Source organism: Haliotis asinina, chromosome 7, assembly GCF_037392515.1.
Source record: "Haliotis asinina isolate JCU_RB_2024 chromosome 7, JCU_Hal_asi_v2, whole genome shotgun sequence".
NCBI classification, from domain to species: Eukaryota; Metazoa; Mollusca; class Gastropoda; order Lepetellida; family Haliotidae; genus Haliotis; species Haliotis asinina.
Window position 1 is genome coordinate 47,368,996 of NC_090286.1, and position 72,089 is coordinate 47,441,084.

A 72,089-nucleotide genomic window follows, 5' to 3' on the forward strand; every position below is an offset into this window, starting at 1 on the left:
GTTTCGGTTGTATTATAGAGTAGCAACTTTGTTTTGGAGGAAAGTGTCGCTATGCACTTACCATTTTGCTGAGACAGTGATTGAGTATGGTTTTAAGTCGTTTGTGGCCAAGTTCCAGGTGGGAAAATCAAAAACAATCCTTACATATTATACACAGGGTGGGAGTTGAACACGAGTGATTGGTGAGACGAGCAAACACTTTAACCACTGTGCTAAAGACAAAGAACGGGTCCGTTACCGAGTACTTAATAAGGTTTTTTAACTCCACAACACCGTTTCAAGGCAAACCTAAATGGAATGCTTTTGGCCACTTTGGCAATTTCAGTGAGGTACACAGTATACAATGCTAGAATCATAGCATCGGGTACCGATGATTTAACAGACATGAAGCATCTCGTTTTGTTACATAGTCTCCTCAAGTTCAATATGTGAGTAGTCACATTAAGTGTTCCGAGAACACCATAACTACGGTATAACCGAAAACACTCATCCTTGCCAGGAAATTCAACGTAGATATAGTTATATGTTTTATCCATGTATTGATCTTCCCATCCAGCGTTAACTATTCCTTGTAGGTTGTCTCTAATCCAATATGTCGACCATTCTTATTTAAACGTTTTTGTAAAAACACACTTGTTAATTGAATTTTAGCATAATGCATTCAAGTAAAAGGATACGGTTAAGTCACATTGACCTCGTCTCTGTTCTCATAGCATTGACATCCGACAGCGTCATATACGTACCATGGAGAGTCGTTAGGACTGACGATAGAAGTGGAAAGTGTCGTGATGCTAGCGCTGGTTGGTTAACCATAATTACGAAATAATTGAGATGTTTATCGTATCCTAAAATACCGCAAGGAAAACAAATCACATGAGATGAAGATGCAACTGTTTCATTTTGTCGCCAGTGTTTCATTCCAATAGTTGCTATCTTTTACATTGGATATCGATGTAAAGACCATTGTATGAAACGGGGGCTTAAGTTTTCAGGTAATTTCTGAATACCCTGACAATCCCCAGGACCATTGTTTGTCTAACATGGTATTTGCCCCATGTTTGGTTGTAATCGTTCGGCCATTCCGTTTGTCTGCGATGCCAGGGCCCCTTACCCGAAAGCGATCGTAGCGCTACGACAGTCCCATACCTTAACATATACTTACGACTGACGATCGCTTTCATTAACGGAGCCAAGCTCCATTCGAGGAGACCAAGTCGTTACCTTCTCCTCGCGGTACAATTTACGACTATTCATACTGTGTTGCAAGCGTCAGGCTTGCTTTATCGTGAAATGTGCCTGTGTCCTATTTTATTGGTTTTTGTGATGTTTCGCGTATCTAGCTGTTAGATATGGCTATATACATCTACAGTTGAATAAAACGTCATAAGACGTGATTTCATTACAGCTAATGTGTCACATTTTGTGCTTTCCTTGTCCTGTGGGTACAAAATAATGTCCATATTGACAATTCATCTCTTCTCAAAGGACAGTTAGTTTGTTATTTTCCGGCCATGTCATCCAAATATCTTCATGATCCACTGTAAAAAGACATGTTGTACCACCGGGGCCAGATAAGACTTACCCATGCACGGGATAGTGTAGTGTAGTCCCCAGATAATAATGTCATATTTGGGGTTACGTTTTCCCAGCGAAATACAGATACTAGTACTTTAGGGATGAGTCGGAATTCCCAACGCTTTCTGTTTAGCATTGTGTATTCATAGAGGGTGTCTGTGTTCACTTGCTTAACAATAGGGAGAGAGGTATGCTACCATGCATTGCATTGCAAACATCAACTAGAATATGTTACAACTGTGGTAAATAGCAACAACGACGACCGTATCAATTTCATAAAATGTCTCACTGATGTATCTGGTATTTTAGTTAATAAAATTAGGATTAACGCACTCTGCTCATATTCCTGCTGGCGGACTGATCCATGCTTACAATACGTCAAATAAATGGCATAGGGTATGGTGTTTATTCGAATATTTGATTCAAAATTCGTTGAACGTGGCGGCACAATATACCAGATCACGTCATCAATTGTCTGATTCAACAGGCAGACTCTTCATCAAGCCCTTTTCAGTAACAAAATACATTAAATTGCTGACATTGTATGGCCTACGTACTTCCAACGACATACTAAGGAGCAATGTTAATTATACTGATTGAAGGATACACATTTAGAAATGCATCTGGATGCCATGAGCTCATCTATATTAGACCAACACGGGAACAGAGACGCTGTGCACATTCATTAGTTGACTAACTGCAGGATTAATGAGGGTTCACATGCAATCATAATTGGGTGACGCAGTGTTTCAGACATTAAGTCTGAAACGTTTTACCTGAAAACAATGTCAATGTTTTTTCAGCACACAGATCACCCTGAAAAACACGACGTCGATTCAAACCGTTCAGAAGTATATGCAGTGTGACTGTTTAGGTGAACGTCTGTAAACCCAATCTGCAAACAGTTCACATGGCGTGTGTCGCGTAGATTCGTGCCCTGGTTTCCCGATACCTATGTAATGTCGTCTTTGGCAAGCCTAGAAATGCCTAGAGGCTGGGTATTGTATGTCGGTAACTTGGCATTATAGGTATTGATTGAATACCAGAAAAAGGACATCGTAATCGCTCTTTTGCGTCAGTTCATTAGTTAAACTAGAACTGGGCCAAAAAGTGTATTAACTCTGTGGGTAGAATTTGTCTAACTTTTATCTTTATTGATTGGACGTTGGAGGATGCAATAAAACATTAATTTTTGATCAAAATGCGACAGACACATTTCTTGTTAGGGTTAGCATTGATCTGTTGTGATCCAAGTTCCAAGAGAATTGGGCGCGTGGTCACATTAAAGACTGTCCTTCACCTTGTAGCCGTCAGATTCTTGAGGCATAAATTAGTAAACACGACACAGATGACCATGTATATAATGGAGGGAATCGCCTTGGAGGCCGGGAAATTGTGTCTCCTATCCGCGCAAGGAGCTGGTCATTATCATTGATCTCTCAAGTGTTTCACATGCACATTTGGTTTGGTCACACTGACCCGTCAGATTCCAAGAAGTACCAGGAACAAAGCTCCATGTTTCACTGTCCGCTTTTCGGCTCCTTCCATCGTCTTCCTTTTCTTCACATCACGAAGCCGCACGGATAGATGGGAACAACTGTCCGAAAAATTGAGCCCCTTGTCCATTCCAGGATCTGATCATGATCATAGATCTGTTTATTGTGTACCATTGATGGCACGCCCCAAGTAAGACCAAAACTGTTTTAAAACCAAATTAAATACCAGAACTAAATGTCTTATCAGGTTTCCTTACGTCATTTGCTTCACGAAATAAACCACTAAATTCAGCCTGCATTCCATTTTTATGATCAGACTTTTCTCATTCGATCTCATTTCGCAAAAGTAAAGTCGTAATTAGAAGCACGGCTCATAATCTCAAAAACACCAAGACATTCTATTAATTATGGAAACAAATTGCGAATTTTATGGAGACACGCCTGATGAAACACCATTTTCTTGAAAAGGTCACTTTGAGCAACAATTCCCCCGAGACCTTACTTGTGATGAATGACATAAACTGTTGATTTTTCTTCTTTTTAATTTTAGGCAACTTCATTCTCTGTTTGTTTTACCTCGCCAACACAACCCGCGAAGATGCCTTCGACAACAGGCGATCGCAACTATCGGAACCGAGTGGTCAGATTGACTTGGTTGTGGCATATCCGCGAATCCCATTAGCGTAGGTCGATGTTCATGATGTAAATATATTTATTGTCTGGTCCAGACTCGATTGTTTACAGACCGCCGCTATATGGCTAGAATATTGCTTATTCACAATCTTCTCGTCCCTTCATGTACACATCTAGAGAAGGATGCCACAAGTATGTTTGTCCCTAACGTCATGGCTGCCCATTGGGTCTGAAAATGGGTCGGAAAACCTTTACAACAATCAATTTCGGTATGTTCCATATCTGGCAGTTTTCCAGGCTTTTTCGGGATTTCAATTCTCACAGGCTTAGCAAAACTATTGGATCTGTTTCCTTTCAATGTAGTTTTTATTCATTCCATCTTTAAAGTCAGTGGGCTTTAAGAACATAAGTTTTCAAGGTTTAAGAGCCTTCAGATTCATGTCATTCAGGATGCTCAGCGAAGCATAAACATTAATGCAGGCAGCAGATGTCAACAAGGTTCTTTCAACAATGCCATTAAGACCACTATTGTTTAATATATTCAGTATCGGGGAGTACAGAAACACATGGCCTGCGTCGGTAATGTCATTATGATATCGGCATCAGTATAGGCTTGCCCTACAAACATGATAATCTACTTACTCGCTGTACGCCTGGCTATGCATTGGCTTTGAATATTGATGTTTCTTTGTCTTCTGCATCAATAGCAGATTAAAGAGCACGAGTTATTTATCACAATGTGCATTGTTCAGTTGATTTGCCACGGAAAGGCTTAAATGTTTAATGAATCATTATGCATTCTAAGTGTTATCATTGTTATCATAACCTAAACTGCCATATATGACATAACATTATATAATGTTCACTCGAAGGATATTGATTTTTACTTCGATGGTTGATATTTACTTCCTGATTCTAATAATCAAACTCACAATGCATTATCTGTCGTTATGTATTATCTGTCGTTATTTTATATTGTGTGTACAAGATACAACAGTAAAATGGACACCAGTGACGCGCAACGTTAAACACAAATACAGCTTGGTGATAACGATCGTGTGTCTTGTTTACTGATAGGCACGTTGCCAAGAGGCTAACCGAAGCATATCAATGTCTGTCAAAATGGCGCTGCGTTTCCATGAAGACCATGCACCAGAATAAACTCACGAGACATATTCCTTGTAAAGGTGAACATGTAAGTCTGACGCTGTGCTGTGCTAATGGTCAGCATATGTGACTTGTTCTGATATTATTGGCATAAATACCATGGGAACGATGTCATCTCTAACAACATGAGAACAATATCAGAAGACCTGCAACTATTATATAATTCGTTCACAGGCTGTCATGCATAATTTTCAGAATGTCCAACAGAGTGAATAGTTTCACAGGAGCATTGTGCAGTTTCAGCAAACATCTAGTAGTGACTTTGGTTTGAACTTATTGATGGTTCTGAAATCTGTTGCTATTTACATCTCAGCTAGCAACGTCATGAGATACTTGGTTGCTGGATTGCACAGTCAACGCGTGATTATTCAGACCACCATGAACAATGCTATTTTACCCAGGAATCTTGACAAAAGAAGGGGGTAAGTATCATACTGAAGGGTTCCTGATCAACCACATTGAACATGGCCTTCGCAGTCACTTCAAAATGTGTGTGTGCGCGAGTGCGTGTGCGTGGGTGTGTTCTGTGGATGGATGGGGGTACATGGGATTGGATATGGGGTGGGGTTGTAGCCGCGGGATGGGATGATATGGGTAGGATTGATCGGGAGAGAATTCACAGAGATGTCATACAGCAGTTTAACATCCATGAATGTGAATGACTGATTAGGGTTTTACGTTGCTTTTAGCATTGTTCCAGCGATACGGAAATAAGCTTCACATATTGTACCTATATAAGGAATCGATCCCGGGCCTTCCGTGTGACAAGCAACAACTAGGTGACTCCGACCCAACTTGTCCTTGTTTTATCACCTTAACACCTTCAGCCAAACAGGGTAATGACCCTCTTTCGACGTAATACGACTGGAATCACCGGCAACCGCACTACTGGCACGCGTTCTATGAACTGGTAGCCCCGTCAGATTCAAGGTAGGACTGGAGCTGCACTGACACAAACACACAAAAAGGAAAAAACAGTTGTTTGTCAGAAAAAGAAGAAACACGGAAACAATAGAGTACAAGTAACTACTCGAGTCAGGACTTCACAGCACCATAAATAAAACATCGACTACTACGTAGTTAGGACACAGTAACATGTATAAACTGAGTTAAAGGATTCTGATGTTCATGGGTGTGTTTTCAGTGCTGTAATGAAAGTCAAATCATGGAGGGCCCCTCCACAATGTCAAATGAGACAATGTTGAAACAAATGTCATAGACAGCATTCTATCCAAGACCTCTTTACCTTGCATTCAACCTTATGCATGATGTATATAACATACTGATGAAAGGAATGTAAGCATAAATCACAGCGTATAAGAAAGGCTGTCCTCAAGGGTTCCCCATTAAGGATTATTGAAGTCATAACAGAGGGCAGCCATCATCATCTACACAACGAATATCACTTAGTATCAAAGCTCAGACAGTTTATGGCAACATCGATAGTACTTGCCTTGTCTAGCATTAAGGGTGACTAGATGAATCACTTTAAACGTATGGTAAATGCATTACCGCATACAAATGATACTCTGGTTGTAGTTTCATTGTCAAAGAGCCAATACAATTGATTTACCCACCTCATGTTGAATAGAAGAGACCAGTGACACCGCCTCGTTTGTTTCATATGACAGATCTATGCAGAAGGATTAACTGGATGAGTAAGCATAGTGTTACAGCACGTGTATGTGTATGACGATGCAATATTCCAGTAATATCAAGGCGGAGAACACTAAGAAGGGGCTTCACACATTGTACCCATATTGGAAATCGAACCAAGATCTTCCAGAGCTGATGGTTCTACTTCTGGCAGAGTCTGCGAGTGTATGACCGAGACTTCAAATAAAATATCATCTAGCTCGCCTCATCAATTCCTTCAAATCTCATAACATGTCATTGTATTTCGGAATATTAGATCTGAAAAAATGCCAAAGGCGAACGTAAATGTCACTGCTGATTGGCAAAAAACAATTTATTGAAATAGAGTGAAATATAATTGGACATAATAACAACAATATGCGAATTGTGGTTAACAAGATGTACAGACATCACAGCAGAGTAATTCCACCAGTGCTCTATACGAATGCAAATTAGAGATTTTCCATTAGTATAGCTTAACTTTTTGCATTTAACTGCGTATTCATCCCATCACTATCGCTTTTGAAAGTTGGTGAAGTTATAATGACGATCGAAATTCTTATAGTTGGACTCGAAGTTTGATATTATTAGTGACTACAAATTCTCCGCGCCTGTAAATACAAAAGGTCAAAGTCAAAGAGTAACCACTTTTGATCATCCACCGCTACAAATTGCTTTCGATGGGAAAGGAAAAACAAACATCGATAACTGACAAATTGGTGACACGACTAGTCACATGTAAAAACATTTAATACATTTTTGTTTATATCTATCTTTAAATCAAAAAGTGAGATTCCAAAGTTTCTTGATATTGATGAAAATTAATACATTTACGTCAGCACGTGCGGATGAGCAGCCTGGTCCGTTACTAGCACCTGCTCTGTCATTAGGGAGAATCAGCTATACAGATGACTGCTTCTATTGGTATTTGAAAGTTGACGCGATGGAAAAAGTGATATTTCAGTGGATATGCTTGATAAAGATGACATCTGCAGCGAAACATCGATGTGTTGTAACAAACTCCTTGTTCAAAGACATCATTGGCTTGAACACCAGTTCGGCAGACTGCATGTTCCTTAGCATTGTGTTGCTTGCCAATTGTGCTGGTATGCGATTGGAACTCATGTACCTCCACAGATAAGAAACACAAGAAATGTCTCACAAACAGTAGCAACGATACATACATTGAGGTAATTTGCATAATCAAGACAATAAATCACAGACCTCAAGAAATGCCAAAGCTTTAATCATCTATTATTACGGTGAAACCAACAAGGATCAACGAACCTTGTTGTACAGTCGGGATGCACTTATCACTGGAACACATGGGTAATTATGGCATTCTGTGTTACAGCAGGGAAAATTTCGGACTACCGCAAGTGCAAGTATAAATCCTTTCTTAGTTAAAAAAGGATTAGCTGTAATATATTGGCTGAATGGAAGCATCATATTTGATGGAAGCATCATATTGTGATACTGGGTCATGTGCTCCGCAACTGTTGTGAGCCTTAACATTACTACAGGAAAGTTTTCAACGTTTGTATTTACTGTCAATTTTCAAATATATGCTTTATTTGCTGTTGCTCCAGTAGACCACAAATGGCGTAATATCATTGAAGAAGTCTAATCTGAGAACTGTTTGTCCTACATACATCAATGTGTTGTGACCATACTCCCATTCTCTCCCTTAGTGCTTCATAACATTACGCCATGGGCACTACTTGTTTGTCACACCTATGAGTTTTACAACGTTGTTGCAACGTATCAGGACTCAGACCTTTCGATCTGGCTCAGGATTGGGTGTCCTTGAATCCTTGTACATGAAGTTGTCATCGCTCAGTGTTTTATGTCTGAATCGTTATCAGTGGTTATGGGTTAACGATCACTTCACTGATCAATGCTTTAAATGCCATCGGTCAGCACTTCTGTTTAACGTTCTTTACCACATTCCGGGGATGTCGCTTAGTATTTCCCGGGAGCACTCAAATACCTAATGGCTGGCTCACGTTGAATTCCTTAGGCAAACCAAGCTGTAATTTGTTTGAAGCGTCCACTTTCACCTCTGCGCACTCAGGGCTTTTGGTAGCTGATCGCTTCGCGTTTGAAGAATATCAACGAAACGCCTTTCACGTGTTACCAGGAACATTCATAGACTGACTTATTCTCACATTCGTCAGGGAGCGTCTGCAAAATACATGCATATAACAGGTTGTTCAGACTGTTTACATTAGAAAAGAACATTACTAACACATATACTTCATGGTTTGATTGCTTCTGTGGAGACCCTGTGACTAACGTATCTGTTTTTTTAATCACAGGAAGAAGCTCTGCAACCTGCTGGGAGATCAACAGTTACTTAACCCATGTAAACTGCACCCAGGCACATGATGTTATCTTTGATTTCCACAGGTTCCACGGATAGAAAAAGTATTGTAAGTCCCTGTGGTCCGTATTCTGGCCATCTACCCTCAGTTGCTGGCGATCATTAGCCCGTTTTTCATGTTGTCTTGTTCTCTATGGTAATGTAACTTATTTGCTAGTTATTAAATCTCTTAGCTGTTTTTACATATATTTACATATGGCTTATTTGCTAGTATTAAATCTCTAGCTGAGTTGTTTTAACATATATTTACATATTACTTATTCCAGTCATTATATGGATGAAATATTGCCCATGTCACTTTGAATTTTAACTCAGGAGTACGCGGGGTCTTAACAACATCAGAAGAAATGAGTTCTCTACCGGCGAGGAATCGAGGTTACAAGAGGTACTAAATAGTATTAATTTTAATTATAACATTGATTACTTGATAACAATATGCCGTTTGTTAGATTACATGTAGTTTTGTACCTAGATACAGCTCCACGGAATATATTTTGGTATATTGCCAATGCTTGCTTTGGTGTCGATGAATACATTATGAAAGAACAGAAAGGGAACACTATGGTATTGATCGAAGTTTCCATTGAACTCGGCTGTTCTGCTTTTTGACAGGAAAGATGACGTGACAGCTGTGACACCAAACATTCCACCATTCTACAAGACATTATGACCAAGCAAAAATATTATGTGAGAAAACGACACGTTTCGACACTTGATGAATAAAGAGCTAAGAAAATACACTTTCCACGTGTCAAATATATCAGCATTACTCGAAAAATGACGAAGACTCAGGTATCTCTTCTTGTACTGCTTGTGTAGGCTATTGTCTAACGTAAAACCGGATAGATCCATGAACGGACGAGAGAACCTAGAGGCAATAAGTTATATACTCCCCAGGGAGCTGAGATCGATAATACGATGTGACGTTGAGATTGGCATCCAATGATCGAGGGAAACAAATAGCAGTGCCTTGAACAAGCACTAGTTGCATGGAATTGTGCGATATATAAATATCCCAGAAGAAAAATAATAATTTGTTTCACCGTCGTCAGTTTGGAGACCCGTGAAGGTCCCGAGGTAGAATAGGCCTTCAGCAACCCATGCTTCGCATAAAAGGCGACTATATGCTTGTCGTAAGAGGCGACTAACGGGATCGGGTGGTCAGGCTCGCTGACACATTACATCGGTTCCCAATTGCGCAGATGGATGCTCATGCTGTTGATCAATGGATTGTCCTGTCCAGACTCGATTATTTACAGACCCCCGCCATATAGGTAGAATATATGTCAGTATGGGCGAGTTAGAGCATTACCATACTAATGCCTGTAACACGTGGCTACAGGACGTAACGTCGATCTTGTATGTTGAAGTATGTTCCTCCATAACGCCATATGAATGTCCCTATTAAGATACTCATTGCCATGATGGAGTTTACATCGCCTATGATACCCGTAGATAACACATACCATCGAAAGACCATTTCCTAATATTTATTCTATTTTTAGCGGCATTCAATCATACATATGTGTACTTTCTTTTACCACGACGGCTTAAAATGCTCAAATCTACGGTTCGACACAAGTGAAGTATGTCCATCAATTCTGGAGTTACCATAGAAATAGTTCGAACTAATAGGATTTCACGGCTTTAATATATGAGATCTCTTGGCAGGAGTCGTCTAGTATACTCGCCATATGTTCCATGTGTTCTTCCGCTGGTTCCACTGGTAACTGTGACAGTCTTTAATTAATATGTGAAAAACAATGTGAAAGACAATATATTCATATTATTGCTAAAATCAAAACTGCTTATTCATCTCACTCTCGTCAGACAAAGCAGGCAACCAGAATACTAGGGGCGTTAGGGTAATCTTTTCCGTTCGATTAAAAAATAATTAGGAAACACGTGATACGTGAAACATCATCGATTATAGGAAACGCAGTCCACTTTATATCAGATCCGAAACTAGATTCCTCGATGAAATTAAATGCTGTTTTATTTATATTGCCAAGCCGGTTTGTCTATCCCTAAAGGCTACGACACCCAAGATGAGAGTTGAGCAGATGCCTGTAACGTTACCATTTTGTCTATGGGGGTAATTTGATATTAATAATTCAGGAAATCATTGCAACCGGCGAAGAGGTTAAAGATTAACCAGCAAGTTTACATCCCTAAACAATCTTCCCAACCACCTGAAGCAGCCTTTGTTGGGAAATGGAAATACTGCAAATGATTGTTAGCCTGTGGGAAATATGTCATAAAAATCAAAACGTGCTCATAAGGGAATTGCATGTCTAGAAAATGAAATTACAGGCCGTGCATCAGCATAGATGCATCACCTGCAAACATACATAATGATGTATGTATGTGCGTGCGTGCGTGCGCGCGTGCGTGCGCGCGTGCGTGGGTGCGTGTATGTATAGAACATCAGCGTCAGAGAACAAGTCCAATTTTCGGCCTAAACTGAAATTTGCAGTGTTGGTTGGTTGGTTTGTTGTTTAACGCCACACTTAGCATCATTCCAGCTATATGGGGTGGTTTGTAAATAACTATGTCTGTGTCAAACCACCGATCAACAGCATGAACATCGATCTACGCAATTAGGACACGATGGCATGTGTCAGCTACGTCAGCGCGCCTGATCACCCCATCTTGTGAGTTGCCTTTTACAAGTATGGGTAACTGAAGACCATCTAACGAGATCTTTATGGGTCAAATGTGCAAAATTACTGAAGTAGATTTTCATTGAAATAGTAGATGACACACAAACACGGTTTGGTAGCATAGAGTTTTACTGTTGCATCTTAGTTTGTGCAAGCATCGTGGTTTCGTGATTCACAGCATCTTTCGTAAACAAATATAACATATCAAATGTCAGAACATTAATTACTCGATACTGAGACTAACGCTCTATAGGCTACAGAAGTAACGAAGTATTTACGCCACAGATTCCAATATTCTGTTAGTCTGCTAAGTAGTTTTATTACCTCTCTAGGCCCCGACGGAACAATTGATTTCCAAAACTGCTCCTGTATTAAGGGGCAATGGTGACATTGTGAATCGTACGGACGAATTCAGATATCCGATGGTAGCGTTCTTGTTAAGTTGTATACTTGTTATGTTACCTTTTAGAATTTAGGATAGTTTTATTGACCACAACGCCTCAAACTCATGTCTTTACAGATTCTTGAAACCAGTGCTAAAACCCGTTATTATATCGCCAAGGAATTCTAAACCAATACAATTATTCTTCTGGCATTGCGACCTTTGTAATGGTGTGGAAAGATCCATCCATGATAGAACAGAAATACTAGTATTATTGTTACGAGTAGGTTATAGTATTCAACATGTTTTCATTTATTCAACATCCAAATTGGTGATTCAAGTAAAACATGATTCCATTACATTTTCTATTTCAACAAACAACAACTGTCATTCTGTGGTAGACTAAATACATCTCTGTTATAATAATATCAGGTTGTTATACAATATATAACTCAATCTGACATAATACTTCAACAATGTTTCATGAATTTCGCTTACTCACCTTTTATCCGTTACAGTATGCAATTACTGAATAGGAAATGCATTACTTTTATCTGCACATGATTTCGAGATATCTTATCTCAGACGGCGATGTTCTTATCTGTAGTTTCGCAGTAATTGCAATTTTGTTGTTCTGTACATCAGTAAGCAATATTCCAGCAGCATGTAATTAATCTGAACAAGTTAAGTCAATTAGAGAACAAACGTGCAGCGTCCACCTAAGTAACAGAGCGTACCTTAATTCAATCATGTCATCTCCTATCCCCGTCAATACACCCCTTAGGGCCTGTTCCAACAGGGTCAATATAGACAATGTTGAACGCATCGTGTATACCGATATAATCTATATTGTTGCCATTTTGTTTAACGCTGCCGAGTAATGCTCATCAATAACTATTGTGGACACAGAAATTGCTCATATTTTATCGATATAGGGAATCGAACCCGGGTCTTCTGTGCGACGGGCGGATACTTTATCCGCTTCCCTGAGGCTAGCTACAACACACATTAATTCATGTGGTTCACTCCGTGGTTCCAAATACACAAAATTCCTTTTATTGTTATGAGGTACTAGAAAATAATCATTAATAATGGGATTTAATTATTCTATACAGTTGACTGCATTAAACAAGAATTGTTCGTATTCAGAGCAAAGCATGGTCTCCGTCAGTCTGAAGGACACATACATACGTAACAGTAAAACTCTCTCTTTCAATTATATCTGCATTATATATACTTTTGTCGTTTTCTGACAAGATTCTGTTCTTTTACAACAACATAACGAAATTAGTGAGGGGGTTGAAACAATGATCAAATCCGACATTAACATGACTCCTTATCATACAATAATCCTTTGTAATGTTAGAGTAAATCTATGTTTTGTTTCATCAAGAAGATACTACAATACTCACACACGAATGGATTCTTTAACACAACAATGGGTAGAACCTGCGTCAGATCTTCAAATATTCCTGTTTCAAAAATAATGTTCTTAGCAGTTCGCATCCTTCAATTTCATTCTTCAACGTTTCAACAAAAAAAGTCACAGCACTTAAGAGCATGTCAGTGCACCTCTTCACCTTCGTTTAAATTGGATTTCTTTTTACCCCGTAACTACTCTTCATCGTTCAACTTTGCTTTCGTGGTTCGTTTGTAAAACATGCAATTCTGAGCCTTTGAAGTGGCACAGAAACACAAAAACCTAAATGAAGTCATATTAATTAACGATAGCTGTACAGACTGCTTATTGACACATTGGCGTCAGTGACAATTTAGTGCAATAATGCAACGTAATCAGGTAAACATCTGTAGGTTTTAAGTTTGTGTAATCTTTGGCCATAGAAACATTGGCAATGCATGCATCATTTTACATACTTTCAGGACGTCCAATACGACGTCTTCCTGGGTCTTTAGTCTCTGGCAACAAACAGTTGGTCAAGCAAATTGTTTCATCTGCTAATTACATATATAAGAACATTCGGGTAGGATTTTACGTTTTTCAGCAAGGAAACGTTTTCAACAAGAACGGAGTTCATAATAGTTTTTAAGTGGTCAATCGAACTTGGACCTTATCCACTAGCCTATCCCACCTGGTTACGTGCAATAACAGGAAAAGCTCATGTGTCATGGTTGCGTGAGGTGAATCCGACAGGTTATTCAGCATCTCAGCATCATTCAGTAAAATCGTTATGATATAGCGCTTGATGGTAATTCTACACCGACCTTTTCTTGGCCTGGGCACAAGGGGCTCCCACTTAACCGTCAAGATTGCACATTGGACAGACTGCTGCACTTAATTTGTCCACAACATGTTTCCTTTCGAATATGATATTCGGCCTCTCCCTCTTTGAAATCTCTCCAAAACATCTTCATACAACTGAATAATTTAGAACGTTTCACTCTCACTCCCGTTCCATAGCGACTCTGTCCTGCATTTCACAGGCCATGATTGAATTTCTCGGAGAGTACCTCTATCGAAGCGATGCTTTTAAGCATTTAATGTTGAGTCTTTGATACACTTTGATACATTTACGGCGAAGAAATTATTGCTTTTTAAGCATATCAGAAAACCACGTGTTACATTCCGTAACCGGCAGCATCTCCCTGCCCTCTACTCCTGGCGACGGAATATTCGTTAGATGCATTCTGATATCCGTTGGACGACATGAAAATTAAATTTTACATGGCACGCTGATGAATATTAGCAATGGCAAAGATATTTCACATGTTCTTTTGGGGGCTAGAAACCGACATATATAGTAACGTCAAAGACCATAATCTCTCGAACGTAGGTATACGTTTATCTCGAAGTGTAAGCTTGGTCGTGAGTTTTCCTCAATCAGTCATCATTTTCCAGGTGTGTCGAAACTCGAATTTTTTACATGGGGTCCATGTTCGCAGCGAAAGTACTAAAAGTCCTTACGATATGGTGAGGTTCCCGCCGCGATATTACTTAAAAAGCGGCGTAAAAGTAAACTCACTCACAAACTGCTATGGTGATCTTCCTTCAGTTGCTGGTGATCTCCAACCCGTTTTCATACCGCATTGTCTGGAATATTTTATCAATTTTAAAGTTACGTTGTCTATGTGTGATAATATAGTTACTTTACTGCTCTTTGTCGGCAGCATTTTTAGAATCTAATTGCGTTTATTGTTATTTCGAAAAGTAGACGGTTGTTCATTTCTGTTAATCCATATGTGTTGTTGCAATTGTTGTTCTATTTGATTTGCAACATAAACATGTTACAAATATAATAAAGGGATATGGAGTAGAATGATGGATTGTCTCTCAAAGACTCGTTTATTCAAAGGCTGCAATCACACAACCTTCATATTGCTGTTTTGTTCAACCATCAAGACTCCATAAATGGCTTCCTGACCAAATAATTTTTGTAATGAAAAGACTATTTGCACAAACCATGACTTCAGGAATTCTTCCCTGCTTTTTGTATTGGATAACTTCAGAAATAAAAATAAGTGAGCTTCCTTTCAGTCACAAGACTGTATACTGGGTGGCAGTTCGTTTCACGGATACGGAGATCCCATTCTTTGCACTGGCACAGCAAATATCGCGATCGCTCACATTTCCTGATCCAAGATCAAGCCAAGAGGACATCAAAAGACTTAGACGAACTTAGTAGTGAGTAATGCCCTTAATTAAGCTAACAGTAGGTGTTAAGAACACTGCGCTGAACTGTCCATTTTCCCTCTAATGTTTCGGATTCACAGCTAAAGATCCATATTCCTTTTCATCTTGAGTTTTAGTTTTTGTTTCAAAAGAACATACGTCTGCCATTTTATTCCATCCTCGCCAGGCAATAATGCGCTGAAGGTTCCCACTTTGATCGTCTCTTTGTTGCTGGTAATCGTTTTTAGTCTATCTGGGATGTGGAAAAGCGTTGTCACGTTGGCTTGACACATTTAAGTAAGAATTGCTAGCAGCATTTATTCCTGTACAAAAGAAATATAACAAATATCGACAGCACACCTCACCATGAAGCCAGTGAAGATTTCAGTATACATTCCCATGGCCCTTCTCATCTGCAAACAAACGGTAAGCTTGACACACTCTTCGAACAGCAATAGATGTTTTGTGTCGGTCTGGTGTTACGAAGCTTGCACGGGTCACCCCTTTGAACTCCGATACAAAGCAAAAGGAGGCAACCAATCAAAGTATTATTCATTCTTCGGCAATATAGAATTAGAAGAATGACTAAAATACATCGATGTCTCAGGGGAATTCACGTCTTTTCCAAACATTGTGGCATAACACTGAGTTATTTCATGTTAATGAATAGCAAAACACAAGCAACACAAAACATACGTCAAGCTTTACAGTTTCTGAAACTGCATTTTCTCAGTGGGTATGTGTGAAAGCGTATTAGCACCACCGTATATATTTCAACACACATACTGAACAGCAAAAGACACGCAACTGTTTTTGTCAATTTCTTGATAGTAGACTTAAACATGAACGCTTACATTTATGAGATTTCATTTTTTCGAAACTTGTGTTTCGTTTGCTATTGCGTAGATAATACTTACATATACGTTGCTGACATTATGTTTATACTTGCTTCTTTCATCTGCGAAGAAGATATTTTATGTACATACAAATGACATTTGTATCGCCCTAATACAATAATTCTTTGAATGTATTTATCTTATTGTCCCACCCATAAACGACAAAATGTCGACTATATGATGTCGGCTCGGAAATAATCTGAACTATTCATTGATGTTATCAGCAACGTCACACGCTAAGATGCAACTCCATCAACCTTGTAACCGATCCCGCCGAAAAGAATTTTATGGATTGTTATATCAGTTAGGTGTGTACCATATATGTACACGAGTATGTTAGATTGTGGCATTATTGTGTTGTGCTTGTTCTTCATCAGAGGACATAATGATTTGCCTTTTGTTGTTTTGGGATTTGTATTTTGTTTGTGACTGGTGCTTCGGCAGAATAAGATCACCTTCCGTGAACACTTGTATCATCTCTGTTTGAAAGTGGTTATGGTGAGTGAGTGAGTGAGTGAGTTTAGTATTTCGCAGCAGTCAGCAGTATTCAAGCTATATGGCTTCGGTCTGTAAGTACTCGAGTCTGGATCGGGTAATCCAATGGTCAACAGCATGAGCTCCGAGGTACGCAAACCGACGACATGTGTCAAGCATACAGAGAGTAGTTAGCATATGCTCTGTTTAGGTTTCTTCTTATTATCAAGTTCCTTGTTTATAGCCTTTGGACATGGCGTATGTTCTAATTTACGCTTATCAGAGGGGTTCACAAACTGCCTTTGAGGACGATCACGTTGACGAGGAAGTTAGGTCGCTGACGTATTGTACTGGAAATAAGTTCTTCATTCCGATCGTGGGACTCAATCTCAAAATGTATAATTCATTCTCTACTGAGAATGTGTAATCTACTACCCCAATTCTTATCATATATCGTACGCACTGGAAATAGTTGAGTACCACACACTTTGAAAAGCACAACAATAATTCATTTGCGTCATGTAGCCTATATATCATCTGAAAGGCAAAGAATCACTGACACGTACTTGCGCTGAAAAAGAACAGCAACTTAGAGAGCTGTTGTCCATGAAATATAAATGGGACAATCGATGATGACATCTCTTATACGATGGGGCAATTTTGAGAACAGATGAAGAATACTTTGCTGGGTTGCCTGCATTGCCTTTTGTCAAACATCTCTGTACCAGTCAAAGCCCCGTGAAATTAAACCTAATGATGTGCATACACACAATAATATTGTCACATACAGAAGGAATATTTATGCGTATAGATGACTAAATGGACGTTAGGATGCGCGCTAACGTGTTCCTGGTTTGAATGTGGTTATATTCAGTTTGCTTTACAGTTACCAGCTCATCTGATTGAAATTTATAATTATATAATCTGCTGCGATACCTGGTACCACATTGACTGCCGAGTGACCGTTGAAGTCATTATCACAGTTAGTTAACCAAGCAACAGGTAATGTCTTTAAATTCACATTTAAGTTAGTTTTAAGCCTTCATACGGGATCAACACCAGGTTGGTGTCAGTCACATGGTTAGTCGTGGAAACAACTACGTCTGGATTTGTGACACATTTGACTTGCGATTCCAACTGTTTCTTCAAATTGAATTATTAATGTACACGCCGAATTAATTGAAAACGAGATCTCTTGCATTGACGTTTTGCGTTCCTAACTAGGACTGCTCACACCTGACTAGTTCAGATTTCTTTCTTATAGTGGTGTCACGATGGTTGGTTGAGTGAGTTTGGTTTTCCGCTGCTTTAGCAATATTCCAGCAACATCGCGGTGGGACAAACCAGAAATGGGCCTCACACGTTGTGCCCATCTGCGGAATCGAACTCGGGCGTGACGAGCGAATGTATCCCCATTGTCATGTTGAAGTATAGATGTATGGGACGTACAATTAGGCCAACGAACGCTTGTTACACATCATGCCTCATGACAATTTGCGGTCAGAACTTTGGTTTTTGTATAATCGTTTCCAGTCTACACCATTATGCCCAACACCGTGTGGAACCTACGCTTTTCTCTTGTAAAAGTTTCATCCTTACTGATGTCTTCGTAATTCATCAATTTCGGTTGTGTTTTTTTTATATACCTCGTACTGTTGACGTATGTGCCTTTACCATCGACATGGTGTTTAACCACAGTATTTGTGGTGAGATTTAAACAACTGACATTGGAACTCTTGCTTAATTTATTAATTTACCCTTTCCATAACTCGAAACTCATGCACATTGATTGAACTCGATGTGAAATTTACCGTGATTCCATTTTTTGGCTAAAAAAGGCTTGGTTGTGCTACAGGAAGCTCATATCACTTTAAGAACTTGTTCTTGAAGACTCGTTGTATGCCGATCGTTGGTTGATTTGGTTGGTTAATCTTCATGAAAGGGAGTTGGTACCGTGCCTCATACTCACACTGCTGACAGATAATCATAAAAGGGTTCTGTTGACATTATAACAGCGACAGCAACGTTTGCAAATAAGTGACACTTGATTTGGAACCGCTGTTGGTTTGCTCAACGGTGAATATTAATGGTGACAGTAACAATTGAGAGCTAATATCCAATACAAATTATAGTCATTTATGCAACCGTGTTGTTTTCTGTCGATCTCTTCAAACCTCTCCACGTTATGCCTGTTAATTGATATTTTGGTCTGGAACACTTGTAAACAGAAAGTGTTTGAACATATCAGAGCATGTTGTGCATGAGTAATCAAGATGAACCCTCTTGGGATGTAATACAGTGTTGTATTTCTTCACAAATGTATTTCATAAATTGCAAAATTGTGCGACTAGAACCACATCCTCTTCAAAGTGAATCAATATTGGCACAAATGAAAAACAAATACTCGTCTCACTATAGAACCTATACTCGTAATGAGACAACATATGAATAATATATCTTGCCAACATGGATATGGAACCAATTCATCACAATGTCCAAAACATATGGAACCGAAGAAGCATTGGTTAAAACAAATATTCGTTGACATGAAAATAGCAACGGATTTTCTGTCACAAAATGTCAAGAAAGAAATTTGACAGATGTATCAAAAGGTCAACAGGGATAAGATAGCAAAACATTCAAACCTAAATTTACTTTTTGCAAATCTCGTCGCGCGCAATTCTCCAAGGATGGCAAAAAGGAGACTGAGTCAATCTTCAAAGCCAATGCATGCATAGTTGGGATTTTCTCGTGTTTAATTAAATCCTGTTGGGTTCAGAACTCCCCGTTGAGAGAGATTTGAACTACCTCAAAACAATGAAAGAACGAGGTCAGATCATAACCGTGCAAAATGTATGCTTTCTATTTTGGGTCCACTTGACGACATTTGTTGATTGTCATATTTAAAGGCAGTTAATCTGCCTGCGACCTAAATTTCTGTGGTGTCATTGTCATAGCAACGAAGTGCCACTGGCATGCTTAGGTGATCTAATTTATTTTGTTCCTTACTTAATGTTTCATTTCATTGCTCATATATTTTTGTATGCGTAAATAACGTGATATAGACAGTGTATGAATTGAGGAAAACATCATAGATTCTAATTGACTGGAACAAGAAGAACAGTAATTTGTTGACTTATTTTTCTAAAATGACGTCAGAACTATCTTTTGTATTCGATTCTGATATACATGGCGATGGCCTTTTCAGTCACTTGTAAAACAGATCTCAGTAATAATATATTTCTCTACTTTTGATAAGCTTAACTTTCAACACAAAGTGATTCTCATAATATGTCAAGAGTATCTTGTGGAATATGTACACAGTGTATCTGATATATCAAATTATTCGTATCAGAAATTGTGTGGTATAATTCCCTATGTCTTCTAGGTGTAATTGTGCCTATGCGCGCTGCAAACTCGCAAACAATATCGACGGATAAAGTTTATCACATAATTAATTCCACCAAGCATGAGAACAGGAGATGATCAAACGAAACATTAATTTCAGGTCTGTGGAAACGTTGCCTTGTAACATTAACCATTAATGGGATACTTTTGCTTTGATCTGAAAAGTGTAATTAACTAGGTCGTTGATGTACAGTTAGTCTATCAAAGTGAAATGACGTAATTCCCCGACAAGTGTTTGCCTTCATGCATGTGGCACATGCTCGCACTGACATTGTACGTAATACTGCCTGGAAAAAGCTCATTTTAGCCATTGTGTTTTAGCCCAAGACTGAAATATAATTATTAGGAGCGGTAGGGTAAGCTAGTGGTTAACGCATTCGCTCGTAACACCTGAGACTCGTTTACAATATGTGAAGCCTATTTCTTGTTTCCCTGCAGTGATATTGCTGGAATATTACTAAAAGCGGTTTACACCTTACGATCTCACGTTTAGCTGTAAATGTGAAACAAATAGCCCGTTTATGTGACAGGTATGCATTGTGAGTTATCTACTTCAGGTCACAAAACCACCAGTGTCAATATCGCATTCCTTGCTTGTCGTGGTAGATACGTGTGTTATCTTGTAATTGATGTGATCACATTTAAATCACTTTTCGAAGTACACTCTCGGTTTCAAATAATTTGTTATATGTATCAAATCTGTGCTTATCATTTATAAATCGAAAACATCTGTGTGAAACAATAATTAGCAGTGTTATCAGTGTTATACTATATGAACTTTGAACTTAAGGATTATACTGCACTATGTGTAAGATCCGTTGTGAGAAGCCTTCGCCAAAGTCAGCAGTTGTTTTGAGTGGCGATAGATTAACACCTTTGAAACTACTAACAGGAAAGCAATACCGACGTTACATTGTCCGTACAGAAGTAGTTGTCTCAATATTAAACACTACGTGTTACAGACGACGAAGCACTAAAATATTCAAAACAATAACGTCCCGGTTGTGATTTGCGCCCATGCTGATTCATCAAATGGTAAGAAGACTGTTTATATGGAAGTGTGCTTGTACGTGTTAGCTATCTTGGTAACACATCTAGGCGTAACGTACAACATCAGACAGACCACACCACACTGGTAAGATTTGCAGGCTGGACTCCATTTTGGTATAGTTTTAAGAATGGCTTACTCGCATTAATCCTATACACAGAGTAACATTGTTTAAGATTTTGGATAATGCAATCAGGTTGGGGTTCAGAAACATGGACAAGGACAGACATAGTTTGTTGAGTAGTTTTTAACCCAGTAGTCTCAGTAAAGGGACTTATATATAAATTGTGCATTTGTTAGACAAATTCACAATTGTGTTGATGTGAAACCTAACGATAATGAAAAGAAAAATGTATATGAGTAAATTAGTCTCTATAAAGAACTTTTACTTCTAAGTGTCAGCAAAAACACAAAGGCAAAGCACTAAAACTTATGGAGTCAATTTCAGGTCTAATAAATATAAGACATCAACGATATCACAAATGAGTTTGACATACACACGAATATGTGCAAGGAAAATATCGATGAACAGGACCCACAGACGTCCCAATATTCCTTCAATGAAATGCCTCCGCTAGGTAACACACACGTCCGACACTTGTCCATAATGCCTCATCCATCGTGTAAGCTTCAGCTTCAGGTTCAGGTTCAGGTTCAGGTTTAGTCGGCTGACCTTTCGTTGTCCTCTTTTCGAAACATGTCCATTTTATTTGTTCCAAGACCATGACCATGCCCTCAGTCTTCTTCAAAGATGGTCACAGATCAGTTACAAGTACTGTCCTTGGCGATGTATCATCATCACTGTCATCATAGGATATTGAAGTCAATGTATGGAAGGCTCGTATTGCTACCTTGTTCACATGGTGTTCCCTCTCGAGTCTTTTGTCTGGCATCCCTTTGAAGAAGGTTTCAAGGTTTACTTCCTCCTCCAGCTCCTTCTTCTCCGTCCTGAGGTACTGCACTATCATCACAACCACCCCAAAGGAATAAAACATTAACACTGCAACTATATAGATCACTGCTCCATTATCGGAATTTTCCGTGCCAGGTTTGGTGACGTTTTCCACTTGATCTTTATTTTGATTATTGTTCAGTGCAGTCACACAGTTCGGGAACATTGATGCCAGCAGCACTGACACACTAGTATTATTTGTCATCTTCATTGGTACAGATTTAATAGGATCAGGCAGAAACAAAAAAGAAAATAAGTATTCTTATGGAATACTTTTCTTGTTGAATTTTACAACAAATTAACACGCAAGCATGTCTCACTCTACACGTGTGTGCTTCCGATGACTATTATATCGAGTATATACATTCGAAACAGACTATAACTTCCGTGAACATCTGAAAACAAAGACCCATTAGATTATGTCTTGACCTTTTGTGTTGACTCCTTAATGAAGTTGCAGTGGTCTGATTGCAGGCAGTGAATTCAAGCGGTGACCGACACTTTGTTGTGGTGTGATAACGTGATTATGATAGGTTAATAGTATCATTGCAGGTTCATTTACTCAAGACAACATTAGGGAGCGTAATGACTCTCATTTCAATCAATATCTTCACTGGAAGAAACATTACTCAGCATAACTTGTCATACAAACTTGTCCAATGGTTAGACTCTTGCGGAAAATGGATATCTACCGAGAATAAGCCGAGTTGAATGCTTTGGGAAAGTATTCTTTGAGACTGGTAAAACGTGTCAGACTGGTGATGAGCGTAAATAATTCATTCCGCGAATGCTTGGGATATAACGGTAGTTTTGTTCTTTGTAGTTGCGCTATTGTTTGACGTAAAGCAAAGTCGACTTCAGTCCTCAGTTGTCCTTTGATACTGAAACGAAAAATTGAAAAATTGCACTTCACTGTTAACCAATAGACAGAGCAACAGATAGAGCGGTCGAAGATTTAGAAGCAACCACAAACCTTTCAAATCGTGCTGTTACTAAAGCGACAGGACCGACCGAGTTACCTCTTTGTCAGTAATTTCCATCATTACAGACAAATAATATTTTATGACAAAAGTAGGCTCGGCAATACCACAGAAGCGAAATGAAATCGGTCATTCGATATTGAATAATACTTTCATTGAGATGGTTGACATTTGCGCTACCTTCCCATTACAGTTGGAAATAGATCACAAATAAATCACACACTAGGGCGTGTAAGTAGGACTGCAAGGAGGGCTGTCACTTGCGACCTTGTCTGAACAGGTATAAGCTTGAAGGGCAATAAACCAGGTACAGGAACTCGGGAGATTTAAAGTTCAGGGCAATGTGAAGTGACAATTCAGCCAAGAGGGGAACTGATATTTACCGCAGAATTAGATATATTTTGCCATGATAAGGTCTGAGATTATAGTTGTTGCCGCCTAATGGGTTTCGTCTGATATTCTTTGGCAGGACAAAAGAGTCATCATCGAACACCGTCAGCAACCGGAGAAGGGTCATGCGTCAGATCGAATGCATGTAGACATCGTGCTCGGTGTATGGACTAAATCGTGTTCTTTGGAGGTTAATTAGTGCACTGTACTTTAGTCTCAATTGAGTAATCGACCTTGTGAATGGACTTCAATTACAGCCTTGTCTGATAATACTAAGCACGCGTATCTATACTGATGCAACTTGTTCAATACATAACAGTAACAGTGTTCTAATTGACATTGGGCTGGCAGACAAGCAGTTTCCCATTTACACAAAGAAAATGTGAGTGAATGCAAGTTTCATAATTGCGATACTTATAGATCTCTATTGCTTGAGACTTCCAAATCAACAATGCTTTGTTCTGACAAAGACAAAGTTAGTGAAGGAAATCGCATCATTTCATGTGTGCAGGTAGTTATAATCTTTAGTTGCACGTAAGATTGAGTTAAAAATTTTCATCGCATCGGCAATGTTACAGCCATATAGCCATGAAGATAAGGTAATTAATTTAAAATATCTGTCGACAAAGGACAGTGAATAAGAGGCCACACGCCTATAGTACATGCATACTGACTATACTATTCTTAGGCAGTAGAGATTTGATTTCATTTCTCCTGTGTAGTTTAGCAGGTGACTCGGTGTTCTGATGGACAATGTGATCGGTAACAATGCCCACCTTAGATACCATTAGAGTTTATAATTCGAAACAAAACTAACGAGCGGAAGCAAGAATTTTAATGGAAACGATCTGGGAGGTCCAGTGTCGTCATGTGTTTATTACTCTCGTAAACTATCCAACATGATCTAAATTCATCGTTGGAAACAACGTCTCTGGCATAAGGGTGGCACTGAATGCAAAATCTATAACGGCTGATTCGACTCCAGATCATTATCTCAAGGTGTGAGCTGGTTGTACAGTGTGCAGCTTTCACCGAGATCGATTACAAATGACATATGTTTTTCAACAACACAGACTTACCGTGAGTAATACCACGTCACAAATGTCTGCATGCAACGGTAAAATATATTCTCATTAGACTCGGATGAGATTAATATCCGTTGGTCATCTATTAATGTCCTGTCGGCTATGCGGCTAGCAGAAACAGGTATGACCGTTTGGGCAACTTCGCGAGATTGCACAAAATGTTGAATTGAGTACAATCCTGACGACAATACTGCTTGGATGGAACGAACAGTCATTTGCTACACGAATGTCAAGGTCAAATGAAGAACATGAAAATTGCGATTACGTTTCGACAAACATTTCTTTTCTGTGAGTTATGCTGTGAATATCTCAATACGACGCAAATCACATCAAAAATATCTCGGTTCGCACGTTCAGGGATAATTCACAGGGATAATTCACAGGAACCTAAAAACTAGCGAAAAAAGGAAATATGCTATAGTACAGCGAGATGCATGTATGTTATAAGATCACCGGTGTTTTGTGAAAGGTAATGGTGACTGGTGGAAGCAGATCGGCACTATGGCCAAATGGCCAGCTGTTGCCCGGACTAGCCCCATCCGCAGATGGTGTTATACGACACTGATTACAGGTAATTTCTTCTTTCAATAATGGCACCTCCACGGACAGAAATATATGGCCTTACTTAATTGTAATATTGTGCCCAACCTAATTCATGGAAAATATAATCATTAAATGTTGTGGTGACATAATATCTTATCAATGACACGCACGTTTATCGGAATATATCTAGAAAAGTCTTCTGCATATGCAGTGTTATGAAGGGGGTGTAGTATTTCAAGAATGAGAAGACATAGCGAGAACTAAATATTGAAAAGCAGGAACTCTTGGATTGGGCGAAATAAAAGCGAAAAGGATGAGAGATAACAATCAACAGGAAGCTCGAGCGACGGAAAAGTGGAAAGCATGTTTTTAAATGTTCATGCATATTGTATTATATATAGAATAAGAATATGAATAGGAAAGACAGCCAACATGATGACATACAATATGTATTTCTGTTCTCAGGCTCGGAAAGTGTCACACCAATGCACTAATTATCACTTCCAAATCACTTACAGGACATGTCTGATATCGGAACAGCATTACTTGAATCGATGGCCTAGAGTGAAAGTCAGTGCTTAAACAATGTAGACACTAATGACGGTTTGTCTGGTTGAGCTTATTGATTGAACGTCAAGGTCGATCAGTGGCTAAATAACTCATATCCTGTTGGCCGACCAAACCTCCCAGACAATATCGCCACAAGATAAATAATTAAACTCAACTTCATCATAAAGTGATTGATTCGACTCTCAGCGAGAGTACAGGCGATATTTATCAATCACTTCAGTGCATCTCACCATGGCCATAAAACCATCCCTGTTTCCAGCACCGAAATTCTGTTATATTTACCATTAACATCATAAATTGAAAATATGCCCAAAGGATACACCACAGCCGTGCTTGTAACTACAAGCATCCACATTATTGTATTACCCCTAATCACATTTAAGTCAGCATCAAGCCCAATAACAGTATATTTCCTCCAGTATCCCAGTGTTTGCTCTTCCATCACCAGGTACTTTACAGGTTTCTGTACGAATTACTGAAACCTGTGGCATCTCGCGCTTAATCCGCACAAGGATAACGGCTCTGGCCGTTCAAAGTGCGAAGGAAATGCCACGGAATCAAGGGTAATCGTATTAGGAATAAGGTTTGTTTATACCCAGTAGTAATCGGACATGGTGTTTCGAATGCAAATGATACTGACATAAAGAGGCACTGATTCATTTTCCTGTCAAGGCAAGACGTGTCCTAATTTAGTTGGTCCATTTCTCCCTGTATACTTCCGAATAACATTCCCGATATTTACAGTGGTATTGTACACAGTAGCGGTTGTCACCTCAGGTTCCTTAGCAACACTTACTGAAAATTCAAAATCAGTTCATTGCATATTTTGTACAGCTGTCCCTACACTGCTAGACAAAGACATTAACTGCGTTAAACAAGATACTATTCTGACCGAGATGTAATATGTCTTAAAAGGCCAACAATATTGCACTCCCCTATTTTTACTAAACCCATATGGTTTGTTGATGTGTGTTCTGATTAACTGTTTTCCTAAAACTCCGAAATGTTCCAGTCTATTTGCATACGTTGAATACTCGACCCTGGAACCAGATAATCAGGTGCAAAGCGACCATAAAGCAACACAACTTGAGTGCTGTGAAATAGATTAGCCAATTCAGCAGCCTGACCCCCCAATGGGTTCCTAAAGAAGGACGGGTTCCTCAAGCCCAGTGCTAGCACGGGTCCCCACCGTGGAGTAATGAAAAACATGTAAAAGAAGCCACTGTATGTGTCAGCACAGACACTTGATGCCTATCGAATATTATTCAAACATCAATTTGTGTGGTATCATTACTCACGTTCCGTCTCAGTAATGAAATACAGTGCATAGACCTCTAATCACGCATACATCAGCACGTCACCTGCACATGATTATTAAAGCATAATTGTATCTAGACTCACCGAACGGAAGAATACTATCCAAATGTCTACAATACATGTGATGAAGTAAACACATGAGACTGAGTGATCACTTGGTAGTCACAGAAACAGACGAACGTCCAATCAAGTCCTCACAAGATACTTTCAAGGCGAAAACTCTCAATATCAATTACCGTCAGTATCCACCACCTAAACAATCATTAGCCACATGCTTTGTGTTGTTGGTTACTCGGGACGAGGTATTGACCCTATGATTTGTATCTGCAAGGCTTTCTTATCTGTGTGATCTTTGTTACTTATTCTTGGATTGGTGGAACCAGTGAAGTGTAAATCAATACTCCTCGTCAAAGAACTGCAACTTTGAGACTGGATGACACAGGAAGGGATAGGAAAATCGTCAGAAAGTCGTTGTTCATCAATAGACATATGAGCTGTTACATCACAAACGCCGCTAGAGATAATTACCTTTGACCAAGACGTGTTGGCGAAAAATGCGGTAATAAAGCAAGGTTACGTTTCAAGGTGTCTCACCTTTCAAGACATCAAGAGTATGTGTTCATCGCCACAATGCGTCCTCGATATGTGTCGTCTTCGCAGATATAACTGGAGCAACAATTTGGACTGGCACAATCTTCAAGAATGTGCTAGCACCTGTCTCCATCATATATTCCTATCTGTCACAAGAATCGTTCCGAAGCCAGCTAGGAGACAGTGAGTCCTCAGTCGATCGATTGGATCACGCCAGCAAACACCTAGTCAGGCCCACACAACGGCCCGTGATCGCGAAAACCATATGTGTTGAAATCAGTCAAGCCAGATAGTGGAACTTCATCTGACAAGTCAACGCGTCTGAAAGGTGTGGAACAAAGGGGATCGAGGAGGCCACTCCTTCCCTACATCTTGGTACATCCACAGCCAGCAGCACTGCTACTGTTTCCCTTGGTTAGCTGCTGTCTGATGGGCGACTTAATGCAGTACATCAAACTCCTAGATTAGGTAGTGCGTTCCATGAAAAGAATCAATAATTACCCGAGCATGTTTATCGAAAATCAAATTGTCCTTTTCAGGATTTGCGTTTCATCATTGTTGCGAATCCCAGTTTGCCCAATTCAACAGAAGGACGGGAGGGGGAGTGCTCACATAACGTGTCTGGCCGTCTACGTTGAATCGATATATCCCCCATGAGAACAGTGGTAAGAAGGGGATTGCACTCGTTTTTGTCAGCTGTTCGCATTTTGTCTCTGCGACAAAGTGAAATTTAGAGGGAGAATGCAAGATTACAAGACGTTTTAGCAAACAGCACTTCAGGTCACCTTCATACTTCTTTCAGTTAGTACCTCAGAAATTATCATAGGAATTTGAATGGCAGTAGGCGTACGGTAATGACATTCGGGAGGTTGTCTTTAAGGGGGTATAAACCAGGATTGACAAAGCCGAACATAACATCTGGCTGCAAATTTAATGGACCTCATGCTTAGAGGATGAGGTCTCAGATCACGTCGATGATGAAGTTGATAAAACCGCCTGTTCAAAGCTGGTAACTTCCACTGAAGTAAAGTTTCTTATAATGCCAAGCAGTCAGTGTCATACCTCACTAGAACTGGAAAGTATATTTGTGGTAAAACGTATCTGTTGAAACGCAAATATGTCGGTCGGAATTTACTGTGGAACATATGCAAAAAGCGATCTAGTGACCCTTTTAGATTTTCCACTGGGCTTTGATGGCAACATAGGGGTGATTACCTGTTGCTGTTATTCTGACAAGAGACGCAGCACGAAAACAAACCAGACTATCAAACGATGATCAGACATCCACTTGCACAGTAGCATTTACTGGCACTAAAACATGACAGTTTCGAATTACGTCTGCCATATGCAGTTGTAGAGATAAAAATAATTATTTCATTTTGAAACATAGTGTAGGGTTGGTCAAGTGTTTCTTCTTGCCTGACTCGGCCTAACTGGTAATTGCTACTGAGTCAAAAATGAATACAATCAACTGCTGCCTAAGATTACCTGACGGAATCTGTGCCTTTTCTTAAATAGATCATGCGAAAGGCCGTAGACAAGAGAAAAACTAACGTTTCTTCATGGCAGCATGTCCAGAGTGCGCGTGTCAACGCCGGCTTAAAGCTCCTGTGAACATGAAATGGTCCAATTATCACTGTTGCCTAGTAAATAACACACCCATATAGATGTCACAGTTGTATTATTTAATGATTAGTGAGTATACCAACACTGGTCCTTGATTGCTGACCATGGTCTAAGATGCCCAAAAAACATTCATAAAGTTACATTTTACGAACGTGAAATACCCCGCAGTTGTACTTTTGGTGGAGACATTATTTTTTATCAAAAATAATTTGAAGACTCAATCTCTAAATGTATTTGATTCCGACGATGAGTGTGCTCTTGTATATCACTCTCGCATTGTGTTTGTGAAAGGGGAACACAGGCTACACTATGGCCACGTAAAGACAAGTCAGTCTTTCGTGTTAACACGTCCTGTGAGCAAGTTGTTTGCACTGAACCAAGGTCACACATCCGTAAAAGCAGCTGGTCCTTGGACGGGTCACAGTGTTTGGCAGTTTGGCTTCTGAGAGCTTCTACAATTTGAACCCTGTCCAACAACGAAACACAAGTAGCGCATGTGGTCTAGCCTTTGGCAAGTGAATATGACCAGGAATTGCATCTAGTTACCTAGCCGTGAATGGGTACCCGGTGGGATAAGTCATTTGACTGTTTGTTTACCTTCTAGCATCTGGCAGCTTGGTTTTTGGGAGTAAATAGCCATGTTCCAAAAAACATCTTGGAAACTTTCATAAGCCGAGTGAGCGTAGACGTGCATGACTATTGCTCAAGCAGTCTGGGTATAAAACGGTGTTGCGACAGCCGGGAGGCCAGAACTTGCTGAGAGAACGGACCACGGGTATGATACGAATTAAGGTCCGCCAATTTGTTTCAGTGTTGTAATCACTAATATTGACCGTTTGTTAAGCAGATGCATATAGGTCAGACGTCAGACAGTCCACAATTTGTCACGGTTAACAATGTATGTCTGTAAACCTTTGTGACATCCTGACAGTGGCATGATCGGTGGCAGTGGTTTCAGCTCACAGAAAGACCGCACGGAAAATGTGTACGGTAGTGCTACATCAGGACATTCAGACCATACAAGTGAACATGGAAGAGAGCTCAGCATTGGAGACTGACACTGATGGAGACTAAGACTGAGATTGGCACCGATTGTCCGCGATGACAACTGGCCAGCACGCCAGTATTTCCACGTTATCTTGCTCACTCCCCAGCCAACACTGCAATGTCTTGAGAAATCAACTTAGATCACACCTTCATGTTCAGAGAGGATCCAGTGCACCATTGACTGTCTTTGACTCCTCAAACCATCCCCAACATCCGGCACACATTCGGCCACTTAACATCGCTCCCGTATTCCCCCCATGCACCAATCACCACAACACAACCCCAGACCACCCTCACCACAACACAACCCCAGACCACCCTCACCACAGTCGTCTGTCCGATATATATTTTCACTCATCTCATCACCCCTATCCATATTCTCCATGCACCTCCCCATTCCGCCATTCCCATGTAGCTTAGATCGCACCACACACGCATGTAAAGTGTGACAGGGATCATGTAGATATTGATTATGACGTGAGACTCCGAATCAGATGCATTCAAGTGCATTGCTACGAGAGCCACATATATATCACGGATTATATGTAATGCTGTGGGGCGAAGCATAAAGGTGTGGTTGAACACAGTAGTGCTTACTGCTTAGGTACAATGGCACACGACGGCATTGAGGGCAGGATTGGTCATTCTTAAGCCATGTATACTGTCATATACGCATTTTACTGTACGTATTACAGCCCTATTCACAGGTAGATCATTCGCTGACGTGAGTAAATTTACACGTGTACAAAAGTACACACGTATGTACAGTCAGGTCACGTTAGCCCGGTGACCAATAATCCGATTCACCAGGCTGTCGAACAGACTCACGCTGTAACCAGTCTTGTTTACAAAACACACCAGCCGTTGATTCATTAATGCGATGCTTCAGTATCACCCGGCACATATGTAAATGCTATAATTACATGTTCACATGAAGTTAGGAGGCTGTTTAATAAAGGTATGTACAGCGAGCCTCTTTACTGATTCATCTCTCAAAGGAAAGATGATATGATGAAATGCATGTCTAAATAGTTTCCTATGAAATGTGACAAATGCGTAATGATATCTTGGCATTATGCTGAATACATGAACGCGTAAGTATACTGTGCCTATTAATTTGGAAAGTAGACTATGAGTTTATAATCAGTGTATGGGATCGATTGATATTACAAAATCGCATGCATAAATCATCTATACTACTTAACTTGTTTTGCCGTTTTAAAGAATGAAAACTTTGTTCTACTGTTGCCATGCCTTTATCTGCTGTACACAAAAATCATTGTTTCGCAAACACCGTCCTCAAATGTTACAGGTTCGGCTGAGTGTTCCAGTTCTAACAACGGAGACAGGATAGCACAGACTGAATATTTTCCACATATTAAGTGCAATACTGCCCATGCTTAGTGATTATATTGGATCGAAACACGCAGTCAGCCTGAAATTGTCGGCCGGCGTAAAGGTGACTAGGTGTTTTCTGTTGATGGAACACTTGGCTGTCATTAAATATCGCCAATTGAAAGGGTTAACTCGAACAGCCATTCGTGCGAACTTTGCGTCTATTTACGGAATTGTACTTGTCATAAGAGGGTCGATCAAATGCTGAAGAATAAACAAAGGTAAGACAAAGTTCTAAGACTTCTGACAATAGATATCTTTTGACTAACTCAACAGTTGGACTTGCCGTCTGAATGCGCAGGACCGGATATGTCTGACCAATAATACGCAACACCACTTTGTCAGCTGCTGCATAGTATCATGATTAAAAACTGAAGGTGTGTGCTCTAAAACGAGCAATGTACAAAGGTGTTACAAAGCAAGTCTTTTGGTTTGAACATATTGAACATACACCGTAGTGTTTGTATTTGTGAAGCTTTGCATCTGATAAGGCTGCCGAATTGCTAATAATTAATAGTCCCAATTCACGTAAGCAAAGGAACTTACAAATATTTTCTCAACTCCGGGTCTGGTTAAAATTAACAATGTTTCATATATTTTGACAAGTTGTTCTCGATGTTCATTTTCATACATTCCCCATTTTATCTAATGTCTAATTTATATAAGATGTTTGCTCATATTTGAGTGTCAATTTCAGAACGTTACTACAAAGTCATTTGACGTGAATTGCCAACTTCCAAAACGTAGATGTAACATCTTTATAGATTTGATATTGTAGATAGCTTTCCCTTCTCCAATGCATGCATCCCGAATGATTCCTAGCTTGCGGGCATCCGAGTAATGATTATGAATCTAAACTATTGACATCTCAAAATGTAATTGCCTAGCTTATCGATTTCCTTCCCTGTCGTAATGAAACTATGTCCGAAGTCATTGTTCGTTCGAGAGGTTGTGAATTGGGTTGGTGAGCTAACCCTCTAAAACCACATGCAAAGAACTAATGATAAATGCCTTCAGAGTACCGTTGTTGTAATGGTTAATTGACACGCTATGGTGATTACGTTTGGGGTCTAAAACATAAACAAAGTCACAAACCGCAATCTGTCGATAATCAAGAGATACCAACGTTCATCAATACGTATAACTGATATAGCCTTGCCATGTAGCCGTAATTATGTCATGTGATTATTCGATGAGTTTCCATGGAGTTTATGTAAACGTGTTTTATTGTCAGAATGGTTCCATAAAACATTTCAGTACGGTAGGTAGATAAATATTCCTGATGTTTGTCAGTACATGTGGAAGTGGGTGAGTGAGTGAGATATCTTTTAAATATGTAGAGATTTCCCGTTTGTAAGGGGCACAACCGTGAACTATGTTCGTTCAGGTTGTACCATGCATGGGCACATGTATACAGTTTGTTGGAATCGATACCACGAGCTCTGCTAATCTCTTGAAATAATTAATTATGACCATTCATTTATAGATACCCAAACTGCATTTCCGGTGCTATGACTGGTAAAATAATGTCAAACTAATATGTCAAATTGACTTTCTAGACGAACGAATTCATGGCAAGAGCGTTATACAGTAGTCTTCCATGACCTTTCCACCGCTTGATAATGGAATGAGTTTTGTCGCTTTTCATAAATCTTATTCATGTACGCTTACGTTTCACACGAAGTTAAACGTATCAGTATTCCATATGTGTCATTAGCATGTTCATTCTATGCGAACAGAGAACGAACCCATGGCGACAATGTGACACAGCAGTGTGTAATGACCTTTCCCCCGCTTGATAATGGATTTTGTTACTTTTTATAATGTCCATTCATGTACGCATACTTCTTTTAATCGTATCAGATTTCAAATGTTTCACTAACCCATTCATTGTGTATTCGTCCAGGTCTGAGAAGTTGACATACTTGTACAAAACATTTATGTTTCCATCAGGTGTGCAATATCTATTGGACAAAGTCAGCGCCCCACGTCACATGTATGATGAAACAGATTTGACATGCATAAAGCCTTCTTTTTGCTATTTTCACGAGGTTTCTCCGATTTACACATAACAGGCACATGCTCGTTGAAATGGTATGGTCATCGGGACGGATTCTTAAATATAAGATTGATAATGATTGGTCAGGCATTGAACCTCGGACGAATTGTAACATTGCATCAACGAAATACTTCAACAGATATATCTACTACATCCACTATATCTACTTGGTGTTTCCCTTTCTTCGAGTAATACATACATGCCTTTTGTTCTTATGAAACTGCAGATGTTGATGTTTCTGGCGTACACGTGTAGGGTCCATTGCAGTGCATTGGCATACATTTGAAAACTTTCAGTTATACCAGGGCACGTGTTAAGTAAGATATCCCATACATATTAAGTGACCAAATGCCCCATATTACGTAAGAAATCTAAAATGTGCCATACATAGTAAATAAAACAACCCAACGTAAGTTATGTTCCCAATGAACACAGTTTCGGTTATATATTTCGTAACACAAATACCTCATATAAATCTGACTACGTTTTCAATGTATCCCAAAAGATTTAAGTTACAGTGTTATATCACATATTCATTATTTTCCCTTATAAATGTTAAGTTGTATGTCCTATATAAAATATGTGTATATGGCATTAAGCCATACAAATACTCATCACGTTTCTTAAATAACTGCCATAAATCATGTTTCCCTGTATTTCCATAACACTGTGGAAGTCTGGTGGCTCAATTGGTTACACATCACGCCGATGATCCGATGACCACAAACTATGACATACACAATTGAAATCCCCCTACTGAAGCTGCAGCATCAAGTTTAATGAGTTTTCAACTACAGCAACAGTGGAAAAGGGAACATACATTTTAAACTAAAAGTGCTTTATGTCACCTTGTGACCTTGTATAATAAAGACGTTGAACCATAAAGCACTTTTAGTTTGATTCCTCCAACTTCTAAATGCCTTTGAAACAACTCAAACATACATTTTAAATTTCAAATCTCCAAGTACTTTGTCCTAACGTGTGTTCAGTCGTGCTTCATTATAAATATTGACAACCTCCGTGAAAAGGTTGAAAAGGCCCACACATTAATCCGGATTGAGCTGCACTGCATCGACGTTGTAACAGAATCAAGCGACGCCATCAGTCATTGATCTGAAACGTGGTGCCATATGTCATCAGTATGAAAGGGTAGAAAGAAAGACAGGGGAATTGTAGTAAAAACAATTCAGTTGACATCATACAGAAACTGTGTTGTAGACAGTGTGATATTCATATAAAACATTAGACACACCGTGTGCTTGTAGAAATGTGGGATATTTATGATGCCCAAGGTCAAGATCAAAGTTCCTAATTAACTCTTTCCATGATGTGGCCAACACCGGTTCAATATGTATCGTGTCTTGCGACTGTTCCAGACAGGATCATCATGTTACGTGCCGACTCGTCGTATGACTGCACTCATTTTGGACACGCGATTTTGAACCCTCGGGTAAAGATGAGAGTCCGAGGATTGTCCACCAGTAATTCATGCATAAGTTGACAGCCAGTTAAGCGAGTAAATTCACTTGGGTCCTGCTTGGAATAGCACTTCAGGTGTATCACTGTGGAATGTAGCACAGTGTGGAGGGTTTGTAGGCTGTTTGACAAACGTTGCCTTCTTTAATTTACACTTTTTGTTAGAATACTGACCTTCAGTAACCCATTCTTGACATAAGAGGCGACTAATGAGATCGGACGGCCAGGCTCACTGACTTGGTTCACACATGCCATAGCTTCCCAGTTGCGCAGATCGATGCTCATCACTGAATTGTGTGGTCCAGACTCGATTGTTTACAGGCCACCGCCATATGGCTGAAATATTGCTGAGTGCGGCGTAAAAATATTCTCACTCAGTCACACTCTTTTCTAGCCATGCTTGCTACTCATAGCCTTAGTAACATAATCATGTGGGATCTATGAGCTAGTTATACGAAGTGACTGTGCCATGGTCAGACTAACCAACCTAGGTGATCATAGCTTCGTTTCTTAGTTGCGCAGATTGATGCTTATGATGTCAGTCACTGAAATGTCCAGAGTCGATTATTAACATACCATCGTTTATAGATCCTAATCCTCAAGATGTTGCATCGAAAATCTATTCTGTTCTTGAAAAAAGAATCAAACAAAAGATCCTTGCTTTGAACAACAGTTTACATAGCATTACAATGCTACTTACTCGTGTGACACACCCAACCAGATTTTCTATGCGAAGAATCAACGCTCAGCCAGCACACTCCCAACTGATTGGAAAGTGATTTACTGACATGAATTTGTCATGCTGCATGGAGTCGTACTGTCACTGTGGCGAGGCGAGTAAAATCATACGTTTTTCCCTTCAGTAATACAATTCCAGACCAAACCCTTTGATCAAACATGCCTTGGTCATTCTTAATGGACACCATAGACTACTTTAATCATTCTATCCTTAACGTCCTTCCCAAGACCATGACTGATGCTATGTTCTTGTGTATAACCCAATGTGTGTGCTTGTCAAGCATGCTGTGTTGACACTGACAGGATTGAATAATTTTCTTCAGCTTTACTACCACGGTAGTGTCTATTAATAGACAGTGCCTTGTGCCTTGTATTGTTAGTTTATTATTCCAACATCAATTCTTCTTAGCCTTCTTATCCTCAATGTTCCTTCACAAACATGTTTATATAAGTGTGGGTGGTTTCATTTTATTAATTTTTTTTGTAAACGACACTGCCTCAATACTACCGATACATTAAATGTAAATTTTTAAGTATGTGCTTGTATCCATGTGGTTGGTTAATCGACATAAGGTATTGCAGGATACCTTGGAGCTGTGAGCGTGACGCTGGTATTGATTGCATAACACTTTCACATACGTACATGCCTGTGTGGGCCACAGGATATTAACAGCTATTATTTCACATCAATCAATTGCTACAAGGATAAATTGCAACACGGTAACTATACAAACAGTTTAAGACTTTTTCGTTACATGATAATCCTACATGGAAAACGACTGGTTTGAGCTCAAACTGCTCTTTAAACCCTAACATTTATCATTGTTACCTATACGAGTTGACGTCTATGGATTCTGCCATTTTAAAAAATTACGCGTATACCACATAATGATACTATATTGGATAATAACATTTGAAGTGCATACCTAAAACCGAACACCAACCAAATTATCGCCTAACACGTTGACATGTCAAAGACCACTGAGAATGTAAAATGCAAAAGGTATCGACTTCATTACAATGCATTTGTACTTCGTATAAGGAATGGGAATGTACCTTCTCTCAAAAGCAATAAACGAAACATTTTTTTAATGGATAGACAGCTTCCTTATTGCAACCGATGCGATTTGTCAGTGTAATGCTTATAATGTCATCAAGCACGTGATGACTTTGCTTTTCCATGAGTTTGGATTTTTTTTCAAATGTATAAACAAGACATGTAAATGTGAATCACATTACAAGAATCGCCAATCAAGATGTGGCTGTGGTACTGAACAGAGTATTTCAGGAATATTTATGCTGTTTAATTTTAAATAACGCCATTAAAACGAGCCTACAATGACGTTTCTTATCTATCTTTTCAATAATGCATGTATTTAGTCATAGCACAATGCATGTTGTTGATCTTAAGCCTTTATTGTGGATTAGTATTATATGTTGGAATATCTGTAGACTCTGTGACCCAAGACTTCTGAATGATCAATATTTTATTCATTTTTATGGTGATCTACTATGCATGTGATCGAATGATATTTTATGCATGTATGTATTGACATGGCATTACGAAACAGCATAGATAAACTATTTTCAAAAGGTTAGAATCAATACATCGTTTTGATTCCGACAAATACACACAATGACAATGCATGGACGATGTCGTCGGATTTGACATGTTTCAATTTACTTTATGGTAGTAAAAGGGCAGTGAATCTTCGAGTCGCAAGCAACGTGGTCGAAACGAACTACATAAACGTACACGGCATTAGTAGCAGAACGGGGGTAATAAATACCTTTGCAGAAAAGATCAAAGATTGTAAGCCGCAATTTTGTACCTTTTATCGTCAAACAATACTGTGTTACGTCATCGGATGTTCTTGTCTGGTAGTATCAGTCACAGTGCTTGGCACTAAACTAACTCCTTCACGAGGAAACCCGGCAGTTAGGCAAAAGTTAACCAAAGTCTTATTATACGCCTTATAAAAAATACGCGCATTAGGACAGGCTCGAAGACGTACGGTGAATATATTTGTCAAAATAGCATGTAAAAGCTTTGGGAACTGACTTTTGTGTGTATAAAGTATTCTGGAATGGCAGTAGTTATCATTCCTGGCAATATTTGAAGAGCATTTTCCAAATTTATGACTTCTTTCCAGACATCGATTAAACTTCGTGCCAATGCACGATTCACAGAAAAGTTTGGTGGCAGCTGCGCGTTTTTGAAATTGAATTTCACTGTTAATAAACAATAAACGTTCCCTGGACGTCAAGGGATGGCTGTTCATTTATGCAGACCTATAAGCGTGACGACGCTTACGAGATAAGAAATCAATTCAAGTTCCCATTAATAGTCTTAAGAAACAGTTACACGCGTACACTCCGTGAGATAAAAATAATTGTTCTAACGTTCCATGTCATGAAGTAACATTTTAAACCCTTTTGAGGTATTAACTTGAGTATAAAAACTTCTACTTGGAATTTGAGAGCCATTATGAAGATGTAATTGAATATCCGCTAAGAATGTCGTAGAAACGCGACACGTAGCCTTTGCTTTGTGACGGAGACCTGTAATAATCAAGTGCAAGCCAACCCATCAAATGGATGATGTTGTGAGCCAAGGGGGTTGTGTGCACGATCAAAATCTAACTCTTAGCCAAAGCAGACGTCCAGTTCCTACCGGCGTGGCCACAATAAAGTAAATCAATAAAATTAAGACCCTGTACAGAGTTCTACACTGTCCTACAGAACCTGCATGCATCATCATTTGCTCCAGTCTTTGTTGGTTTTAACTTTGTCACTGGCATACCTGTGGCTATTTGAGTTATTTTAGCCTTTCCTCCAAAATATAGCTGGCATCCCAGACAGGGTAGAAACCACGCGGACTTCAACCTGTCTGTCATTTAAAAAGTTGGATATAAGTTGAGGTAAACGGCCTCGTAATCCAAAGTCATGTAAATCTTTTAAGATGCCATATTTCCAGGTTGTGTCAGATGTTTTTTCCAGATAAAAAAATAGACACTGCATGTTGTTTATTAATTAGCGCCTTTTTGACAAATGATTCCAAACGCACTAAGTGATCAACGGTACTTCTGTTTTTACGGAAACCACATTGAATATCTGTAATCAGTATATTGGTTTCCAAGTGCCAAAAAAGTCGATTATTGATCATGCGTTCCATGGTTTTGCAAACGCAGCTGGTAAGGGAAATAGGTCGATAGCTCGAAAGATTGGTATGATCACCTCCAGGTTAAGGGATAGGGACAACGATAGCATCACGCCATGAAGATGGAAAGTTTCCAGAGGTCTAGATATCATCAAAAATGTTTAAGAGAGTCTCTAAACATGATTCCTGTAAGTGATTCATTAGGTGATAATGTATGTTATCAACTCCCGTAGCAGTATCATGAGCTTGGTCCAGAGCAGTACGAAGCTCATGAATAGAACATATTTCATTGTAGTCTTCCCCATTATCTGAAATGAAATTAATAGTTTTCGTTTCCTGTTGTTTTTTATATTTTTTAAATTGAGGTACATAATTCGTTGAGGACGAGTTTTTGGCAAAAGTTTCTCCAAGTTTATTTGCAATATCAGATTTACTAGTTAATAATTCGTCTCCGGCTTTGAGATGTTTAATGCGAGTTTGAGAGCCCTTACCTGTTATGTTCTGGATCATATTCCATACCTGTGATATCGGTGTTCGGGAGTTTATCTTTGACACATAACTGCGGCAAGATTGGCGTTTACTGTCCTTGAAAGTGCGCCGTGCCTTAGCGTTTAAAATCTTGAAATTATTTAAGTTATGGACCATGGAGTGGTGACGGAAATAACGTTCAGCTTTCTTCCGTGCCTTCCTAGTTTGCACTCATCGGTAATCCATGGTTTTCGCATGTGTGGAACTGTAGAAGATTTAGGGATACACTCGTCAGCTATTTTATTGAGTTCATCAGAGAAATTCGTTATGGGATCAGGAATATCTGTAACAAGTTCAGGTTTAAGTCTTTTACACCACAAAGTTCGATATAAGTTCCAGTTAGCTTTTTCAAAGTTCCATCTCGAAGATGGGGTAGTATCAGATGGGTTTACAGGTGTTAAGATCGTTGGAAAATGGTCACTCCCACAAGCGTCATCATGGACTGACCATTCACATTCACCCAATAGTTCAGGGTCTGTAAGTGAGATATCAAGAGGTGAATATGTTCCGTGCCAGGATGTAAATATGTGTTAGAAACGTCTTTATATAAGCATAAAACGTTATCTGAACAGAACTCTTCTAATAGTTTACCTTTAGCATTAGTAGTTGTACCACCCCAGAGTGGGTTCTAGCCGTTCAAATCTCTCATGATAATACACGGTTTAGGGAGCTGATCGTATAGGGTTTGAAGGTCAGTCTTCTGAAGAGCTGTAGACGGTGAGCATAATGTGAGCGTAACATGTAAAGTGAGTCGAACGGCAACTGCTTGAAGATTAGAAGTTAGCGTAATTGGGCTATGGATAACATTCTGTTTGACTAGGATTGAAGATCCTCCCGTGGCTCTGAGAAGGAATGATAAGCATTGAAATGACGTAGTTCAAAAGGATCTGTCAGCTTTAAATAAGTCTCCTGCAGACAGACTGCTGGCGGCGTAAAATCCAGGACCAATAACTGTAACTCATTATAATTATGCCTTAGTACTCTGCAATTCCACTGTACGATTTTTTCGGAGTAGTCTATCTTTTGTGGGGATTTATTGAGGACCTACCCCGCACTTTTGTTGGGGGCGACAAGCTGTGTGCCCTAGAATGGACATTTTCGGACACGTCCATGTCCTCAAGTGATCCATATTAATTCCTCACTAACGTGGGTGGACCAACTACAAACCTTATGCAGATGAATCGCATGGGGAGCGTGCGTCAAATTGCTGGCATGATTGTGCAAGCATTGGCCATGTGAACAGATGCGTTTGTTTTGTTAAGAATTCGCTGAGATTAATCACTTATTGAACTCATGACAATAATGTGTTCAACGATACGCATGTGTGATACAATACACCGCTTCATGTGTCCAGAATGCTTTTTAACTGTATGGAATATATCTTGCAAAATCTAGCTTAGACCAGTTGACTGAAGTAAATGGCTACATTTACACTCATGAGTCTAAACGTTTGATGGGTAGTATATTCACTTTTAACAAATCTGGGAAAATGAAAGCTTACACCGACCATGTAACTATAAAACGTATATACTAGACAATACTCCCTCGACTATGTGCTGAACAAAATTTACTAGACATAACAGCGATAGGAATTGGATGAAAGGTTCCATAGCGATTGTTACCTGAAAACCATCATCAGTTCAACTGCCTTTTGTTATGTGACTTTGAATGTCTACCATCTATCAGTAGGTGACGTGACACTTACTCACGTCCATCAACCTGCCACTGGCTTATGTAGCAATTGTTGTTTCCATATACTTGATGTATGTTGCCTGCCGAATTCTTTTGCTTGAGTCGTTTCGTAATTTCATACCCACACTCTTTCATAAAACATCTCAGGATTTCTCTTGGGACAGGACTTCATTGTGCAGAAGGCGTTTAGACGTGTTGATAGATTTTGAGAATAATTGGTTGCACGTTCCCTCCAGAATATGATGGAGAAAAGAAACGAAAAGTGGATTGCAAAATAACATTCTGTTGGCTGTTTCTTTTACGAAATATAGAGCAGAAAGTCGATACGTCATCAGGTGCGTTGTTTGCCCATGTGCGAACATGTATGAATAAGAATGATAACTAATATTCATAGGCTATGTCTGAAGAAAGAAGCTGTCTTGGTGTGCTTAATTAAAAATATGTACAACCTTAACGGAAAATTGATGTCTGAAACGTTCTTGCTCAAATTCGATTACATTACAATTTGAGCATTCGAAATTCACCATCCGATTGTTTGAACTGTCCTTTAGTGTTCTCTGCTCTTATATCCTGAATTTATAAAGGTGACGCTTCAGTCAACTAAAACTTTGTAATGTGCTGTTCAGAGTCTATGTCTGTGAGACGATCAGTGTTTTAGTCACCCAGTGTGTCACGGTTTGTCGGACTGGTTTGGACTTGGTTTGGACTCCTGATAACATTATACAATGTGTGTATAACAATGAAATAATTCAGGAAAGAACAGTTTACCAGGAAAATAGAGAGCCCATTCGGCACACATATTTTTTGTACCTTTGAAAGACGTATTCATGGTATTATACATAATATACACTATCGCATACCTAATGAACACGTTTGTACCTGTATGAAGGATATTCTACCCGCTTGGTTTCTACACACTAGATAGTTAGATTTCGACTGTTACAAAATATGTGGCACCTGGAATTTGCTGCAATAGTCTTAATTGGATATGTATACATTCAAATTACAGAAATCTAATGAAGTGATGATCTATAGTGTAGTGCATCGAATGTTTCAGTGAACCCATGCAGACATCAGCATTCATATGTAAAAGGAAGGCACCTTCAACGTGTGAAGTAAGCATGATTAGATTTATTTCTCAATTAAAGAGAGCCGAAATGTCGGTTTAAGGTTCTGGTAGAAAAGGTTGATCTGGGTCAAATTGTTCGCGACACTGAAAAACCTTAAAATTAGTGAACACTGAAATTAAGTCATTATGAGAAAAAAAGACTTAACTGGACTTATTATGTTTACTAATTAAGCCTTTAAACAAGAAACTTCATCACAATTGTCATTTTACATGCAACAAATTAAGTTATAATAGATACAAATTATCATTGACGCCCGATACATCAAATGACGCATTATGGGTTGAAGGAGGTAGCAATATATCCTGAATAAAGATATATAGTTGAGGACCCAGTACAATTACACCCATGCAAGTTCCTATTGCAAAAGTTATGAAACATGTATTACTGAACTCAAAGAAATAAGGACCACAAGATCACTGAATGTGTTTGATCTCAAAACCTAAAACGATTTCTTAGAGTGGCACTTAAGAAATATGGACATACAATATTGAACAAACTTCATTGATAACAATTTCTTTTATCTTGCGACTTTCGATGTAGATTTGACAACGGTACGAAATAAAAGAAGTTGTTATCCATAGAGTTTGTTGAAAACTTATTATGTTATATTAAGCGATTTGTTAAACTGTGTGCAATCTTAGAAAATGTTTATACATGCTATTCACCACGCTTCCAAACAAACACTGTATGAAAACGAGGATTTATCACTGAACAAGAAGACCACAGATACATCTTCTAACTTCAAAGTGTGCGACTAAGAGGGTCAATATGAAAGCAAATATCTTCGGTTTTTTTAAATAACAGAAAGTGAAATGCTGCACTTCAAGAGTTTTCTTCATGTCAAATAATCACCCTGCAGTTCCAGTCTTTAGTGTAAAATTGTCACAACTTTGAGGTACATTGGAACATGTTCTCTCTACGAATATTTCAAAGAGTCTCGAGCAATACTTTCCGCAAAGTTGTTTGATCAGGGTTATATCCGTCAAGACGTGAGATAGCTTTCAAAACTTTTGACGGCAGACATGACCTGTTGTTTTTTATATTTTTTAAATTGAGGTACATAATTCGTTGAGGACGAGTTTTTGGCAAAAGTTTCTCCAAGTTTATTTGCAATATCAGATTTACTAGTTAATAATTCGTCTCCGGCTTTGAGATGTTTAATGCGAGTTTGAGAGCCCTTACCTGTTATGTTCTGGATCATATTCCATACCTGTGATATCGGTGTTCGGGAGTTTATCTTTGACACTTAACTGCGGCAAGATTGGCGTTTACTGTCCTTGAAAGTGCGCCGTGCCTTAGCGTTTAAAATCTTGAAATTATTTAAGTTATGGACCATGGAGTGGTGACGGAAATAACGTTCAGCTTTCTTCCGTGCCTTCCTAGTTTGCACTCATCGGTAATCCATGGTTTTCGCATGTGTGGAACTGTAGAAGATTTAGGGATACACTCGTCAGCTATTTTATTGAGTTCATCAGAGAAATTCGTTATGGGATCAGGAATATCTGTAACAAGTTCAGGTTTAAGTCTTTTACACCACAACGGCAACTGCTTGAAGATTAGAAGTTAGCGTAATTGGGCTATGGATAACATTCTGTTTGACTAGGATTGAAGATCCTCCCGTGGCTCTGAGAAGGAATGATAAGCATTGAAATGACGTAGTTCAAAAGGATCTGTCAGCTTTAAATAAGTCTCCTGCAGACAGACTGCTGGCGGCGTAAAATCCAGGACCAATAACTGTAACTCATTATAATTATGCCTTAGTACTCTGCAATTCCACTGTACGATTTTTTCGGAGTAGTCTATCTTTTGTGGGGATTTATTGAGGACCTACCCCGCACTTTTGTTGGGGGCGACAAGCTGTGTGCCCTAGAATGGACATTTTCGGACACGTCCATGTCCTCAAGTGATCCATATTAATTCCTCACTAACGTGGGTGGACCAACTACAAACCTTATGCAGATGAATCGCATGGGGAGCGTGCGTCAAATTGCTGGCATGATTGTGCAAGCATTGGCCATGTGAACAGATGCGTTTGTTTTGTTAAGAATTCGCTGAGATTAATCACTTATTGAACTCATGACAATAATGTGTTCAACGATACGCATGTGTGATACAATACACCGCTTCATGTGTCCAGAATGCTTTTTAACTGTATGGAATATATCTTGCAAAATCTAGCTTAGACCAGTTGACTGAAGTAAATGGCTACATTTACACTCATGAGTCTAAACGTTTGATGGGTAGTATATTCACTTTTAACAAATCTGGGAAAATGAAAGCTTACACCGACCATGTAACTATAAAACGTATATACTAGACAATACTCCCTCGACTATGTGCTGAACAAAATTTACTAGACATAACAGCGATAGGAATTGGATGAAAGGTTCCATAGCGATTGTTACCTGAAAACCATCATCAGTTCAACTGCCTTTTGTTATGTGACTTTGAATGTCTACCATCTATCAGTAGGTGACGTGACACTTACTCACGTCCATCAACCTGCCACTGGCTTATGTAGCAATTGTTGTTTCCATATACTTGATGTATGTTGCCTGCCGAATTCTTTTGCTTGAGTCGTTTCGTAATTTCATACCCACACTCTTTCATAAAACATCTCAGGATTTCTCTTGGGACAGGACTTCATTGTGCAGAAGGCGTTTAGACGTGTTGATAGATTTTGAGAATAATTGGTTGCACGTTCCCTCCAGAATATGATGGAGAAAAGAAACGAAAAGTGGATTGCAAAATAACATTCTGTTGGCTGTTTCTTTTACGAAATATAGAGCAGAAAGTCGATACGTCATCAGGTGCGTTGTTTGCCCATGTGCGAACATGTATGAATAAGAATGATAACTAATATTCATAGGCTATGTCTGAAGAAAGAAGCTGTCTTGGTGTGCTTAATTAAAAATATGTACAACCTTAACGGAAAATTGATGTCTGAAACGTTCTTGCTCAAATTCGATTACATTACAATTTGAGCATTCGAAATTCACCATCCGATTGTTTGAACTGTCCTTTAGTGTTCTCTGCTCTTATATCCTGAATTTATAAAGGTGACGCTTCAGTCAACTAAAACTTTGTAATGTGCTGTTCAGAGTCTATGTCTGTGAGACGATCAGTGTTTTAGTCACCCAGTGTGTCACGGTTTGTCGGACTGGTTTGGACTTGGTTTGGACTCCTGATAACATTATACAATGTGTGTATAACAATGAAATAATTCAGGAAAGAACAGTTTACCAGGAAAATAGAGAGCCCATTCGGCACACATATTTTTTGTACCTTTGAAAGACGTATTCATGGTATTATACATAATATACACTATCGCATACCTAATGAACACGTTTGTACCTGTATGAAGGATATTCTACCCGCTTGGTTTCTACACACTAGATAGTTAGATTTCGACTGTTACAAAATATGTGGCACCTGGAATTTGCTGCAATAGTCTTAATTGGATATGTATACATTCAAATTACAGAAATCTAATGAAGTGATGATCTATAGTGTAGTGCATCGAATGTTTCAGTGAACCCATGCAGACATCAGCATTCATATGTAAAAGGAAGGCACCTTCAACGTGTGAAGTAAGCATGATTAGATTTATTTCTCAATTAAAGAGAGCCGAAATGTCGGTTTAAGGTTCTGGTAGAAAAGGTTGATCTGGGTCAAATTGTTCGCGACACTGAAAAACCTTAAAATTAGTGAACACTGAAATTAAGTCATTATGAGAAAAAAAGACTTAACTGGACTTATTATGTTTACTAATTAAGCCTTTAAACAAGAAACTTCATCACAATTGTCATTTTACATGCAACAAATTAAGTTATAATAGATACAAATTATCATTGACGCCCGATACATCAAATGACGCATTATGGGTTGAAGGAGGTAGCAATATATCCTGAATAAAGATATATAGTTGAGGACCCAGTACAATTACACCCATGCAAGTTCCTATTGCAAAAGTTATGAAACATGTATTACTGAACTCAAAGAAATAAGGACCACAAGATCACTGAATGTGTTTGATCTCAAAACCTAAAACGATTTCTTAGAGTGGCACTTAAGAAATATGGACATACAATATTGAACAAACTTCATTGATAACAATTTCTTTTATCTTGCGACTTTCGATGTAGATTTGACAACGGTACGAAATAAAAGAAGTTGTTATCCATAGAGTTTGTTGAAAACTTATTATGTTATATTAAGCGATTTGTTAAACTGTGTGCAATCTTAGAAAATGTTTATACATGCTATTCACCACGCTTCCAAACAAACACTGTATGAAAACGAGGATTTATCACTGAACAAGAAGACCACAGATACATCTTCTAACTTCAAAGTGTGCGACTAAGAGGGTCAATATGAAAGCAAATATCTTCGGTTTTTTTAAATAACAGAAAGTGAAATGCTGCACTTCAAGAGTTTTCTTCATGTCAAATAATCACCCTGCAGTTCCAGTCTTTAGTGTAAAATTGTCACAACTTTGAGGTACATTGGAACATGTTCTCTCTACGAATATTTCAAAGAGTCTCGAGCAATACTTTCCGCAAAGTTGTTTGATCAGGGTTATATCCGTCAAGACGTGAGATAGCTTTCAAAACTTTTGACGGCAGACATGACCTGTTGTTTTTTATATTTTTTAAATTGAGGTACATAATTCGTTGAGGACGAGTTTTTGGCAAAAGTTTCTCCAAGTTTATTTGCAATATCAGATTTACTAGTTAATAATTCGTCTCCGGCTTTGAGATGTTTAATGCGAGTTTGAGAGCCCTTACCTGTTATGTTCTGGATCATATTCCATACCTGTGATATCGGTGTTCGGGAGTTTATCTTTGACACTTAACTGCGGCAAGATTGGCGTTTACTGTCCTTGAAAGTGCGCCGTGCCTTAGCGTTTAAAATCTTGAAATTATTTAAGTTATGGACCATGGAGTGGTGACGGAAATAACGTTCAGCTTTCTTCCGTGCCTTCCTAGTTTGCACTCATCGGTAATCCATGGTTTTCGCATGTGTGGAACTGTAGAAGATTTAGGGATACACTCGTCAGCTATTTTATTGAGTTCATCAGAGAAATTCGTTATGGGATCAGGAATATCTGTAACAAGTTCAGGTTTAAGTCTTTTACACCACAACGGCAACTGCTTGAAGATTAGAAGTTAGCGTAATTGGGCTATGGATAACATTCTGTTTGACTAGGATTGAAGATCCTCCCGTGGCTCTGAGAAGGAATGATAAGCATTGAAATGACGTAGTTCAAAAGGATCTGTCAGCTTTAAATAAGTCTCCTGCAGACAGACTGCTGGCGGCGTAAAATCCAGGACCAATAACTGTAACTCATTATAATTATGCCTTAGTACTCTGCAATTCCACTGTACGATTTTTTCGGAGTAGTCTATCTTTTGTGGGGATTTATTGAGGACCTACCCCGCACTTTTGTTGGGGGCGACAAGCTGTGTGCCCTAGAATGGACATTTTCGGACACGTCCATGTCCTCAAGTGATCCATATTAATTCCTCACTAACGTGGGTGGACCAACTACAAACCTTATGCAGATGAATCGCATGGGGAGCGTGCGTCAAATTGCTGGCATGATTGTGCAAGCATTGGCCATGTGAACAGATGCGTTTGTTTTGTTAAGAATTCGCTGAGATTAATCACTTATTGAACTCATGACAATAATGTGTTCAACGATACGCATGTGTGATACAATACACCGCTTCATGTGTCCAGAATGCTTTTTAACTGTATGGAATATATCTTGCAAAATCTAGCTTAGACCAGTTGACTGAAGTAAATGGCTACATTTACACTCATGAGTCTAAACGTTTGATGGGTAGTATATTCACTTTTAACAAATCTGGGAAAATGAAAGCTTACACCGACCATGTAACTATAAAACGTATATACTAGACAATACTCCCTCGACTATGTGCTGAACAAAATTTACTAGACATAACAGCGATAGGAATTGGATGAAAGGTTCCATAGCGATTGTTACCTGAAAACCATCATCAGTTCAACTGCCTTTTGTTATGTGACTTTGAATGTCTACCATCTATCAGTAGGTGACGTGACACTTACTCACGTCCATCAACCTGCCACTGGCTTATGTAGCAATTGTTGTTTCCATATACTTGATGTATGTTGCCTGCCGAATTCTTTTGCTTGAGTCGTTTCGTAATTTCATACCCACACTCTTTCATAAAACATCTCAGGATTTCTCTTGGGACAGGACTTCATTGTGCAGAAGGCGTTTAGACGTGTTGATAGATTTTGAGAATAATTGGTTGCACGTTCCCTCCAGAATATGATGGAGAAAAGAAACGAAAAGTGGATTGCAAAATAACATTCTGTTGGCTGTTTCTTTTACGAAATATAGAGCAGAAAGTCGATACGTCATCAGGTGCGTTGTTTGCCCATGTGCGAACATGTATGAATAAGAATGATAACTAATATTCATAGGCTATGTCTGAAGAAAGAAGCTGTCTTGGTGTGCTTAATTAAAAATATGTACAACCTTAACGGAAAATTGATGTCTGAAACGTTCTTGCTCAAATTCGATTACATTACAATTTGAGCATTCGAAATTCACCATCCGATTGTTTGAACTGTCCTTTAGTGTTCTCTGCTCTTATATCCTGAATTTATAAAGGTGACGCTTCAGTCAACTAAAACTTTGTAATGTGCTGTTCAGAGTCTATGTCTGTGAGACGATCAGTGTTTTAGTCACCCAGTGTGTCACGGTTTGTCGGACTGGTTTGGACTTGGTTTGGACTCCTGATAACATTATACAATGTGTGTATAACAATGAAATAATTCAGGAAAGAACAGTTTACCAGGAAAATAGAGAGCCCATTCGGCACACATATTTTTTGTACCTTTGAAAGACGTATTCATGGTATTATACATAATATACACTATCGCATACCTAATGAACACGTTTGTACCTGTATGAAGGATATTCTACCCGCTTGGTTTCTACACACTAGATAGTTAGATTTCGACTGTTACAAAATATGTGGCACCTGGAATTTGCTGCAATAGTCTTAATTGGATATGTATACATTCAAATTACAGAAATCTAATGAAGTGATGATCTATAGTGTAGTGCATCGAATGTTTCAGTGAACCCATGCAGACATCAGCATTCATATGTAAAAAGGCACCTTCAACGTGTGAAGTAAGCATGATTAGATTTATTTCTCAATTAAAGAGAGCCGAAATGTCGGTTTAAGGTTCTGGTAGAAAAGGTTGATCTGGGTCAAATTGTTCGCGACACTGAAAAACCTTAAAATTAGTGAACACTGAAATTAAGTCATTATGAGAAAAAAAGACTTAACTGGACTTATTATGTTTACTAATTAAGCCTTTAAACAAGAAACTTCATCACAATTGTCATTTTACATGCAACAAATTAAGTTATAATAGATACAAATTATCATTGACGCCCGATACATCAAATGACGCATTATGGGTTGAAGGAGGTAGCAATATATCCTGAATAAAGATATATAGTTGAGGACCCAGTACAATTACACCCATGCAAGTTCCTATTGCAAAAGTTATGAAACATGTATTACTGAACTCAAAGAAATAAGGACCACAAGATCACTGAATGTGTTTGATCTCAAAACCTAAAACGATTTCTTAGAGTGGCACTTAAGAAGTATGGACATACAATATTGAACAAACTTCATTGATAACAATTTCTTTTATCTTGCGACTTTCGATGTAGATTTGACAACGGTACGAAATAAAAGAAGTTGTTATCCATAGAGTTTGTTGAAAACTTATTATGTTATATTAAGCGATTTGTTAAACTGTGTGCAATCTTAGAAAATGTTTATACATGCTATTCACCACGCTTCCAAACAAACACTGTATGAAAACGAGGATTTATCACTGAACAAGAAGACCACAGATACATCTTCTAACTTCAAAGTGTGCGACTAAGAGGGTCAATATGAAAGCAAATATCTTCGGGTTTTTTAAATAACAGAAAGTGAAATGCTGCACTTCAAGAGTTTTCTTCATGTCAAATAATCACCCTGCAGTTCCAGTCTTTAGTGTAAAATTGTCACAACTTTGAGGTACATTGGAACATGTTCTCTCTACGAATATTTCAAAGAGTCTCGAGCAATACTTTCCGCAAAGTTGTTTGATCAGGGTTATATCCGTCAAGACGTGAGATAGCTTTCAAAACTTTTGACGGCAGACATGACCAAGACATTTCCGAATTGTCAGCATCAGTGATCAAAACGAATGTCCCACACGTTTTCTTGTCTTGACTTTACCTTTGTGCTCCATCTTCAAATGAAGACCAGTCTTTGCTCTGCTGGGGCAGGATGCGTTCACCTTCCGCGAACATCTGGTTTCACAAATAGTGTATAGTGGTTGTGAACACTATGTTGCTTAAAATCCAACATATCCTGGTGTGAGTGAGCGACTGAGTTTAGTTTTACGCCGCACTCACCAGTATTCCAGCTGTATGGCGGCGGTCCGTAAATAATCGCATCTGAACCAGACAATTCAGGGATCAAGAGCATGAACATCGATCTACGCAATTTGGGATAACGTGTCAACCTCAGCGAGTCTGACCACCTCTTCCGATAAGCATGGGCTACTGATGATCAATTCTAACCCGGATCCTGACGGGTTCTTAAGATATGAAAGAAGATATCACGAAGGCCGACGTTTATTAAGGATAATCGATGCATTTCAAAGGTGATGTTTTCTGTAGGAAATATGTAATACCACATTGATTTATCAAACACTTATTGACTCGACCTTGATTTAACAAACATTCGTCTACTCGAGGAGGCTAACATTGGGTTAGGGTTGGAGGTGCGGGCGGGTGAGGGTTGCTGTATATTTCTCTACCACAGTTAGCCCTTGTCCCTGTAATTATTTTCCAAGTTATAGAACATGTCGTGGCAGTCAATATCGGACAATCTCTTTGAGTCAGCTTCTTGTGACAGGTTGCGCTGAAACTTGGCACATCGGTATTGCTATCCCGTTTACCCGTTAACTTTTATATGCATTTCGAATCCTGAAGCCACTGTCCAAGACAAAAGAAAATTTTCATTAAAAAACCCCGAATACAATCAGGCTGATGAGGACAGTATAACCTCGGCAAGGTCCTACCGCTTGCAACTGCTGAGCAGTTATATAAATCTTAAGTGCACATGTGACCATGTTGGTGTTGGACCCCGTTACATGCATGTGGATCTCCATCAGCTCATTAGTTTCCAATAGAATACCTAAAGCTCTCTATATTCCCAGCACGGCAATATACCATTGGCGTCTCCATGCCTACCAACTTTGTTTCTAAATCTCTATCTATAGATTCGTATAAAGACGTTTTATCTGACGCAATTGCACTAAAACCTGGTGAAAAGCACGTCTCTGTCTGTGTAAGTCTGCATTTCTGTGAGAGTGCTGGGTATCTGAATGTGAACATGCATGGTAGTGTACTTTGATGTGTCTGGTACGGAATCTGTAGTACATATACAATCACAAAGGCAATCGTTATTGTGCCTCTTCGTTTGTTTAACTTACAAACCTTTATATTAATGCTTGCTTATAACCATAGAATGTGTTTATGAAAAACATCTAAGACAGATGAAGCAATCATATATCCCTGGCTTTGCATGCCTTTCGAAAAACACACCGAATAATCAAACTATTGCTTGAAACGTTTTCTGTAATAGGCCAGAAAATCAATACAATATGATTGTCACTCAAAAGTAATCCTCGGAAGTGCAGGGTTCCGAAAACATGGTTTGTGGGGAATCTTAGAAGGATCACCGTTCCCCTTTCATGGACAAACGAAAGTTAATATCAAAATTAAACAGAGCGCAACATGTTACACTGTCACAGGTTGTTTAATATTACTTTCTGCCTGTATTTGTAAGGGTGACACCGCGACAATCCGACAAGACGCTGCTTTGTCTGGGATTTTATATTTTTTTAAAGTTTTGTTTAGATTTTACAATGATGGCGAGCCACAGAAACGACTGAATCCGGTATCTCACATTTTGATTCAGTGTCTCCGGGAACACCAGTCGGCAGCTGTATCAAAGTTAGCATCACACAACTACTTCAAAGACTGATGCCGTACTGTGAGAGAAATATTTATATAGAAGCCAGATTTCATGCTGATGGAAGTGTGCAGAAGCGTCTGACACTGAAGGATCCATTGTTTCTTTTCTTGGATGGCGTGCAGGGACACATAATAGCATTCCCCATTATTGTTTGTTTGTTTGTTTAATGCTGAACTCAGGAATATTCCAGCTATATTGCGGCAGTCTATAAATTCTCGAGGCTGGACCAGAGAATCCAACAACATGTGCATCGACCTACGCAACTGAGATACGAAGAGTGAACCAAGTCAGCGAGCCTTATCCCATGAATCCTTCAGTCGTCACACCATTGCTCGATATACTTTTAGGACACGATTACCCTGAGTATGTAAAAGTCATCCTTCTTGTCTAACAATCTTGTAGGATGTGTCTTTTCACTCTGGATCTAAGAGTGACATTGGACAGGAAGCTTCTCTGGTATTTCCATTATCTAGTTAGAAGGATGAATGATTGGACTTGTGTGGGCTGTTTGACTGTCACTGAATGATTTCACATCAGCAATATACACGTAGTCAAGGTTTAGTGTTAAGCCTAAGTTGATAGTACTGATGCATGGTTTTGACAAATACCTTCCTCTTTGAACATGCATGCCTAAATGTGACATGTTTTCATATATGGTCTTTGATCAAGCACTTTATGTAGTGATGCTTATACAGAGTAGCTACGTCACTTGACCGCTTGTCAGCGGGATCAATTACAAACGTTCTAGTATGGCAGGCAGACATTGCATGACAGCTGGATGACACAGAATGGGCTTACTTCAAATTTTGTTTCTTCCGTTTTTTCGCAAATTGTGCTTTCTGCAAATGACAACATCACTCACTAAACTTACCCTCCCTGAAAGATCCTCTTCCCGTTTGATCCATTGTAGCAAATGCTTTGACAACATCCATATTGGTTTCAAATATATGATTCCGATTGACAGGATGCGATACTTTGATCCACATCTAATGAACAGACGATGTATTTGAGAATCTCGTAAAAGACCTAGTAAAATGTCTTTATCAGTTCGTTGATAAGAACGACTGACAACGTCTTTCATTCTATCGTTGTACCCATATTGCATTACTAAACTTAGTAGTGAAGTCCATTGATATCCCCTGGATAGTCTATTAAGTCCACTACAGTCGGCTATCAGATGGATGGTTCAGTTGTTTTGTTAACATCCGAAGAAATTCCCATTCAGATATGTTCGGAATCCTTGGTGCATATGCATTCTTGGTAATTCTAGAGATAATTAGAAACATTCTTTTTGGTACGATATAATTATGCTGTTTTAATCGTTTCGATACTATTCGCAAGTCAGTCAACAACGGGCATGGTCAAGGATATGCAGAACATCGTGACAGGTCTTCAAAAGCTTTTGTGTGACAATGTTTCAGATGTACAGTCTGACAGGAGTTCAGAATAGGATATCATGGTAATGTTGTAATGTGTGTCATGAAGCCACATTAATTGGAAATTGCGCCGGAAGAAGTATAAGAACAAAATGCGTCACTGAATATTTTCGAATGATGTATGTACATTTTACCTTTGTTTCCGAAAAAAATAGCTGTATTCATGTATTCAACATAAGTTGAATTCGTGATATCTTGAAGAAACACCCGAGGACTGCAATCAAAACTACATGATGTAACAGCCCTGTCTTACAATCTCGACTCATTTATGTTACTGGACTGGCAGGTTAGGGACGTTGGTGTTACAAAAGAACGACCATCATGAGAGGAGAACTTCACTGAAGTAAATTGAATACAAGTGACACTTTCGATTTCCATCCGAATCACTTACCAAAAGCAGGGTCAGTTGTAATAAACTACGCCAGCTCTTTTGTAAACAGTTATATTCTTTGCCTCGAGGCCTTGGCATCTATATTCTGCCCATTCCACGAATGTTGAACATTTCATTATCACAAAGGTGTACGTTTCATTACGATAATTATGGTATGTAGTTTTGGTATGTTTGATTGTGTTTTAATATGATGAATCTTAATTGCCTGTTTTTCTCGCAGTAAAAGAGCAGTATTTTTCAACGAGGTAATGATATTTTTTCCGTTCTGAGTGTAATGAACATCGGTCTGGATGTCGTTAACGTCACCAGAAAGGTGCTTAATCGCCCTTCTGTCATATAAATGATTAAAAAACTGTTTCTAAACATTATTCTTTCATGAAAGCATTCTAGAACATAACATTGTCTGCACCATAATGGCCCTTGTGAAAGTCAGCATAAACATAAATATATCGCGATTGTTATTAGACATTTTAATTTAAAATAACGTAATAAAACATATCCGTAAATATTTACGTTAATCACCTAAGTACATGCATTGCGACACTTACCCATGAAGAAATGACGTGGTTTGTGAATGACTGGTTTCAGACATAAACTATCCCTTACGATATCTAACCTTCGTTTATGTTCTTTCAGTGTGACGTTCCCTAGGCGTACCATAAAACCGTGATCGTGGGTTCGAATCCTAACACCACATACAAGCAGCCACATTTCATTCAAGCAGTGAAACTGCTGTTCAAAGCAATGTTGAACCAAACTCTCACCCGTCACAGTCGGTGAATAGTAGTTACATCATTAACACATGCCAGAAAGGCATAATCCTGGATTGGAATTACGGATCTAATGATGTTTTCTGTATTTATTCGTCCTGCACCACTTCCACCAGTCTCATCACTTCGAGTTACCATGCCAGATATCCCTGAAACACTCTGATGTTTTTATACATCACACTTCAGATAAACAGCGATCCTTTAACACACAGTCTTCACCACGAAAGCGTATGTGGGCATTTGTAATTGCTAGGAAGGGAAAACACGACATTCCAGAATTTCATATCAGGTAGAACATCAAAATCGATAGTCCAGTGACAAGTTTTGTTCCATAAACATAAAATTGGACACCATTTTCGCTTGTTTTCACAGAGTCTTAGCTTCCTACAATTAAGATCCCATACATCATTTGTCACACTTGCCGATCAATCAAGTGCGCCGGAGAAATACTTAAGACATAACAAACTCACATAATTGAATAAACTAGCTCACGTTTAATTAGGTGTGCTGTGCAAGCTCGAATCAGAGATAACTAATGTCACATAGAAGATTCACTGCAAACAAAACGAGTTGACATAAGCACTCCATATTGTCTCACGCGTGGTTCTATGAGCGGGTAAATATATATAATAGCGTGTTGTATCGCAGAAAGGCTTTTCCACAGCTGGGGTAAGGGAAAGGTGACCCACCGATCAGTGAAGTTGTAAGGCGTATGATAAGTACTAAACGCAACCAATACGAGGGAGTGAGTTTTTCAGTGTTTACCACAGTGTGGGTTGATCAAGTCTGACAGTTCTACCATATTTATAAAAGCAATTGTCATTGGAAGATAGATTTACAAGTAGCAATATTTCGCAGACTGACATAGAACTTATTATAGTATATTAAACTTTGTGACTATTTGGTAACGATACGATATGATGATAGGGCCATACATCGTCAGCAAAATAGATAAAATTACCACACTAAGTACGTAACTGATATGAGGATGCCACTACTGGGACTCCAAGGAGAGATGTTCTTGTGGAATCGGTGGTGTCTTCGATCTGATATCTAAAAATGACACCAATGCTAGATGATCAAAATGGTATCATCCGGTATGTACAAATTCGTAACTCCTTTCCAGATACAGAAAGCAGAAAAGCTGAGGATGGGATTGTTGTAGTAGGAAGTAAGAGAGACTACTGATGACCTATGTGCGATTGAGCCTGGACCAACATCAGAATGAACAACGGGCCATCAGACAATTCATCAAGCCACAGTGTCTAACAACCAGATCAATTAGTCGACTTTTCTGAACAGACGGAGCAATGCTTACGCGTAAACTAACTGATAACATCTTCACGAAGTCAATACATAATGCATATAAACGTAGTTTCTTACGTGTCCGTATCTTCTTTCGAAATACCTATCGCATGGACTCTTCTGTCCTCTTAACATAGATGATAACCACAATTGCTGGTTGAGACTGGCCGCTAGATGGTTGTCCCCATGGAACAACAGGTCTGTGAATGCGCAATGATTCTTGTACAATAGCTGATGAATACCATTACAAATTTAGATGTATTCTTATTAACTTATTGAATTTGACTTCATTAAGAATTACTTCTATTATATGCTTTTACTAACTGGAGTAAACAAGCTTAAACATCAGCAAAAATAGCTATTGTATCTATGTCTCAATCTCATTCTAATTATGAAAACATTGTATTTGTCTTTGAGATTTATATCTATGTGCCGTTGTTCGACCTCATTCTTATTATGAAAACATTGTATCTGTCTTTGAGATTTACATCTATGTGCTGTTGTTCGACCTCATTCTTATTATGAAAACATTGTATCTGTCTTTGAGATTTATATCTATGTGCTGTTGTTCGACCTCATTCTTATTATGAAAACATTGTATCTGTCTTTGAGATTTACATCTATGTGCCGTTGTTCGACCTCATTCTTATTATGAAAACATTGTATCTGTCTTTGAGATTTATATCTATGTGCTGTTGTTCGACCTCATTCTTATTATGAAAACATTGTATCTGTCTTTGAGATTTATATTTATGTGCTGTTTTTCGACCTCATTCTTATTATGAAAACATTGTATCTGTCTTTGAGATTTATATCTATGTGCTGTTGTTCGACCTCGGTGGCCTGCGGAAAAAGAAATACTTGAATCTAAATCAGTGAACCGACACCCATTTGTGCTCATTATTTTCTGATATAAATACATTCTGAATATACACATTGCCTTGTATACATGCTAATGTCCACGATGGCGCCGAGCAATATTAACAAGTATCAACAGCAAAACGACCAGGGCAATACCATTGTTTCTATATCACATACAATATTTATCACGAAATAATTATAGGAAAATGTAGACGACATAATTTCTTTTCTGTCGTGCTGTAGACAATCCTCCCGTGAACCGTCAAAAACGATATAACACTGAAACTGAAGACTCATTACTTCTCTGTACATTTGCATCATTGATATCAGTTTATCCTGTCACCACCTGATGAATGTGTATTGAATTATATAACCCATTGGGAAATCAAAATATAATAACATAAGCCTGAAAAAATACACTCTCCGTCAACTGTTCTATATTCTACTATTAGTTGTCAATGACAGGTGGATTAGACTATCGTCGCTGGGTCTCAGCAATAATCACACAAATAGCCAATGAATAACAATTTAGTTGGTGAAAGAAACATTGTTGGTGCAAGTTCCGGTTGTGCAATGTTTAAATGATGAATTGATGGACCTTTACCCTGACAGGGTCTACATCTAGGATTGGGATTTGTGCTGAAATCACTAGTTTGGCACGGTACATTTGTGAATTGTATTGATGGGATGATAGGCGGTTATGAAAATGATATACAACCTGGGATTTCACAGATACCATAACTTAGATTGTTATACAAATCTACATTTTATATACATAGATATTTCAGATCATATTTGTATTTCGAGTGTGTGGGCATACATACAACAACGTATTTATTGCTTATTGCAGAACGCAATACACATATATATGTATATAGTGTGTGTGGTGTGTGTGGATGTGGGTTGGGGTGTGTGTGTGTGTGTGTTTTATATTAGAAACAATTGCCCTAACATCGTATGATGGTATGCTATAGAGTTATAAATAGAGATGATCTATATATCATGATCAATAGGCATTGACCGATTCATTTTCTTTCGAAATAAAGCATTACTTGAAGGAGATATGCATTTTATTCATTTTATGTCATCATATTTCAGTATTTAATCATATGAATTAGAAATATATTCCCCATCCGGCTCTGAACCATATTAAACACTTCAGAACCCTTCTTAAGCGACAGTGCGAGCATTATCGATATTGAACACTATCAATATTCATTACTGAACGTGCGGTCCTCGACGATATCACAGACAAGTCTGATCTGATTTACCCCTCCTGTTGCAACAATGCAGTTTCTGTTAATCCCCATAAACTGCCAAGGCTGTGAGGTTGACTAGTTGACTTAGCAAACACTTTGTCTTGTTTTCTTTTGTAATTGACAAATATTCATTGGGGTAGTGGGGAGTCAGTTTGGTGCTTGTAAAGCCTTTCCTCGTTTTTCGAGTGACAGATGCAGGCACGACTACACGCGTGATTTATGTAATGGGCAATGTTATTGTCAGGCATTTCCTTTGGGTGGGCCATGCTTACATGGTGGTATGTAACGTGCTCTGACCGTGATGTTGAAACATTCATGCAAATGTATAGTATGGGAGAGATTCGAAACCGCATTGTCAGGACAATCTTGTACCTGTCTCATCCAGTAATACATCTTTTGTGTTGTAATCATTGTAACTGCAATTTCCAAACCTGGAACCATGCCCGTATGAGACACTCTCATGGTAAATTAAATCAACATTACATGATGTCTTTGTGCAAGGGAGTGAGTCATGTAAAGGAAAGTTATGATGGCATACACTGCCTGTATGTTTTTGGGAACAGACCATCTGTCGCATGTGTGTAAGGTCAAAGGTTCGACCATAAGACCCTATCCTGTGAACTGATGTAGCCTGATTGTACTTATGACTGAATCCACGTTCCGGGTGGGATGTGTTCCCCATGTCTAGAATGTCTGGTATCATAGTTATACAGTGGTTGAGTATATAGCACGCCAGTGATTCACATGGGTACGGTGACTTCATTATGAATATGGAAACGGTTTTGTTCCGTTTATTGTCAGCCTGCCAAGCATTTGGCCTTGAGGGAACAAATCAAGGATTCGTTGACTGCTTGTCAAAGTATTGTGTCTCTCGGTGTATGAATACAAATACAGATATGGTATTTCTTTGAGATAGCACTATAAAACGTCACAACTAGCAAACTACACACACATACACACGCACGCATGCACACAGGCGAATACTGGCTGCTACAGTACGGTATGCTTGGACGTGACGCTTAACACTATCGTTTACATTTGCAACACTGAAAGCACCTTTGCGTTCCAATCCCAATGTTAACATGTTAATGACAAGCCGCATTGGTCGATTGGCCTGGATGCATATAGGACGCAGTCGTCTCATCATGTTCCTGTTGATGTGATGATCCAACGTCGTTGATGCTGATGACGTCACCACGGTCATCCTGTTGCGCAGGTCAGTAATGCTCCAGTCTGATGATGGTCCTCCATGTGCAGCCAAACGTTCTGGCAACATGCCTGTTCTACGCCCCCATTTGGCCAATTGCCGTTTCTTGCTCTTCTGCTAATAATCTGGATTCTTGTTATAGGTGCCTTTAACAGGTATACCACGAGCAGTCACTATCGATGCATGTGTAATTAAACAAAACCACGTTTTCTATTAAACTCAGCAACACGTTCACAATGTTTGTGACGTCTAAGATATAATCATCAACTCACTAAATATATGAAAATATATACCATCACAAAATACTTGGTGTATGCTTTCTTCTGTGCATCAATTTAGACGTCAGTATATGCTGTCAAAAGACTTTTCAAACATGTTTCATTTGTTCAAACCCATTCAGTGCTTGTTGAAAACTTGACATATGCCATATTTCAGTGCAATGAGCAATTAGATATTCTGCATAAAGGTTGGCGATCTTCTTTCCTATTTCTTTACGCCAGACCTGTCTACGCGACTGAAGCCATTCCGCATGGCCGAGCCAACAACTCCGGTCAGGACCAGATGAGATAACCACCCACACGGTAAGATGTGTCTTATCAGACTGTCAGCGTCTCGTGCTTTATGTAGAATGTAATAAAAGACCAGTTTATGAGATTTATTTCATCTCGATTCAGAACAACCGTTGGCTGCCCACAAACCATTCCAGGTAAACGGCATTGTAAGTATTAATAAAAGTGTCTATGTTGAGCTGAACTGGAACGACACGATCCATCTGGTGCTGGAGGTTAATGCTCCCTCAGGTTTTCAACGCGAGCTTGTTAGTGAAAGCCTTCACACAGAATACATAAGGAAGGTTTAACCTTGCGTGTCAGAACCCCAAGTCTGCTTCTTAAATTGATTATATGTCTGCCTAGCTGATTTGGGTTAACTTCCGACATCAAGGGGATATTTTAAATTAAATTATATCCGATCACGCGACACAGATAGACTATTTCAAGATTCCCCATAGTGAAGCATCGGGCATTTCAACTGCGTAAGAAATAAGTTGAATTCTTGTACATTGGAAACAAACTTCAGTTACTTTTTTTGCGACTAGGACGAAATTATTGATTTCAAATCAAAATTCAATAATCTTCTCCCAGGGTGTGGAGATGTCATATTTCTATGGCCTGTGTCTGAATATCCAGAAGAGGTTTCGGGATAAGACAGATAGCAGCCAGAAAAACTCATTCATGCCAAAATGTTGTATACGACGATGCAAGTATAAACCTTCGATGTCCCAGTATATTTTCGATGGTGCCTTTGAAATATGATAAAATATGTAAATGATGTTCAAGCAAACGAAACACGTACATTTAAGAGAAAAAATGCATCCTAGTTCCAATAAGACTTGCAGCCGCTCTAAGCACCAAATGATTTTATGAAACTATGCATTTGTAAGATGTCAGATGATTACTAATGGACTACATCATGGATCATAACATTCGATCACGTAAAGGTGAGTTTACCTGTCCCATCTGTACGGCACACGTCACAAACACATGCAAAGGCAAGTAAGTACATGTAGTAAGCGGATTGGAACTAGTCTTCATCAAACTATGTGTGTCGTAAGAGGTGACTAATCGGATCAAGTGGTCAGAATCGCTCTCTTGGTCGAGTCCCTATTTCGTAGGCCGATGATGATGCTGATCATTGTAGTATCTGATCTTGATTCGATTATTGACTGATTGTCGTGAAATGGCTGGAATATTGCGGAGTGTTGAGTAAAACAAGAAACAAACAAACAAACCAACAAAACCCAAAACAACAAACATGTACGTTAACAGGCGCAAGGTGTTATTATGTCAATGTTAACACATGCCACATGTATAAAATATACAGAACTGCTGGTATGATATAAAGCGTCTGCTTTGCTTGGTCAATTCGGAGAAAGAGGAACTGAAGTACGTCGGACTAGACTGAATTCTAGCTAAATGGAAACTACTTTAAATTAACTTGTCTTACGTCAACATCACACTTAATTAGGTAGAACATCCAAGAGTTTAACGAGCCTAAATGACAGTGGCAAAAAGACTATCCCTTATCATAGGAAATCTATACTGGGGCCTTGAATGTTGTAACCATTAGCCATCATTTTCTTTGTAAATATTTGCTTCTTATCGCTTAATGTATACTACGGGGCAGATTACTCTGGATGTCATTGCGATCGAATCAACAGTTACTGACGGTGTAACGTTGGAACACCGTCTAGTCATGTCACAGGTATTACAAGTCTGACAGGTTAGGACAGTATCCTTTACGCAAACCTAGAACTCTTGAAATACCATATACCTACCATGCATACCAGTACTTACAGTCTTAATTGCACAATGTCAATGTTGTTGCTTCTCAAGAAATGGACACATGTATTACAGCTTTTGTCACCACATGAACTGGTTTCTATTCCTATTGCAGGTGAGTTTATCATCGGCTTCTTGATTGAAGGATTCAGACCATCACCAACATGATTTGACAAATATCAAACTACAACAAACATTTTGGAATCGGCTATTCTGATACACCAAATCCAATACTGTGGTAACATGGGTATTGTTTGAGGATGTTCACTATATTTACATGAACGTCAAAGTCACTCCATTGATTCGACAGCATTAAACTGCGTTGTTGGAAACACTACAACTTTACTGGTGAATAATCATAACCATCTGAATGACTCATGCGATGTAAATGTTTCTAAACACGGGCGGTCAGTGCACCGCGAAAAAACAATACACACTGGAACATGATTTGTCACTATATGCTTCAGCATGTAAAGCAATCTCTTGATGCATTCAGTGTTATCATCTGATGTTTACTTTATGTGTCGAATGTCAACCACGAACTTTGATAAAAATACATCTGCAAATATTACAGTATGGCATTAGAATCTGGTGTCAGTGATGCCACTGTCCTACAGAGTAAATGTTCGCCGGAAATGGATCTTTGGATTGTTTAGTTTGTTTGTCTGTTGCGTAAAGCAGCATTGATCAGAGTAAATGGGATGCGATGACATGTATCAACCAAGTCAGCGATCAAGGACCCCGTTAGTCGCCTCTCAAAACAAACGTGACTGCTGAAGATCAATTCGGACCCTCATATTAGCGGGGGTGATCCTAGAATTTTAAGTATCAGAATACCAATACCTTGTGCCCAAGGTAGCAATTTCCCAGAGCTCCAGTTTCTGAGGAATCAATGTCAGAGATGGGGATTCATGTCTCAACAGTGCGTGTCCCAGAGCACAATACACTGAAGTCTTCCAGTAGCATACTGTTGATCATGTGCGCAGTGGTTAACCCAACACTGAAAACACCCATGCCCAGTTGTCTTCATGGTATGACACTTGGCTGTGTCTCCCTCCTACAATGCTCCGTTATTAACTACTCACTGACTGAGTATTTTTTACTCACATAGAAGCAATACCCCTGCAACATCACAACAGAGAACACCAGTGGATGTGACATATTGTCACAATGTGGTCAACCATTTTAACATCCCGGCTACTCCACCGCCTCCTGATCTGCCCTGCAAGAACCACATTTGCAGATATGAGAACAGTGAGTGAGTATGGTTACAGGACGCTTCTAACATTATTCCAGCAATATCACGGCGAGGGCACCAGAGAGCTTCACACATAGTAGTACCCTTGTGGGAAATTGAATTCTGGTTTTCATCGTGACGAGCCAACAAGGCTACCCGGTCCGCCCCATATCATCATGGTACAATGTCCACGTCTTGAATGCAGGTACTTGGAGGCGGGGTGTTTTGTCCCTCAGCTTGGTTCACATGGTGGTATATGAGCGTTTATGCAGAACGTTGCTGGGCTCATATGTCTCAGCGTATAGAAAGTGTTCTTCTCTAGTACAGCAAAATTGACCAAGTCATATACTGTCATCATTCTGTTCCTGAATATTTCCTAATAATTCACAACGAATAAGAATGTCACATGAATAAACATGAGAGTGTTTCTAAAGAAATGTTCGTTGTTTTACCTTCGCATTAATATTCCAGCTCTATTACGGCTGACATTTAAAAGTCGTGTCTGGACAAACCAATTACTCATATAAGCAGCGACTTACGTTGTTGGCTAACTGTATATAACGCCCAATCAGACCAGAGGCCGAGGCTGGTCCAGTGGTTGAGATTTCAACAATGATATAATGATGGTGAGCAATATTCCATCCTGGATGCCAGCCAAAGTCTATCGAAGTAATGGAATAATGATGAACATCTGGGATCCTATGTGCAGAGATGTTCCCATTTTTCAGGGTAAAGTCTAGGGTGACCCAAGTACTCGTGCTGTTTTTGTTTGTTTGTGTGTGTGTGTGTGTGTGTGTGTGTGTGTGTGTTTGTGTTTGTGTTGTGTGTGTGTGTGTGTGTGTGTGTGTGTGTGTGTGTGTGTGTGTGTGTGTGTGTGTGTGTGTGTGTGTGTGTTTATAATCTGTAAAGTATGTTTATAATGGCTTTGAATTTTCTGTCCCTTTTGATATGAATGTGAATGGCAAGATTCAGGAACAGCATGCTGTATATCCTGTCTCGCTTGCATTCGAAGTGCACTGTCGTCAGGCGCCCCATTGTTCCTGGTACGCTTTGTTTGGTGATACATTCTGGCGGAGATCAGGCGAGTGTCCACCAGGTGCACAGTCCTGGGTAATGGAGAAGGCTGCAATGAGGGTAGTCTACTTATTCTTGGGTCTTGGTGGCTCGACTAGACAGCATTTCCTGGCAAGGAGTCCCATTCGCTGTCTGGATTGCGTAGAAGGGGTAAAGACCCTGAGCTGATGAGCCTTACGAAGGGGAATGTGCCAGGATCACCCGAATCCCTTCTGCTGTATTTCCATTTTAATCAGAAAAATTTAATACTCATGTAGCATGTAATCAATAAATACAGCTAGGTGTAGAAATAAAATCAAAACAAAATATGATTAGGAAGATGATCAAAGACTTTGTAAATAATGTTGAAAACACAGGAAGAAACTTTCAAATTGTCTCTGAGATGATTTTACTGAATTCACTTCAGGACGACCACCGATTGTGTTTCTTGCATATATTATATACCCCACAGCAATACCATCGGACAACACATAAATATACAGCGCATGATTGCCAGCAAATGTTAGTCCGAATCGTTAAACAGCTACGAATTGTCACAAATACATCCAACCAAAATACAACTATATTACCTATATACCGATATCCGTAGACACGGTTACAGTAGACATAGCACTACTGGTATGTAACTGAAAGTAAACAAGTTTGGTTTATGGTTGCTTGGAACAGTGCATGACAAATGTATACTGTGTCAGCTTAAAGCAGGAAAGAAAAGCATCCTGATACACCTGATAACAAAAAGCTCAAAAACGTATTATCCCGACGTGGGCTGATATTGGATTCGAACTAGCACATAATGACAGCACCTTACTGCACTGAACCACTCGGGCCCTCAGCAAGATAAAGCACAAACTAAGGGTGTGCTAAAGCGAGCAAAACATTCACATGAAAACAACAAAATTAATTAACAGAAATGCACCTCATTATCATCAGATTGTTATGCATAGAAGACAAGTTAAAGACTATGAAATAATTATGTCATGCTTTTGAAACACAACAATGTGTTATTGAATGTATTTCTCGCCACAACACAATAAAAAGTAAACACATGCAGACTTCTGACGTAACAAGGATAGACGTTCGAATTTCAGTGATGGAACGTCAAAATGCAGGGTGGAATCGGGTTTTTTTGTTGCTGTGTACACACTCTTTACAGGACAATGCTCATAACAGTTTTGAAGTTAGATATAAAATGCATAAATTAAACCCTTTATTTAAACGTTACTTTAAAGACCAACTTCAGTTCCAATGTATACTTGTGAAAAAGAGAAATGTAACGTTTAAAACTACTTTCGCATCGTAATGGGCTGAATAGTTAACCTCATCCCCACTGGACAGTTTTCTGTGGTCGAGGCACTTCAGATTTATTTTGACTCGAATGCATGTACGATACCGTGTGGTTCCGACGTACAAAATGGTTTTGTTACATTGGACCCTGTTGCTGCTTGCAGTTATTCTCGTTTTACGTCTCACCGTGAAATGACTTCAAGTGTCCATGACGTGTGGCTACAGATAAGGGAATCCCTTCCAATCTATCACGATATACCAAAAGAAACAACATGATCCAACTATCTGCGCTGATACTGAGAGCACGTTTACTGACTGATTAAGCCTTATTGGCATGTCTTCGTGAAATGATGAAATTCATTTTACGAACATAAACTGAAAAATAGAGGGATAAATATTCGCATTGTCTTTAAACCATGTCGCAAAGTAACAAATTCAATTCAGTCGTTAGACATTTAACCTACATATCACGATTGTAGAATTATATCCAAAGAATATAGACAAATGTGATACATGGACATTACGTGCAACCAGCAATGTTTAGATCCATAACTTTTCAAACACCTGGTACAGGGACTAACAGTCCTGTTATTCTTCCAAAGTCGAACCCTTCATCAATCTGACTACAGGTTATGATGATGTCAAATGCTCCGGAAAAGAGCTCACTTACCAAATTCAGTCAAACTCAAAATTGTTGGCATGGAACCACAAAAACATTTTATCAAAACACCCAGACTACCCACTGGTACCAGTACACTACCAGACCTATCTCTGTGGCAGGTTTGCGTTAGAAATAGCGAACAGTTTTAAAGTTCTGCTTCGGAAAAGAGCTCACCCACCAAATTCAGTTAAACTCAAAATTGTTGGCATGAAAATGCAAAACAAGTATTTCATTTAAAATACCAAAACTACCAAAAAGGCACCAATACACCACCAGATATATCTAGGTTACACGTTCGGTGACAGTAAACAGTTTTGATGTTTCGAACTGGAAAAGACGAATGTGCACGGACGCATGCACGCACGGACAGGGCGCACATTAATAACACCCCTCGCTCATGTTCCTCTCATGATAGACGTTACCGCAGCCTCGCAAAATGTTTGACAGATATGCTCCCTTGTGTCAAATAGGTTGAATGGATTACCATCTTGCATTTTCAAATGTGTGGGCTTGGAGTTCCTTTCAGATGTTTGGTGAGTATATCTTTCTTCAAGAACACGTGTTTGACTTTTGGGAATATTAACAGGCTAAACACATCTTGATGTGGGAAAAACTGCCGCCTCATAGACTGAAATGTTTCACACTGGCTTCATTCCTAATGTCTAGGTGAATGTGCCATAGAAATAACCATGATTACTAAAAGCAGAAACACGTCAATTACTGATTTGAGAGAAGAACCAGAAAATGGCACCCATTACATTCTTGGCTTTTCGGATCAGTATGGACACTATTACTAGCAGTGTGGTAGACATTGCAATTACTATCACCCAACTGTCCTATCTTGATGTTAAACATGTATGACTGGTCCAACGTCGCTTTGGTAGGTTTTCCAGGCATGTCAGCTAGATGTGGGAAATCCTAAAGTGATGTAGTTTTTCGACATCCACCACTTTAGTGAGACCCAGGAGAGCGTGTATGGCGCTGAAAACCAAGAAACGTAGCTAGGAGCTCAAGATCAAAGGCGTCCTGTGCACCCATGGGAGGCAAATTTGCATACCCAAGTGCGGCCCTGAATGTGACTAAGCCAGCGATGCTAGCTGCTTAGTAGAGGTTATACTTAGACAGTGATGGCGATAATGTACCGCATGTGCATATCCTCAATTCACTTTACATTTCCTAAACATTCGAACTGTGACTGGCCACCAGTTTCCTTTTTGCACGATTTAAAAATCGTTGGTAAATCATTGTTCGCTATCTTGTATGGGCACTCGATGCTGATCCGAGCGGTCCTCTCGTGTTAGGATGACCCGCCTTAACAAGAAGAAATATTAGTTTGCTGTTTCATGCTCAGTTCACTAAAACACGTTCTCGAATTATTAAAGAGAAACACCTTGCAACACTCCTGGAACTTGCAGTCAGTCTTTGGATCCGCATTGTCACAGTTTTATTTCGGAAAGTCAATGGTGCAAGTTATCTTTGTGAGTAGGTGCCACGTATTCAGCGTGCTCCCACAACTGCCAATGCAAGTCCGTCGTACCAGACAACACATTATGCCTCCAAATTACTGCATCATAAAGAAATGCTGAGTCCCTGAGTTCGGCATTACAAACTTCCCATCACATATTACCAATCACGGATTCTCCTCTTCGTTCTTCGTACACTATGACTTCACGAAGATCTATGCGCCATGGCTACCAAGGTGACATGTACCATATGTGATCTGTTCGATCGTTGCTCACACTGACGCCTGCGAATCAGCGACCTCGTGTACAAAAGTTTCGATTTGAGTCCCATTTCATTCTTTTAAGTATTAATGCAACCAAACCTTTCCAATAACCAGTGAAAAATGTCATGCAGTTATTTAACCCAAAATGAACTTGGTTATGACTGGAATGTCCATGAAGGTTGTCTTACACCTACTTACTTAATCCGAGTAGGGACGTTGTGGCTAAGTGCTATCTTCAGATATATTCTCAGCTGCATTATTCAGAAGATGTAAGTGTTCGCGCCATTTCGCTTCGTCTCAAAGGACAAGAAAAAGGAGCTTTTGTACATAATAGAGTGTCTTAAGTGATAAGCAACAGCTAACATCTCACCAGAGGCAGTAGCGGTTTTATTTATTGAAGGTTCAGGTACCATGTAGTGCAACATCCATTGGCCTCTACGGGAACTGCTGTATATTGGTCTGGAGGTAAGTGCCAAGAAAGACTAGGATATTATGTCCAGACACAATTACAGTTGTTTATTATTTCAGGACTACTTATCAAGTGTACACCATTTAAAGAGGAATGACCCCATAGCACATTTAAACAAAACATTCCACATGGTAGCAAAAGTAATTGTTTCAAATATTATGTTTCCTTCTTGCAATTCATAGTTTGATTTCAACCATGCACACAAATATTGCAAGATGTGCTGGTTGGTGACAAACCATGACATTTCAACTATTGCTCTTCAGAATCAGATACTGTATCTCCAATATTTTTAAACTTAGTTGTCCTCATATTCAAGATATGCAGAGAATTAATGCCCTAAATTATTAGGTTAATCTTTGTACGTTCCGAAACACAAACCGTACACCCACAGAGAACATTTATATTTGACCAGAGCCATGTCCACTCTGTTAATCCACCTTCTCGCCGTGGCCACTAATCTAACTTAATGAATATCTTGTACACATCCGTCTACTAAAAGTTCTACAGCTATGAGACATGGGATAATCATATGTAAGGTGAATATTACACAAATAAAATGTAACAATTTTCAACGATAACAATATATTTTCCGGTCCTAAGTACGACCAACCGGAATGCCACCTCGAGTCATAATTCATTTTCACTGACGAACTCACCAAAACGGCGGTTCTCGTGATCATTAATTTTGTGATCTTGAAATCTTGTCATTCAGGTCGAAATGGTCCTGTCAATTTGAGTAAGGAAATCCTCTGTGCACTGTTCAGCATCCATGGCCGACCAGCGTGTGATCTTCCAAACGGTTTCTATACCACATTCGAGTGCACATGTGCATTGATCTGATCTTGCAAAACTCAATTATCAGTAACATTGTGCATATTTAGGGCTACTGTGAAGATTGTGAATTCGTGCAAGTACAATCGACTACTTAGACTCGGGGCATATGAGGGTCTTAACCAATGGACTAAACTTATATTAAATAGATAAGAAAACAAATGCTAACCATGAAACATATTAACCAACAATATAAGTTCGGTTAATGTGTTCAGTGCGTTTTCACAATTACAATTTAACTATTACCATCCATCGTGCTTCTCTATTTCACGCATGTCTAAAACAGAAATGAAGCTGCTAAAAATGTATTCCAAAGGAGAATTCAAAATTCAATAACGTAAGCGTGTGGCTCCGTTGATAAATCTCAACAAATTACTAACTGAGTGTTTGTGTTCGCTTATCGAAATGTTGATCCAGACATAAACACCTTCTGCTGACGGTTTTGAGTTGAGTATTAGTTCGTATTCAATAAAGCAGTTCAATAAGTCTTGACGAAAAGTAAGCTTGGAGCTACCGTTGGTATTGGTTGTAGACAGAAATACATATCATGGAAGATATACTGATATGTTTCATCGATCTTTTCAGTGTTCCTGATAGTTCACATATCTGTATGCGGATTCGTCATGCCTTGGGGTAACATCGTTTCTATATTTGTAATTACAATACGTATCGCATTATTCTAAAAGCATTGTAATGTCTTGAAATATGGTAACAATATCCAGATAGACAGTAATAAATAATTTACAAAAATACGTCAAATAACACCTTCATGAATGATGATCATATCCAGCTACAGGTGTACCTTGAAGAAGAGTTTCAAAAGATTAAACTAAATACCAGTTGTTTTGAATGTAACTTAGGTTTTGCATATACTTTACCAATACAGCGTCTCGTCTCACATTTATGAACACATTTACAAAGAGACAGTTCATAAAGTATCTCAGTAAAAGATATCTGGTTGGAATTGTTTTCCCGCATCTCTTCTTGGCCAAAGAGCGGCAAACTTGCGAGGTTTGGTCACGTTCAGGATCGTACTAGAAAGGCCCGAATATTTCCATGTCTGCCTCATATTGGTTCAACGGCAGACTGTCGTGCCAAATGTTATAGAAAACTGTACAAAATGGTAATCCTGTAGCCGAGTATTCAGATATAAAACAGGGAGAATACTGATAACCAGTCTTCGGGTACATGGCGTGGATAAAACACATTAAATTATATTTTACTTTATTTTCAATGAAGCACTCTTGTAGCTTACTTATGCTTGAAATGAAGTGGGTATTATTCAGATAACTGGACAACGGCAATACTACAGGTATCGAAGTACCCATCATGCAGTTTTCGTTGAAGCTGTGAAAGTGAAACAATAATGGATACACTCTCGCGAACATTAACACGACTGGTAACATTTGCCGGAACTTTTAACGACTAATATCTTTGTGTGACTCAATTCTTCTGATGTTTCGCAAAACGTTTCATAACTTCGATTAAGGATATGAAGTAAAACCGAGGACATAATCAAGTTCATTCATAAATCGGGGTACGATTTTGTTAAGATAATTCATCTGAATTCATGCTATTTTCTTAATCTGTAGGGAACCAATATTGGAAACAAACGATTCAGGACTATGTAGTAATGACAATCTATGTATGTGTACACGTCTCCAGCAATAGTCAAACGAGATCATAACTAATACGTTTCCATTTCAAATATGAATCAAACAAAACATTAACTATTGTTATATCCCACTGTATTTAACATAGAACACTTGTTTAAAAGGTGTTTGAATAAAACTGTCAACAACTGACTGGTTGCTAGTTCGTGAGTGAGTTTTATGCCGCTTTTAGCAATATTTCAGCAATATCATGTCACGGGGACACAAGAAATGGGGATTGCTAGTGAGCTATTCAGCACGTTTATAACAAGGACATTTCACCTGGTATTTATGTCTTCGTATTCATACGTTGTAGCATAAGAAGTGCTTCACGAAACGTACATTGACATAGCACTTATTCACATTTGGTAGGTTCGTTTTGAAATGCACTTCGGATATATATCGTATGTCATGCAAGTTGGTAACGTTTACCACCCACGTGTATGTCACTGATACACCTAGATGCCTAATCAAAGAGTACCCAGGATCAGAGCTCACGAACATACGCGTCTGTCACGTCGAAGGTTCAACTCCACACAGCGATTCACAGGGTCTCAGGCAAAAACGCTACCAAAGCTCTCATTTGGCTGTAAACGAGCAATGAATGTCTCTAGTAATCATTAAATTCGAACACAATATTCAAGGAATTCCTAACTGTAGTCAGACATGTCTTGATCATTGTTGTCATCGTGTCTCCAAAGAAGCAGTACTTTTTGTATGTACCGAAAAACAATTTTAACGGCAATCCAGGATCTTGTCAGCGTATTTGTGTAATGTGGAGGAGAAGGGAATCTGACTTGGGTCT

The 72,089-nt window shown here is 39.0% G+C and overlaps 1 long non-coding RNA gene across 2 annotated transcripts; it reads left to right on the top strand.

Moving 5' to 3' along the window:
* Nucleotides 1-4,839: 4,839 nt before the first annotated feature.
* On the top strand, nucleotides 4,840-9,625 carry LOC137291569 (uncharacterized). 2 transcript variants are annotated; one of them, XR_010957267.1, is made up of 4 exons: nucleotides 4,840-5,293; nucleotides 8,825-8,938; nucleotides 9,205-9,274; nucleotides 9,502-9,625. It is a non-coding gene; the product is annotated as an uncharacterized lncRNA (long non-coding RNA). The 2 variants fall into 2 exon arrangements; XR_010957268.1 differs by lacking the exon at nucleotides 4,840-5,293 and adding an exon at nucleotides 5,718-5,801.
* Nucleotides 9,626-72,089: the final 62,464 nt, after the last annotated feature.